The following is a 69,507-nucleotide window of genomic DNA, read 5'->3' on the forward strand; positions in this document are numbered from 1 at the left end:
ATGGCCATTTACTTACATTTATCAAGAAATGTCTCCAATATTTATGATTCTTCATTCCCGTTGGAGGTGAGAAAAATAAGTTTTCTTTAAGAATGAAAAGTAACATGAATAGTGGGGGTACATTTTAAGGATATGACTTTTATCACACACCAAAAATACTTTTTTCTTGGACATATCACCACCTTTTGTTGTGCAGGGTAAGTTCACCACAGCCAGTGATGTGTGGGCCTTCGGGGTGACTCTGTGGGAGATACTGAACTTCTGCAAGGAGCAACCCTACTCTCAGCTCACTGACGAGCAGGTGATAGAAAACACAGGGGAGTTTTTCAGGGACCAAAAAAGACAGGTGAGTGTTGTTCCAAACATTTCACATACATATAAAGATCTGCGTATCTGTGGCTTAACTTCTTGACCCCTTCATGCAGATCTACCTGCCTCAGCCTGTGCTGTGTCCGGACTCGCTCTACAAGATCATGCTGAGCTGCTGGAGGAGGAACACGAAGGAAAGGCCCTCCTTCCAGGAAATACACCGAGCCCTCCTGGATATACAGCCTTAATCTGGGGCAATGTTTAAGACAGTGTTGGTGCAAGACAAGAGTAAACCATGATTCAGACACAATCCAGGTTAGAGCTATCATATTTCAGTAGAGAAATATGATGAGAGCCTCCTGCTACGACTGTTTCATGGACTCTACAAACATGGACTACCAAAGACTTTTGATGTGTCTCAGTTTGAGTTTAATCGGCACAATCACGTTAGCTAAGATGTTTTATAGACACACAAGTATTCTCAAGGTTGTGAGGTGTGTTGATGAAGCCAAAAATCAAATGTAGCAATTGACATTCGGCACTTTTAAAAATGTATATTACTTTCATTTTATAATTTCAAATTTCCCATGTTACAGTGTTTGATTACACTGTTGAAAAACATGTGTTTTCTTTGGAAGACTGCTTGAATGTAGAGAGTGAAAGGTGGAGCCAACCCTTACGGTTGCATTTCAAACATTTCATCTCAGTTTTAAAGCTCCACTCATTGAGAATATCATCAAGTATCTCAGTGTTTCTCATCTCCCTGCAGTCTTTCATCTGTGATTTGAACATGAAGTGTACATGACTGTGTTTGTTTAAAAGATACGTCTTAATCTCAAATAACAATATTTTGTATTGATATTTATATGTTTAAATGTGTTTTTCTGTTCATCTTTTGTCGCTATATTTGTAAATGAATATTCTCTTTAAATTGACTTGTTTGGAGCATCATATTTTATGTGGTTCTGTAACTTTCCCGCTCACTTTTGGGATCTACCAAACATTTGTTCTTTTCTACTTTCAACTGTTATCATTTTGCATTCATCACAAGCTGATCACTATTTTATAGGTGATCAGATGTTGCAACATGCTTATCTTGAACACAGGCTGTGTTTTGATATGTTGGTTTAAAGGGGCCCTGTTATGCTTTTTCTGAGATATCCCTTTCCTGTAGTATGTTAAATAGGTTTTTCTGCATGTAAATGGTCTGCAAAGGCTAATATCCCAAAGTTCACTCACATTGTACTTGACAGGCTAAGGGGCGGGACATCTCTAAGTGGTTGACGAATCACAACAAGTCGGCCAGCTAACCAATCAGAGCAGACTCTGCTCTGGTTTCAGACAGAGGGTGAAAAGAGGTGCTGCAGCACAGGCACAATAGGAAAAATAAAGACCTTTTTGAACATTAAAGCATGGAAACTGAAAAGTAGCATAATGGGGCCCCTAGTATGTGTCATTAGGAAGGTGCTACCGAATGTGTTGTGAGTGTTGAAGAAGTGAATGCCTGCTTATGGTTCGTCTACATTGACAAAGAAAGTGTATTTCCTTTTTAAATGAGAAAGGTGAAGGAAATGTAGAAATGCAACCAGCCGAAGACTCATCTGCAATTTTAGTTATAGTTTGTTCTTTCTTTTGTTGATGTATACTGGAGTCGTTTCTCTTATTTCCTCATACTTCTGTGTATAACTATCTACTAGCTTGAATTTAATACTGCATACCACTGTTGTTTTTCAGCCACTTCAGCTGTATTGTACAGGCTCTCCCCTCTTATCAGAGGCCTTTGTCCCACTCACCTTCTCCATAAAAGAGACTCATATCTGCCGTTATGTGTTTCAACTTTTATGTGGAAGTCCTCCATATCTCTCTGGGTGAGGTGAAATAATCTTTATGTCTAAGGTAACCATGATATGCATTTTGGATACATTTGATCGATGTGAAGCATTTGGTGATTCCCATTGGATAAATTAATATTTTCACTAAATGTTTTATTATCTCTTTTTTGAATTAAATGACTATGTATAGTTGTAAAAGTGTAGTGGCACCCCGACATATTTCACAATTGGTTTAATTACATATTTGTACTCAACGCTTTTCAGTGAAAATGATTCTAAATATGTTGTACATTGGTTGAAAAAAACACAAATAAAAATTAAACTGGGAACTCTATCTCTTTAAGAAGTATTGCTTCATGCCTATCTGACGCTGAGTGGGCGGTGCTTCATGCTGAGCAACATGGAGTCAACCTCTCATTGGCTGATCGCTGCTGCAGTGTCCAATCACATCGATGGGGAGGGGTAAAGGGCATGAGTCCACATCCTCGGAAAAACAGGACTTGTTGGCTTGTGTAACTTTTGAACAAACATTTGGTCGTACATTTTGTGTTTTTGGTTTGCAGTTTTGTTTCTAGTTTGTGCAAGAGAAGATGAATAAGGTGGTGTTGGTGACTGGCGCTAATAGGTAATGTCTGGCATCTTAGGTGTGATGAATTCATGAGTCTTCTAGTTCATTTGTAGCTGTTGTTATTGATCAGAAACAGAACCGGTTTTATTATTATAAAGTAGTCTTTCACAATCAAGGAAATGGTGCCTACAAAGACACAGAAAAAATAAGATACTTTTTTTTAAAGGAGCAAAATATAATACTACTGAAGAAACTATTTGAAAAGAAAACTATTTGAAAGAATGTTGTTACCATTAAAGACCATATTTACGTAGTACGTGTAGGAAACTGATCTTTATGTCAACTTTTGAAACCTCCCTGTCAAGAAATATCTAGCCCAACTACCTGTATCATTTTGTACATTAAAGTATTTTGCTTATAAATGCAATCTGTAAATGCCTTCATTATATGTTTTTCATTACATTGTGTGTGTCTCCCTGCAGTGGCATCGGCCTGGCTCTGTGTGAGCGGCTCCTGCAGGACACTGAGAGCCTCCAGCTGTGTCTGGCCTGTAGGAACATGCAGCGGGCTCAGGCTGCCCGCTCCGCCCTGCTGACCTCTCACCCCTCAGCTCAGGTGGCTCTCCTGCAGATGGACACCAGCAGCATCTCCTCCGTCCTCGCTGCTGCACAGGAGGTCAAACTCAGGTGGGAGGTCATAGATCTGTCACTTAAACACTCAGGAGATTTGCATAAAAGCACACAAATGAACATACTGGTCGTGCTTAAAGCTAAGGTAATACAACAGTAAAAGAGACAGAATAAATGTTGATCTTATTAAGACTGAGAAAGATGTTTTTTTATACTTTCTGTCACACAAAGTAAGCATTTGCATCAATGTGCCTCAATTTGGACCATCAACCTTTAGCATTCTGAAGCAGCATACTCATAACAGAAATAGTGCCAGGATGCAAAGATTAGCCTGTATAAACTGAATGAATACATAGACAGTAAAGCAATTATGTCAACAACAAAGATTACTTTATCGTTACAGTATTACTTCAACAGATATACACACAACAGCATGGTACACAATACACACTCAAATCAAAAATACATCATTATAGCACATGTTCATCCATAGACAATATGCTATATGTGTGTTTCAGAAATGTGTGTGAATTGTCTCCTGCAGGTATAACCGGCTGGACTGCCTCTACCTGAATGCAGGCATCATGCCAAACCCACAATTCGATGTAAATGCGTTTTTCAAAGGTCTTTTCTCCAGGTACTTTTTACTTTTAAAGATTCTCCAAATTGATAAGCTGCGTAACTAGCTTTATATGCTTAAAATGTCCAGTCTATATAAAGATTTAAAAGGAATGTATTTAAAACCTTTCCTATGCTGCCTTTCAAAGCTTCTCTAACTTTGTTATTTTTTGCAGTGGTATCATCACGATGTTTACGACAGGTCAGGGGATCCTTACACAGAAGGACTGCGTCACCGCTGACAGCCTGCAGGAAGTTTTTGCAACAAACCTCTTTGGTCACTTTTTATTAGTGAGTACTTACTCTTATGCCTCCTGAATTATCTGGTATATGTTTTGAACAACAAAGAATCTAATACAAAACCAGATTTCCTTTAGTTTTCTGACAGTAATACTGTTTCCCCTTGATGGGATCAGTATAGGTGATACTGGATCCGCCTGTCACTTAGCAACGATGCTCATTAAAAATTAACAGGACTGTCCTGGGCTGGAGGACGCTGCGGACCGTATCGAGCTTACTGTGCATTAGCAGATTAAAGATTCATTCTGACTTGTATTAAGTTTCCATCGCAGACAAATGTCCTCAAAGCTCCTCTCTAATAAAAATCTGTCTTTGCAGCTGTATTAAAAAAACTCTTCATTACAGCTCAGAGACATATACATTTTTTGTGACGGTATTTATGAAACATTTAACCAAATTTGGGAGGAATTGAACTTCCCTGATTAGTTTAAGGAATCTGAAATGACTTTAGTGATACTAGATACGAAAGGAGATGCCATTGTTGTTGCAACTTAAAATCTCTAGTATATCTTTTTTAAAGAAGTGTTATGTACTAATTTCTTGAGGCCTATACAGTTACACACACTTTTATATTGTAGTCTTAACAAAGATGATAGATATATTTGAACAACATTGTAAGTATGATTTACACATCAGCTCAAATAGCTTGCTATGGTTAGAAACAAACAAAAAGGGTTTTGTAAAATAAACATATGTTACCGCTCGTCCTGGGGCCTACAGCAATTTACTAAACCTAAAGCACAAAAAATATAATAAACTCAATTCCGAATGGAGCGACAAATGTACGAGGGAATAAGGAATTTGCTTCTACAATCTTAGTTTAACATAAAGGTGTGTAAATTGCATTGTAAGAGATATTAGTAAGATACAGTAATATCATCTGTTTCCCACACACATTTTTTTCATTCTGCCTTGTTTCAAGACAAACTGCTGGGGAAACAATGAAGAAGTTCCTCATTGTTTCATGAAATAGTATTACCTGGCTGAAACTGAGCATCAATGAATTGCTAAGATGTATTTTTTGATGATTATTATAATGTTGTTTTTCTATGTCCAGATCAGGGAGCTGGAACCAGTTCTGTGTGATGCCGGCCACACATCCCAGCTGATCTGGACCTCCTCAAGTAACGCTCACCGCCCGGCTTTTAACCTCGAAGACATGCAGCACCAGAGAGGCACACAACCTTACAGCTCCTCCAAATATGCCTCGGACCTGCTCAGCCTCGCGCTCAACACACACCACAACAAACAGGTCGACTCAGAAACACACCTCACATGCTGTGTACCCATACCTGCTAAATTAACTTTTTTCTTTTAACTCCAATGATGTCTATAAATGTGATCATGTGTTCATTCGGCTCTCCAGGGTTTATACTCATCTGTCATTTGTCCTGGTTTCGTGATGACCAATATGACCTACGGTATCCTGCCCTCATTCCCAGCTTTCCTCTGGACCCTGCTCATGCCTGTCTTTTGGCTTGTGAGTGCATCTCTGACAGTAAAATGTCAGACACACACATCAGAAATGATTTTGGTTGTTTCTGAATGCATTTTTCTTTCGTGATCTTAGATAAGGATGTTCTGCAACAACTTCACCCTGAACCCTTATAATGGATCTGAAGCCCTGGTAGGTCAATCAAATATTTCTGATTTCATGCACAATTGTGTACAAATTAAATCATGATTGCTGCTCTTTCTTGTAGTTCTGGCTCTTTAAGCAAAAGCCTGAATCACTGGACCCTCAAGCTAAGTACCACAGCTCAACATCTGGGCTAGGCAACAACTACATACAGCCACGCAAAGTATGGCAAAGAATACTATATATAGTACATTTCATTTAAAACAATCTTGTAAAATAGTTAATGTTGTGTGTTGTCTGTTCCCCTCTGCAGATGGATATTGATTTGGAAACATCCGAGGCATTGTATGAGCAACTACTGCATCTAGAAAGTGAAGTAAGAAAGAAACTAAAAGGGAAACAAAAATAATCCTGGAAAGTTCACAGCCGTCCCGCAGGACCTGGATCATCATGGTGCTTACAGGATGACACGATTCTAGGATGGAGACTATTGTATTTCGGTCTGGTGATTTGGGACCAGCATACGCTAACAGAAATAGCTTTGTCCTTTGCCTGACACTGCAACATACAAGACTGAATTTACAGTTCAAATCAACAAGATACTCATAAGCATGAAATGAAATGTCTGTTATGGACAAATAATTATATATGTTGTGGTTTAACAATAAACACTTTTGCCTGTTCTTGTCCAACTTCTTGCAAGTCAATTCATTCCATAAAGCACTATAACATATGAGGATAACGACACGTGTGCAGTCATGGATGGTAGGCTAGGTCACAATCTGTCTATCCTTTGCTGTCCAGGAGGTACTGTGTCCAATGTGGTTGTTAATGCCATGATCCTCACGGCAAAATGCATTGCAGTCTGACATCAGACTATCGGTATCGTCCCAAAAGTTGACATAAGTGGTCTGTGTGTACGGCGGTGCCGGCAGATGCGTACAGACGCACCTGAAATTCCTCTCCGGAGGATTTGGAGCGTTAAACCAACAGTCGTCCCCGGGTTCCGCTGCTTGTTTCCCGCCCACACACTCCTCCTCTGCTCCGCTCAGTTTCGGGTTGCAAAAAGCCCAGACCATCCCGCAGAAATAGACGAAAAACGAGCCCATTACCATGAACATAAGCGCGTAGGACTCTATCATTGCTTTGGTGACTGGAGAAGTCATCTTCGGCTGCGCAGGAACAATAATCGACTGAGTTGCCAAAGTGCGTTCAGGAGGGACTGGCTGTACCCGGAGGTTGGACCTCTTCAACAGAGGTGGGAAGTAACTAACTACATTTACTGTACTTAAATCAGGGTTGCCAACTCTCACGCATCTGGCGTGTGACACACGCTTTCACTCTCAATCTCACGCTCTCACGCTGCCCAAACTATTCTCACGCCAAAAACAAGAATACCGAAGACTAGAAACGGTTTTGAAAACTTTTGTCAGGTAGTGATCGTCTTCTCAATAGAACATCTTTGATAATGTCTTCTGGCCAATCAAAATCAAGATAACGGCGTGGTGTTGTTCCAGGAAGTCCCGACGGAGAATACTTTTGCATTTGCTGTAGTAGCTACATCTCTATATACATCGATACAACATTACGTGTTGATAGAAATCAACACGTAATGAAATAAGACCCCACGGTTTGATGATTGATAGGTGCAGGGACGTGCACAGGTACGGGGTAATGTTGCCAGGGCAACGGCCCGTTTGGCCTTTTTGGCTGACCTGCCCCTCTGGAGAGAGCGAGATTTTTTTTTTTTTTTTTTTTCTGTTGTGGCCGAATCAACATGATAAGCCCACAATTAGTAGCGTCTCGCTGCGGGAAACACACTTTGTCAGCGCTGTCATCTGCCGGTGCGTTAAGACCACCTCAGTGTCGGATTTTGGAAACTTGATTTTGAGTTGTCTCATCATGGCAGTTAGGGTATAAGGGACAAACCAGGGGACTTTACTTCCTCTTGATACCGTTGGTTATTTACAAAAAAGTAAGTTGGGATTTGATATGTGGGGGCAGGGGCGTAGCTGGAAATTCTGGGCCCCATGAAAGAATCTATTTGTGGGCCCCCAATCCATGCGAGTGCGCGTGAGCGCGCACGCTAAAAAAATGTTGGCCATTTATTTAATGCATTGCACTAGCTTTTTTGCTGTAGCGGCCGGGTTGCTGCCTTTCTCAGCAGAGTGCTAAAGCCCTACCTGTTACACGCGCAAGTAATTCGAGGAGGCGCGAGTGACAAGTCAGGAAGTTCAGGATTCTTGGATACTGGTGGGGTCATGACCTTGCGTCCACCCCCTAAACGACACGATGAAACCCAACCTCGAAAACCCTGTTGAAGTTAATGAACTGTAATGGACTGCAATAAATCAACATGCACTGACTATCAACTTTATCTTCTGTCTATTTAATTGAAAATTACACCCAATACAGGAATGAACAAACAAAAAATCTCAACATTCTTTGACTTATTAAATTAAGATTTGAACAACACAAGGACAAAAGTATATATTAACTGAAGATTTGAACACAATTATAAAACAATAAACTCTCAGGACATGAACACACTTACAGCAAACAATGACAAATGTAGTGCTAGAGGACTATGCATCAGATAGTAATTGTTCACAATGTGGGCTGTAGCCTGTCAGCTTACTATAGGGAAACATCCCACAATCCTGTCATAGACTGGATTTTTATCCCTAAATCCCGAACGCCAATCGCCGGACCTTCTTGGTGGCACAATCTTTTACAAGCTCTTTGAAATCAAGTGACAGAGCCAGCTTGCTTTCAATCGATTGTCATGATTCTTGTGTTATGTCACGTTTTAGTTTTGTATGTCTTGTTATGGGTGTGTTTCTGTTCTCTATGTCATGTTTTCCTCCTTGTGTATTGTCTGGTCCCTCTCCCTGGGTTTTTCCTCCCTGTCGTTAGTTTCCCTGGTGTGTCTAATTGTTTGATTGTGTTCACCTGTGGCCCTTGTGTTTCTCCTCCCCTGCCCGGCTGTTTCTCGTCTGGTGATTACCCCTCCCTGTATTTAGTCTGGTCTCTTCCGTATTCAGGGTTGGTGCTTCTTTTGTTTGTGACCTAGTTCACCGTAGAGTGTTTTGTTTGTTTCCATGTGATATGTTCGATAAGAGCCCTTGAAATAAAGGTATTATCAGTATTATCTGCGTTTGGGTCCTACCTGCTTCACTCCGCGTATCAGAGATAACATTGCAAGGCTGTTCAACCTCTCTTGCGACATGGTAGATCTTAAATAGCTCTTGATAAGTTTCAACTTACTAAATGATCTTTCACCACCAGCTACGGTAACTGGGAGCGTCAAGAAAATTCTGAGGGCAATGCAAACGTCTCCAAAAATGCTCTGGAGTTCCATCTTGTATATTGCATTCAGTAGATCAAGAGAGCTACAATCAGGGGGGAAAGTGGCAGAAAATATTGTATTGAGATGCCTTATCTCACTCTCAAACTGATCTGTGAGATCCTGTGAGTATTTCTCCCTCAGTGGCTGACACACAGAAGCCATGACACTGTCACTCAACTTCCCAATTTTAAGTATGGCAGCAAATTCTTATATTTGCTGTTGTTTGGAACCGAGTGTCCAAGTCACTTATGATCTGGTCCATGGCAGTGAAAAACACAGTGTTACGGAATGTTGTTTCTGGCCTATCCGCCTGACCTGTTCCTTCAGCAGTTTCATCATGAAACCTCTTCCTCCTCCTCTCATGGTAAAGTTATTTTTTTTAATGAGGTGGAACCTCCATTTCCTTAGCTACCATTGATGCCTCAGACCGAATAGCATCCCATCCATTTCTGAGAGTCTGCATCTCATCTCTTAGTGCAGCAACATTACCTGCCTCCACCTCTATTGAGATTTTCCCTGACTGGAGTATCACATTTCTGTCATCAATAGATTGCAATACTTTCACCCAAATGGTGAGAAGGACAATGGCATCAAATGACATGAGGTAGTTCCTCAGATCAACAGCTTCAGATCTGGCCTCACCTGTGAGACTGCATGAGCTCAGTATGGTAGCAAGGGCTTCAATGACACCAGGTAGGTGCTTTGCTACAGGTTTCACAGCATCAATTCTCGCACTCCAGCGAGTGTCAGATAGCCTATGTACAGAGCAACCTGTTTTCTTTTTGTATATAGACCAACGAGATGGACTGGCACTTACAAATGTGTAGAGGCGGTTAATGTAACCAAAAAAGTTGGACACTTCAGGGCTCGATTCTGCAGCATGCACGCCTACCAGATTCAACGTGCGTGTGGGAGGCACAAGGTGAGAAAGTAGCAAGATTATTCTTTTTCAGTATTTGGGCTTGGACTCCCTTGATTTTCCCTGACATATTCGCGCGAGATGGGTTTTCTCCGCAGGGTGGCTGGTGTCTCCCTTAGGGATAAGGTGAGAAGTTCGGTCATCAGGGAGGGACTCGGAGTTGAGCCGCTCCTCCTTCGCGTCGAAAGGAGCCAGTTGAGGTGGTTCGGGCACCTAGTTAGGATGCCACCTGGGCGCCTCCCTAGGGAGGTGTTCCAGGCACGTCCAGCTGGGAAGAGACCAAGGGGTAGACCTAGGACCAGGTGGAGGGATTATATCTCTTTGCTGGCCTGGGAGCGCCTTGGGATCCCCCAGTCAGAGCTGGTTGATGTCGCCAGGGAAAAGAAAGTTTGGGGCTCTCTGCTGGAACTGCTACCCCCGCGACCCGACCACGGATAAGCGGGAGAAGATGGATGGATGGATGGATATTCGCCCCATTATCATACCCTTGCCCCCTGCAATCACTAATGTCTATCCCTAGATCCAGAAGCACACTCTCTATCATGCCTGCTATTTCACATCCTGTTTTTCCGTTGAAATCTTTGAATTCAATAAATCTTTCAGTGATCTCCCATTCGCCTGTGTCTTCATTATAATGTACATATCTTATGAGCACAACATTTTGCTCGGTGTGGGAAATGTCAGGCGTTGCATCACAAATGATTCCATAGTATATGGCATCCTCCCTTTCCGTCAGAATGGTTTTTAAAACCTTTCCCCCACACAATTCAATAAACTCGTTCTGGATGTCTGGGCTCAGATAATGAGTTAGCTGGCTTCCTTTTTTGGATGTCCTGATTTTGTCTAAGTGGTCTTTCAAGAGTGGATCATATCGTGACAAAAGTTCTAGCGTACCTACAACATTTCCATTGTGGACATCGCCCAAAGCATGCGTTTTACCTCGGAAAGCTAAATTCCTCGTTGCCAAGTGCAGAGTGACATCAAGGAGTCTCTGCAAGATAGCTTTGTTTTTCTCAATTTCAGACTGTAGCTCTCTCTGCAACTGATGATCAACGCCAGATGCAGTCATAACCGAACACTGTAGGTGTTTCCATCGCAAATAACAGTCCCTGTGATTCCTACTTGTTTCATGGCTTGGGAATTTATCATACATGCGACGCCACTCGACGTCACACATCTTGTATCCCTGGTCACTACTCAAAGCACTAAGAGAGGGTATTTTTTACTCCTTGGAGAAAAGAACACATGGTATGCAGAACAGTGCATTTGTACTTTCACTGTGAATCAACCAGTCCCTTTTCACTTTTCCCCTACCCTTATCTGCTTTGGTGTATTTCAAGTAATCTGGAAATCTCTTTCCCTTTGAATCATGTGGAAATTCTTGATCTGTTTCTCGCATTGCTAATTTCTTTACAATAGTTGCCCTGTCCTTGTCACTCATCCTAGCTGGGAACAACCCTGGGTCAAGTGATAGCAGATCTTCTACCTCAGACACCACTACAGGTGGCTCAGTATCTGTGGCATCCTGTGTCGGAGCCTCACTTTGTCCCTGACATTGACTGTCCATAGCTGCTTCCTCCCCATCTGTGCTGCTTTCATGGTCCTCGACCTCTTCTTGTACTGGTACTTCTGCCTCTTCACCTCTGCTCTCCTTGTTGGCTGCCTTGCCCGAGGGCCCTGGCTCTAGAGTATCCATAGTGTACATAATTTATAAAATGCCCTATAATAGTAATAACACAGTACAGCTCAAGCTATCTCTTAATTGTTATAATAATAATAATAATAATAATAATAATCATTTGTATAGATATTTTCCAATTGCTCAAATCTAGCTATAGCTACTGTAACAACCTCAATTTAATGTGCCAGTGGTCAATGGTATTGCAATTACTGGAAGAACTAGAGTAACTAAATGTGAATATTACCTAAAGTTGTATTCAATGCATGGTAAGCATATTTAAAATATGTTTGTTAACCCCAAGCCCTGCTGCTTTACCTCCCTCTCCTTCAACTGGGAGCTGGCCTGAGGGAAGGGGTACTGATCCTGAAGCCGCATCTGTGCATTAGAGCAGATGTGATTAGCATGTAACATTATACAGGTTAGGTTAGCTAGCCATAGCAAAAGGGCATAGCTGCTGGATACAAATTCACTGGGCTCATCAACACTCATCTAATTTTTGATAGCAACAGGTAGCTAACGTCAGCCACAAAATGTTGGCCAAGCTGTTATGGGCTTCAAAACAAGTTCTGTGAGTAAATACCTTTCTTGTGAAAATACTTGGTGACTAGCTGTCGACCTATTTTATTATTTTCCTCTTGCTGACGTTTTTTCTTTCGTTTCTGAGCTCCTGATTCATGAGCTGTAGAGGACATTTTCCTGTCAGTCTGTTCAAGCTGCTGGTGCGCTGCTGTGCCGCCTAGTTATAGTTGAAAGTGGGGGTGCAAGATTAGTAACTGGCAAGCAAGGGGTGGTTTGGAGTGGGTCAGGCACGTCCACCTCCATGGCAGAATTTTTTTAATTTAATGAACACCTGTACGTGCAATTTCCTGCAATATAGAGCACAGAACTTTCTCAAAATCCTATGGGATCCTAAAGGATTCCTATAGGGTTCCAAAAACGTATAGAGATTCCTATAACATTTTTTGACTAGGGATGTTATCCTACACTTTAAGCTGTCTGATATCCCATTACCTGTAACTCTTGGGTCTCTTTCTCACTTCCTCTGCCTCCTCCCTTAGTCTGCACAGTCACCACATCATTCTACATTAAGGAGAGCAATACACTTATGAGTACACTGAACTGGTTTGAATACACAATCTTTATGCTACTCTGTAAAGAAAGGGAGAGAGGGGGGGAATATATTATCCAAGTATTTGTGTCTTAATTTGTTATGTTATCCTACACTTTAAGCTGACTGATATTTCCATTACCTGTAATTCTTGTGTCTCTTTCTCTCCTTCTCTGCCTCCTCCCTGAGTCTGCACTGTCACCACCACATCATTCTACACAGGAGAGCAATAATACACGTATGAATACACTGAACTGGGTTGAATACATGATTTTTTCTTTTTTCTGCCATGTTCTACATGGTTGGCTGGCTACACACACACACACACACACACACACACACACACACACACACACACACACACAGTGTGCAGGTTAGTTACAGTAGGAGATGGGCTTCTATCATATTATCTTCTATCATTCTATAATTCATTCTTCTTTTATTTTCATTTCAGGTAGTTGTACCTTAAGATAATTGAAGGCTGGCATCTGTAAATGCAGATAGATATAAGTACTTTATTCTTATTTTATTATCATTATTTTCTTTCCAATTAAATGAAATCAGAAAATAAGTGGTATATGATGGAAAATATGAAATATGAAAGTCAATGCTTGAAGGAAAATGGACTTCGGAAATCAGTTTTTTATTTTGTATTTACTGTTCTGTAAAAGTCTTGTCGAATGTAATGTTTTATGTTTTGTGTGGACCCCAGGAAGACTAGTTGTTGTCATGCAACAGCTAATGGGGATCCTAATAAACTCAAACTCTAATGGGCTTCGATCTACCAGATAGCTAGCTAGTCAAACACACACACTGGTTGATGTTACTAGCTAGCTAGCAAACGTCAGCTAACCGCTAGCTAACATAAAGAGTGATCTGTAATTCAATGCAGCGAAAATGAAGAGAAGGTGATGATTATAAATGTGTTTTATTGTATTGAGTGGTAGAAGTAAAGACATGTCTAACATATTCTTTGTTTGAACAACTTACTGAAAAGGTCTGCCACCAATGACAGACTGGTCGCGGTGATTTACATTCAGCCTACCTGCATCAGGACTGCTGTGGGTGGGAGGCAGTTGATCAAACCATTGTGAGCGAAATGCGGGGGGGGGGTCACAATCTTTGGAAACTCGCTATTAAGTGTCTATAATCAGCACAAGTTCTTTCATTGCGTATTATTAATTCGATTGAAATTACATACTTATGTTTACAGTGATATATTGGGGGGGACATATCATATTTTTCATATGATCAAAAAGTGGGGGTGCAAAAGCACACGTTTGCTCCCCCATGGTCAATTGTGGGGATGCACCTGCTCCGCTTTCTCCATTGCTCAGGCGCTCATACCATGCAATGAATGAAGGGAGGGGTGCTCATTCTGTCAAACAGAGTAACAAGCACCTGTTTGTTTCTTTTGTGACGTTTTTTTTTAATACAGGCAATTATACTTTTGAGTCATCTACATTAACTTACTTTAGGATAATAATAAAACCATATTAATAAAAATATAATAATAGTGTTCTCTAGTGATTGGTTGTTGGTCGAATTTCAGACACGCCCGCCGGCAAGCTTCAACGCACGCCGCTGTGTGGACGGGCCGTTAGAGTTGTACCCCCTAGATCAGGTCTCTAGTAATGTGTGCTCTAAGTGCACCAGATTGAAGCATTTTACTTTAAATGTTCAAACATTTCTTCCCGGGGGGGCATACCCCCGGACCCCCCTAGAGGATGTGATGTCCTCACCCCAATTAAAACATGTTCATATAATACTGAATACATTTGAAGCCTTTTTGATGTATATGACCTATGTCAATACGTTTCTGTTTTTGTAGTGCATTGGTCTTTTGTAGAGATTTTTCATTTATTTTTTATATATTCTATTGTGTATTCCTTGGTTACTTTTATTTGTTCTACTGAACGATTTTCTGGCAGGGGGGGGCGACAGCTAAAATCTCGCCTAGGGCAGCAAATTGGTTAGAACCGGCCCTGATGGTGTAGGAAACGGGCTCCGTGTTACAAGACGGGTCGGGGGTTTGGCGGTACCACTGCAGACTCTCTGCACACACACACACACCGCTGCAGAAAATATAACTCTACACTCTCTGCACGAAGGAGCCACGGTGCTGCAGCTCCTGATCGGAGCAGAGACACACGTTCACTAAGCAGAAAAACGATATCCTGTCACAGAGATCTGCTATTTTAAATGTTAAAGTCAACACATATCGACCCTAAATAAAGTCTATATTAAGAACGAGAGATGTTTTGACATTATGGCTTAAACAAATGACAAATGAGCGAGGGCGATGACGTCAGAGCATCGTCCTATGTGCCGGGGCTGAGCCCCGGACAGCCCCGGCCCAATTTAACCCCTGGTTAGAGGCCCTATTTTATCAGTATGTCTAGACTGCACAGCAGTTACAATGGTCAAACTACATTAGAACAGAATTGTCCCCATTTTGTCTTTAATAGTTACTAACATTAGATATTTTAATGAGATATGGACCGCAAACCAAAAAATGTCCCTGATTTTCATTTTTGAAATGAAGTCACCGAATGCAAGTAGTCGCCTTAGCTTATTTTGTTATGAGATGTGAATTACTGTTCAATTTAGTTGATGTAATAATCATTTGGTTTCTTTTACATTAAAAAAAGGTCTTATGTTTTTTTTCGGGGGGAGGCCCTTTTTCCAGTTTAGAGCAATAGCCCCTCCAAATGTCTGTGCACGTCCCTGGATAGGTGTGTGGGCTGTCTTTCATTTTGACACACAGAACAATGGGGGCTATCCACCCTTATCCACAATGTAAAGTAATTCACACAGCCTCTTCCCTCTTCTCTCTGTGAGGAGCAGCAGGCTCAGCTTTCAGAACAAAGTAAAAGGGCATTAATTTTTTTAATATGTCGTGTAGTAATAGATTTATTTATTTTTCTTCTCAAGAGAGTACCAGAATGTGTATTTTATGTTAGTAGCCTATTTCAAAACTAAAACAAAAAAAATCTCCTGGGGGAGAATCCCCCCAGACCACCCTGCAGGGGTTGGGTTTTCAGCATGTCAACTCTTTCACCTGTGGAGAAATTGCAGGATTGGCTCCAGGTCGCCCTTTTTATTTACTACAAGACAAATGTGCCTTCTTATTTCATACAGTTCAATTTGGATTGAGACAGGGAAATAATCTAAACCTCACGCGTGGCGTTTCACTGTCAAGGGGAGCGTGTATGTAATTACATTGCAAATACTGACATGAGCCCTACCATAGATTACCCAACAAAAATACTCTCTCGCAACTGCCGACCCGTATTGCGCATGCTCAGATCTAAGAACCAGTAGAAATGATAAAAAAAATAAAAGTCTGCTGCTTATTGTTCTACTAGGCCAAAATAGAGTCAAAGAGTATATGAGAGTGAGAGTGTGTTAATTAATATATTTGGCAGTTTGGAGTAAGTCTGTAGATTTGTTTGTGTGTGTGTGTTTCATGTATAGCTCTCACGATAATTAATTTTGTTGGATACATTTTCCCGGAAATTATTGCGATAAACGATAATATTGTCGGCACCGTTGTATGACCATTTTAGACCACTGACATAATGATAATATATAATAATAATTCAAGTACATCCTTTCAAACTGCTAGTCACATCCTCATGTAAATGGCAATTTATCGAGTTCATTTTTATTTATCGTACGATACGTCAATTAATTGCTTATTGCGACAGGTAGGCCTACACAATAAAACAGTGGAAACAAACATGTGTTTGACTTTCAATAGTGAATGAAACTTTGTGCCCTTTATAGTCTGTGTCCAATATTGTGTATTTGTATATATTGTATATATATCCTATATATATATATATGCTAAGGTCCCGCTGCTGACACGATAGCAGTCATTTCGTGCGCATATGTAATTAAACCCATGATATCAAAATCTCACTCCAGCCAGGTACCCAAAGTTGGCAACCCTGACTTAAATACAATTTAAGAATATTATCTACAAATGTCACTTGTATAAATAGTTATTGACACACATAAAGGCATTTTGTGCACAATGATACTTGTACTTGTTGTACTTTAAGTAGCCTACATTTAGTTGATAATACTTTTGTACTTTTACTCAAGTAAGACTTTTAATGCAGGACTTTTACCTGTAATGAAGTATATTGATAATAATGTATTGGTACTTTTACTCAAGTAAAGCATCTGAATACTTCTTCCACCTCTGCACTTCAGCACCATCAGTTCAGTAACGTGAGGAGGAGAAAGAAAATAAATGACTGATTTTGTTGCCTCATCTCTTATTGACAGAGGTGGAAGAAGTACTCTATTGATACCAAATTTTAAATGTTACTTGTTACAAGCAGAACTCATGCATTCAAAATCTTACTTAATACAATTTTAAAAGGATTGGCATCAAGATATATACTTAAGTAAAAGTACTTGGGCATAATTGTCCATTTCAAAATCATTTATATTAAATAACTTAATGTGTATCAGAAAATATTACATTATTCACAGAATCCTGTAAAATAATAATCTGAATCAGAATACCTTTATTCGTCCCACCGAAGGGAAATGTACAATTGTTACAACAAAGAGCCAAAGATAGCTTAATATCACTCAAGAAGCATGCATAAACAAAAATATAGAAATGACACAATTTACAAAATACACATCCAGTACCACAGTTTAGAGCAGCCAGGTGAAAGTATTTAAGGTGGAACAGCTATTTACGGTAATATTGCACATACGTAGTTGTATTCAGTTTAAACATTGTCCAGACAAAAACCTTCTGCCTTAAGCTGCTAATGGAAACTTTGTGGACTTTTGATTGAAGCCACTCTGTAAAGACTTTGAGAAAAACAGATGAACTTGAACACAATGAGCACTAATGTAATTTTTTTGTAACATGCTTTCCTTTATTTTTGCAGAGAAAGTGCAGAGATGAAAGGGTATAAGTGGGACAGGATGATAACATGTAACAAAGGTCCACAGACAGAATAAAACTAGGAAGATTCAAATTAATTTGTCAGCATTTCAAACCACTCTGCCACCATGAAACCCAGATTTGGAGAATATATCCAGAGGTATTACGAATAAAGACGGATGTACGCATTAACACACTTAAAAAACACAACACCTTTTGTTGTTAACTCGTCCTTTCCTTATTGTGGCTGAGAAAATTAATCTTTGTTTTCTAATTTACTTATGCTTTTTAAAATCACCATTTTTCACTGTTGTTTTTAGAACTGAACTACATTTGTTAGGCATCAGGTTTTATTACCCTGAGGAGAGGTGCTAAATAACGAAGTACAAGTGTGAAATATTGTTTACACTATAGCAGCACATGCAATGTTTAAAGAGGGCCCCAGCTCAGAGTAGTGTGAATACTTGTTCTGAGCCAAATTTAAATGACTGAACAGACCAGGAGTATAGAGTTTGTCACTCTTTGATGAGTTTTACTAAAGATTTTGTCAGTAGTAAATAAATGATAAGTTTACCTTTCCTCTCCTCCCTTTTAACTAAAACATATTTGCTTCAAACAGATGCACCTGTGTATATATTGGAGGTTTATAAGGATATTTATGTTAGTATAAATCCTATGTGACGCAGCAGTAAACCCCTCTGTAGTTCAAAACTGTCAAAACGTTGTAATCCACAGTTTTGAGGCCTGGGGAGTTTTTTTCCTGAGCAATCAAAACAACAGTGTGTGTGTGGGAGCACCCATGCTTGTCTTTTACAGAGGGTAGCAACACTGGAGAAAGTAGCATTGTGGGTAGTGGAGTTCTAAATTGGTTGACTGCGCTACTACGTGAAGTGACGCTCAAGTCTAAAAAAACTACACGCCCCACCCGCGCTAACCCCGAGGTCCCGGATGTCTACCGCGCCGGAAGAGAAGAAGGTCCTTTTCCCAGCCATCTTGTGGCTTCATCTAGCGAAGTGTTCGCACCAAGCCTCGTAGAATCGGAGTAAAATCCTGCTGAAGGGGCTCCATCATGCCCGGACAAATGCAAGAAGGTTTTGGCTGTGCCATTGCCAATCGGTTCGACCAGTTATTTGACGATGAGTCGGATCCTTTCGAGCTGCTAAAGCAAGCCGAAGCAAAGAAGAAGGAGGCTGCTGTTCCTGGTGCCGCCAAGACTTCAGCAGCCCAGGCTGCCAAGCAGCCGAAAAAGGAGTCCCAAAAAGACAGAAAAGTCCCACTGGGTGATAAGAAGGAGGAGAGCCAGGCACCTGTCCCACTTAAGAAAGATGGTGAGATATATTTCTGCATTTTAGGTCTAAATTAGCCAGGTGAAGGGTTTTAGGCTAACATGCTAAGTGGCTTGCTTACTAGCTAACAGCGGTTCATAAGCCCCCATGACATGAGGTCCGCATGGCTGCTTTTGTGTCGCTGTTTGCTGTCAGTGGCTGCAAGGTGACATCCATTAAAACGTGTAAATTAGTGTGGTGCGTGGTGCTCCACCGATCCGGAGATAAACAGTTTGCAGGCCAACTTGTTTTGGCTTGTCCCCAACCCCCATCGGCCTTGTTGGACAGGCAGAACCCGAAAGCCTGTCTTACTATAGAAAGTCTCCTAAAGGTGTTTGTAATTTCTCAAAGTCATGATTTTCAGCGTGCCAAAGTGCTGCTTCGGTTACTCGTAATTAGCATCAACAAAAAAAGTGGGACTTTTTTTTATTGCATTTTTTTAATTATTAATTAAATTGGTTGATTTAAAATGTGCCACATGGAAGAACAACTAATCAAATGAATGTGGTTTAAATGCGTTGACTTTATCGTAGTGTGTTTGCATGTGTATTTGTCACATTAGGAGCAGCAGCGCCTTCACGGTGATGAACCTCGTGGTTGTAGTGTGGGGCGTGTTGAATAAAGCACAGTCTCAAAATGCTACTTCCCATTAGCGCATAATACACGCTCAGTGCATGCGGTCATCCAAACTCAAATCACTTTATTTCTTATTTCTTACACAAAGAAATACAAAATCTATGCAGGCTGTCATATTTAATTTGACCTCTAGATTTAGCATGCTGAATTGAAGCATCCAGGTACCCAGGCAGTAAGTTGACCATTATTATCACGTAATTCTGCCGAGCTTGCTCATATCCTTTTACTAAGAGAAGATGAGACAGGTGCGCAGACTATGGTGCCCCAGCTGCTGCTGTGTAGTGGAGGGTGTCTATTTTTGTAGCTGGTGATTTAGGCAATGGGTGGGACTTGTTGTGTCACACTGGGACAGTGGCCATCAACCATGTGTCATGGGGGGGTTACACATTAATTTCACTCATAGTTGCAGGGTGATTTTTAACTGATCAGCATACTTTTTGCAAAAGGCAACAATGAACGATTATTGTCCTGACTTTTTATTATAAAGTAAGACTCGCCTCTATTAATTGTTTTGTAAACTCAATTGTTTTAAATGTTTACTTTTAATAATCTTATTACATTTCAGACCAACATGAGGTTAATCAGTATTTAATAAATGGCTACTAGCGACTGTTTTAGCTCTTTAACTCTGCACATGAATTGAAATTATTTGCTCCATTTAAACAGAACAATCGCCCCCTCTCCTTTCTCTTGTCTGGGGCTCCGCAGTGGGTCCTGTTCTATCAGTGCTATTGGTCCTCTAATCCTCCTGTTGTGGTCAATCCTAGGTCCTGCGATCAGGAGAATGGGCCGCAAGCCGGAGGGTGAAGGCTTCAGACCCCAGGTCGGTCAGGGAGAGGGGCGCCCCCCCACAGACAGAAGGCCTGTGGACAGGCGGCCCCCACGCCGCTTCGAGAGGCCTGCTGGTGACGCTGGAGAGAAGCCAGAGGGAGGCGAATTCTCAGTGGAAAAGTGAGTTTATCAACAGACATTTTGATTGAAATATATGAGAGGAGAAGATTACATTTACCACTACTTTTTGCTATTTTAGCTCAACATGAGGCAATAGTAGAACGCACTATGGGGCGGGGTAGCTGTCAAGGCGTTGCTAACAATGATAAGGCTTAGTATGTTAGAGTTTTCCCCTAAACTAATAGGCACATGTGGCTCTTCATCTTATCAGTTTACTTCTGTGGATCTAAATGAGAGTGTAGATTATGACCCATTTTAAACATCAGTCAGCCCAGGGGAAGTTAAAGGCCAAGATCAAGTTTTAGGCGGACTTATCCTAACCAACTGTCAATAGCACCTGTTGAATGCATTTAGGTTTCCTGCTGTCATTCTTTGTCCACTGTGATACTTATAGGATGAAAAGGAAGCCTGTGAATGACCCTGCATAGATTTAACTTCAATTGGGTTGAGAAACCTGTGCTTGTTTTAATTTTGACCATGTCTGTTCTTCTTAGACCCATTGGTGATCGGCCGATGCGAGGACGCGGCGGCGGACCAAGAGGGGTCCCCCGTGGTGGCGGCAGCAGAGGCAGAGGCATGGGTCGCACCGATGGCTTTGACTCCCGAGGAAAACGTGAATTTGACCGACACAGTGGCAGTGACCGAACTAGGTACTTTTAGATCTACCCACTCTTAGATATAACCCCCTTAAAACATGTTTGTTAAAGAGGTTGTGTGAAAGCATGCAGGAAATGTGTCACGACCCTGGCTAAAGCTCATTTTCTCTCAGTAGTCTGAAAGGTGAGGAGAAGCGCGGAGGAAGTGGATCTCACAACTGGGGCACCGTCAAGGATGATGTTAAGTAAGTTGTTACGCACACAACATAATCAGCAACCATAACACTTCCTGAGTGAGCACCTGCAGAAATATAGTTGTTCATTCTGTCATGTCTGTTTTAGACAAACCTACAAAACCTGACAGTGTTTGTAGTTGTTGTATTTGGAGAGGCAAATTATCCTTTCAACAATTATTTTAATGGGAAAATAAACACTCTAAAAAGCTAAAAAGTAAAAGATACTATTTACTTATAAGTAATTGATTAAAATACTTTATTTTGATAATCCCATGGGGACATTTGTTTTAGTTTTGTTCCACTCAAAAGTGAATGGGTAGTTCTCCTGCCACCAGTCCAAACTCAGAATATTATAATGGTTTTAGTTAAACATTGATTATATTATGACACATCATACATGAAGATTGCAAGAAGGATCCAGTTGAGCACAAAAAAGTAATTTATAGTACTTCCATTCTCAGTACTAAACCGTATGACATTTGTTTTCCTTCACAGCGAGCTCGACCAATCAAACGTTACTGAGGAGAACCCTGAAGGCGAGGAACATCCACCTGCTGACTCTGAGAACAAGTAAGTTCTTGGTTTTGTTGTAGTTTTACTGTAATTGGTAAAAGTTTTCATGAGATACATTTCAACACTACTTGTGTTCCAAGCAATCCACCAACCCTGACTTGTATTAGACATTAACGCTGTGACACTGTGCGTCTGTTTGTGTTGAAGGGAGAATGAGGTTGAGGAAGTGAAGGAAGAAGGCCCCAAGGAGATGACTCTGGACGAATGGAAAGCCGTGCAGGACAAAGAGCGAGCCAAGGTGGAGTTCAACATCCGCAAGGCCAACGAGGGCGCTGATTGGAACAAAGGCTTCGTGCTGCACAAGTCCAAGGCAGAAGTGAGTCAAACCCCCTCTGCTCATTCTCAACACAATATGTCACATTACATTTTGCTGTTGAGTTAAGTAGACTGAGACAGTTTGTTTTTAATAATGCAACAAGACATCAGAATAGAAAAACAGGCTCTACGATGTAGTCATTTCATAGAGACTTTATTTATTAATAAATGCTATATCATGATACACCAAGTGTTCAGACTTTGCAGGAGCATCACTCGATTAACTGATAAACTAAGCTCGTTTATAGCCCCATGCTTCCATCATACCACAGAACTTGGCGTAACTTGATTTGACCTTTTTTGGTTTGCTCAAGTGTACTTAACAGCGATGTTGTGCAGAAAATGTATGGGGAATTTGACATTGTTCTTGATTTATGATTATGACCCGTTAGATTTGTTAATGTGTTTCTTTTCTCCATCACAGGAAAAGAAAGAGGAGGTTATTGACCCTGAAATTGAGGAGCTCAAGGTAAAATCTTTCGTCCAGTATCTGATTGCTAATCAAATGCGAACAAAATAAACAAAACCTTTAAACCTACAAAATATTTAAGTCATAAATTGTCTTTTCACTTGTTTTCTAATTCAGCTCGATGATGAGCACCACTTCCGGAAGCCAGCCAATGACATCACGTCCCAGCTGGAGATCAATTTCGGAGATCTGGGACGCCCAAGCCGCGGACGCGGTGGACCACGTGGTGGTGGTGGTGGTGGTCGGGGCGGTCGTGGACGCGGTGGCCCCGGCGGACCCCCCGGCCCTCCCCCTCCTGGAGCCGAGGCCCCCAGGCCAATCCGCGGAGGACGGACTGACAAGGTAGATAACCTTCTAGCTCTCAGCTGGTCTGACATGTCATTAGCACCTAAAGTACCTCCATTAAAAATGCATTGTGTGTTTAGTTTATGTAAGATTAAAAGATAAAGTTGCCAACAAAACTAAAATTGAGTCATTTTGAATTTGATCAGACAGCCCACTACCTGAAACTCCTCTCATCCCCTTCATACTCTTGAGGCACATCTTTAAATGTTTCAATTTTCTAACTTTTGTTTTGTTTGCTTTTCCTCAGTCATCTGCGTCTGTGCCCAACGTGGACGACCCAGAAGCCTTCCCAGCTCTGGCTTAAGTCCGGCTGCGGCCCCTCAGGCCCACAGGAGCCCCCTGAGCACCTCCACTACGAGGCTTGCATGTTCCTGGATCCTTCAGCAAAGTAAAATGATGGAGAAGACTGTCATTAACTATGGCACTCAAAGTGAGGACTGAGTTTTACCCAATAAAAACAAAACGAAGATGGAAAAAAAAACAGAAATTAACAAAAAAAAAACAAAAAAAGAAAAGGACTTCTTGCTACTCTGGAGCAACTTATTGGTAGAGGTTTTGTACTTGGAAACAAAGTAGCAGGGATGTTTTCATACAGTATTTTTTTCAGAGGTTATGCATTGTCCATTGATGAATATTTGTAATTGCTGCTTGAATATATGAATTTCGAAATGTAAGCATAAGAAGGGTGTTTTTCGCTTGGTGTGAGCCATCGCTTGCTCGCTTTAAAATAGGCACTGTAGGGCTCCAACCCAAGCTCATAAGCTCTGCCACACCAAGTCTTTCTGATGAAGTTAGAGCTTCACGGATATGAGTTTTTTTTTCTTTAGCACTGGGATATTGTTTTATATTTTATACAGGAGGTCTATTCTTCTATGATCTTTGACCTGTAAATCTTGACTATTTTCATACGGTGCAAACAGGACACACCTTGATCTTTGATCGAGCGTTGCTGCCCACATTTGATTGCATCGAGGAAATGACGCCTAAATCTGTATTAAGGTTCTTTTGTACTGATGTTCTAATGGAGGAATATTTGGTCATTTTTGAGGAACACATTGCTGATTACTCTCCCAAATTTGCATTGATCCTGAGATGTTTGTCAGACGGATCAATTTGAAGCCCAAAGTTATTCCATGCTTTCCGATTTCGGAGGTATTCGGGGCACTAGTCACCATCTTAATATCTGTTCCTACCTGCCCATTTCATCTTTGGTTACAGCCATGTGCAAGTCAATGAATGCCTTTTTGTTTTACTTTAAAGAGTGATACGTAGAGGAAGTGTCTTTACACAGTTGAGACGCGGCTGTAGTCTTCTGGAAGCCTTCAGACCTTGTCCGACTGTTTACACACTCCACTCCAAGCATCCCTCAGCCCAGTTTCAGTTTGTTTTTGCAGCCTGTACTGTGCATATCTTTTCCTCCACTGTTGACTTGCCCTGTAGCTTCCACTGTGGCACCACTGCATAATTGCTCTGAAAGAAATACAGTCGTTCATTGTGTGGAACAACTGAAGTGCTCTACAAATGTGTGAATTCTAGCCCTGCTATTAGAGACCTCTGTCGGTAAATAAAGATGGTCGGTAAATCTTTTGCATTGTCACTCATTTAATCCTGCCTCAAACATGCAAACACTGTACAGTACTTACCTTTTTTGATTGGGCTTACAAGCACACTTTACTACTATACAAACACATTAAACGTATCTCTCACTCTTATGTCGTAGTTCCTTCTTGTAGCCTGTAAACCAGTAGACCCAGTCACTGTTCTTTGTTTTTCATTTAAAACCAAAAATAGCAGGACTGCCATTTTTCTTTTTGATTTGCATAGTTTTCTATTGTCTTCAAAACCTGTGTGAAATGATGAGCATCTTAAGCTCTCATTGGACATTTACAAGGCCAAGCCGGTGGTGTTCCCAAAGAGAGAAGTGTTAGTCCCGACCTCCCATCCCTCCTCCTTCACCCCAGTCTAATGACAAATCCTGCCCGGTTTAGGACTGCCCAACCTCACCCACGATAATGATTCTTACCATCTCCTAGATTTCGTATAGCTCCAGAAAGCACTTAATTTGATTGACACAAGACCTAACCCACTACTCATGTAGCATTCACTTCCTGCTGTCCAGGCAAGTCTTGTTCCCTTTGAATGTCACTAGTTTGTATTGGCTCTTTACTGGCAGCTCTGCTTACTGCAGGTCAACTATCGGAGGGTGTTGATACGAGAAAGGAAAAAAAAGACACTTCTGTTTGTTTTGTCAGATACCAGGCATCACTGGCTTTAAAACATTATTCACAAGAGAACAGGACTCATACGGGCAGATTACATACACTAGTTTGTGATGTTTGAAAATTGTGTTTGAGTGGGCATGCAGGAGTGTTACTTGTCTTTACACAGATCTAGGTGAGGAACAAAAAGGACTACAGTTAGATTTTTGTATAGTAGACATTTTGTTATTTTCTTTTATTAACCCATGACTAGCGGACTGGAAGGGAAAGTTTGATTCCCAAGAACAGACTGAGATGGTAAACTCACTGTAGAAATCAAACACACTGACCTACTGCTTCAGAAGGGGAAGTAGTTCTTATTCAAATTCTTATTAAATAGAAAGTCCACTAAATAAAAGGAGGTTTGTCATATTTGGTATGGCTTTGGGGTGATTGGGTCAGAGGAATTTGGGAAATTCAAATGCTGGGAAACATCAAGAAGGGGAGTAAAGACAAAAGCACAAGGCACTATTTTATCATTTATCAGAACCAGATTATTTATATCAAACACAAAATATCATTCATATTCTTAATATTAATTTAAGATTATCACTGCCATTTTACCATATTTATTAACACTAGGAACAAATACATCAGGCGGCGAGAGAAAAACAGGCAATGCTCTGAAATTCCTCAACCGGTGTAAACTCAGTTATGCATATTTTGTATTGTAAATCAGTGAGTTATTATACAGTATATGGATCCAGATCGATGGATTGTTACACTCGCAAGTGTTGGTGTGTTCAAAGCTCTTAAGACAAATCCATGGTAATGCACAAAATGAAAATAAAAAGTATTACTGCTGAAACATAATGAAAGACTATTGACGGTTTCTTCTGATTTCAACAAGCAAGTGTTCATGCACATCACAACAAGATGTGTAACAACAAAGACACGGAACAGAAATAAAGAGGAACCTGGTCACCAGCTCCGGTCATTGTGACCAATGTCTTTTTGTGTAGCCATCCTCTTCCTCTAAAGATGGCTTTCACTCATCTCACCAAAGAGTTTTGGTTTCAGGTCAAAACGCACTGTTCGGAAATAAGTCACCGCAGTCGATTTTGACCGCATTCAGAGTCAACTTCCCTCCAAACTCCAGCGGCTCGATGAAGATGTTGTGACTGGGGAAGAAACCCAGCATTTCCTCTTCCTCCTCCTCCTCTTCCTCCTCCTCCTCATCCATTATTCCCACTCCGTGTGATGAGATGTAGTCGACGGTGCTGTTGGTGTCCATGGACGTCTGCCGCAGGTCGGAGCTGTCTGAGTCGTGGGAGAAGCTCTTGATGTAGGTGGTCCGAGGGTAGAGGACTGTGACCGTCTCTGTCTCAGGACTCAGGCTGGTGGGATGAGGAAGCTCCTCCACGTCCACCAGGATGGGCTCCTCTTCCTCCTCTGCTCCACTGGAGTTACTCAGCTGCAGCTGGAGGTTCATCTTGCCCTGTTTTGAAGGGAGAAAGAGGCTTAAACTATGAACAATGATCAGCTTTTTACAGAGGTGGGCGAAATACTCAGATTGTGTACTTGCTAGAAGTAGAACTAGCAGTCGAGGTGGGCTGGGGATGGGGGAGGAAGTTTAAAATAGAAAACTGAAGGTGAGCATTTTGTTTCTGTCCCTTTCTTACTCTATAATTGTATATTTTGTACTTTTAATGCTCAATAAAATATTACAAAATATATTTTAAAAAAAAAGTAGAACTAGCAGAGAGTAGGAATACTCTGTTACAAGTAAAAGTTTGAATCACTTCATGCTGATGGTAGCTTATGAATGTTACTTCAGGTGTACCTTAAGTCTTATTTAAGTGTTGATTATAATTCAAATCACTCATCACAATGGAAAAGTAGCTAGGGTATTGAAAGTGGAAGTAAAAGTACACTATTAACCTTTGAATTGGAGTAGGGTAGAAGTACAAAGTAGCAGCAAATGGAAATACTCATCTGAAGTACATGTAAATGAACTAAGTTACTTAACACCTCTGGCTTGTTATAGTATTGCGTGTTTTTTCCACTTCTAAATATTTACCTTATCCTGAATACACTCTTTTGCCCACTTGCTGTTAGCAGGATCTGGCACAACGTCGAGCATGAGGCACTGGAAATACACCCAAAACCTAAAGAGAGAGGGTGGAGAACAATATGGCATGGAAAATGTAATGGCATATATTCAATTATTCTTTTTATAGCTTCATCATTGATTTTTGTATTTATCATTTATGACAACCATTGTGTATTTTCTGCAAAATCGCTTAGAAATATCCCTTTAGAGCTGCTGTTGCTCACATACCTCTGCTTGACTGCTGAGCTGTGGTACAGACACACCAGGACTACTACGATCGGGGCGGCCACTGCACACACCAGTAGAGGGGAGAGTTGGCTCTCCTCTGCAACAGTGAAACAGGGAGAAGTAAGATTGCAGTACATACAATTCGCTTATATGGTACAGTCAGTTAAAGAATCGACAGCTGTCTAAATTCAGTCGTCATTAGTGATGAAAAAAAGGCAACGACTAAGTAATAGCTGGGAAACAACACGTACAATTCACCAAACTGCTTAAACTACAAGAGTTGGTCAAAATTACACTGCTATATTCTTTATATCTATAAGTATATAAGCATATCTTTATGATTTCTAAATCTCCACTTGTCACACTATAGTTTACGCTGTCCATCTGTGTTTTTACCATGCTGCTTATCTGTACTACAGCAAACAATAGAGGGTTTAATGGTAAAAGTGTTGCCATGGTGACGCTGTTTGGGGAGAAAATGATTGGTTTTGTTTGTGAGGAGAGACGAAGAAGTTAGGTTGGACTTAGGAAGCCCTTCCTTGGAAAATAAACCACAGCGAAACCAGTGAGTACTTGGGACAACAAAGATTTGGCTAGATTGTTTTTGTGGTGAGTGCTGATTCCTTAAGGATTTTGTTTGCAAAGAATTGTTTCATCCTGATTTATATTGCTTTTTCTATTGTTGCATTTTGAAGGGAGGACATTATACAATATTTTTGTTGCGGCATGTGGTCTCATTAATGAATGGTGTTTATGTTTTGCAATTGTGTTCAAGCATGCCATTAGGTTTCCACTTACTGCATTCCTTTAGTGTGGTCACATGGGCACCACATATTATTTGAATTTCCTCTCTTAACCCCCGTCTTGGAATAATAGTGGCTCTCGAATTGTGACTGTAACCAGGACTTGAACTTTTAATTTACTGTACAGACAAAACAGTAGTATTGATCGTCTTCTTATGTTACTCTCTAGGCAATAAAGCAAATAAGCATAGCCTCCAAAAGGTCACAATTTTCCTGTAAATAAAACTTGTAAAGGAACTTACGCTGCATGAAGAACGTTATCGGTTTCCCTGCAGGTCCTTCTCCATTAGCGGTGGAGGCTGTCATACACAGTTTGTAGGTGCCTGAAGACAAGTCCTTGATGACGTGCTCACGCTGCGATGCCTGTATGGAGTCTGCAACACACATTCACATGCACACAGCAGAGGGAAGTTACACATGTGATTGGCTGTATCAAAGACTACATGCTAACATTTGGATGAGAGAAGAAATGATCCCACACTGTGGAATTATCTGCCCATGCATATCAGACAGGCCTCTACACTGTCTGCCTTTAAATCGCTTCTTAAAACCCACCTCTTCTCCTTAGCGTATTGACATATTTTAGATTGTTGCTTTTATTGCTTTTAAATTGTCTATTGTTTTTACTTGTACTTGTTTTATGGTGTGTGATTTTTGTTTTGTTTGTTATTTGACTGTACAGCACTTTGGTCTGGAGGTTTTAAAGTGCTTTATAAATAGTTTCCCACTATCTGTTCACACTTATAATATAATGTTACATTTTTTACATTTATTAAATTGTAGAAACCAAATTCAGACAGGACCTTTTCAGGACAGGACCTTTGTTATCTGTTTACTTTATTTTCATTTTATTCAGTAGCTATTTCTTTAAATAGTTAAAACCACAATAATGAATGAAAAAGAATGCTTAAAAAAACAAAACAAAACCGCATCACCTAAATGTACCAGGTGTCTCAGTACAGATAAATGGTTCTTACAATGCTTCCTGTGTTCTTGGTTGTCTTGGTTCTCTAAATAGATGTTGTAGTTTGTGAGACAACCTCCGCGCTGACCCCTGGGAATCTCTGCCCAGGTCACTCTCACCTGCTTCCCCTCAACCGTCTCCTGGACTGATGGAACAGCTGCTGGGGCTGCAAACACACGCAGAAAGAAACACTTAAAAAACTGTTACCATCGTGTTACTAGCTTTCTTTTCTGCCAGATATGTTTCTGCACTTATGTAACACTTAGACTTTACCTGATTCCAGAGTAGTGACCCCTGTAAATCTGGTCCTTCTCACTGAGCTCTCATTATAGAAAACATACACTGCTCCCTCGTAGCACTCAAATGGCTTAACATCTGCGTAAAGAAATACATAGATATAGCAACAGAGAAAAATACAATGGAGGACATAGAGTAGTGTTTACTGGGGCTGTACTGCGTAGCTTAAAGCTCATTCATAACGTTATGTTTATATTGGAAACCTTTTCATTCATTTCCTTGCTTTTTTTTTCACCTGTAATTCTCACAGTTGCAAATAAAGGCTATATATATTCTGAACTAATATTTGTATAATAGTAATTGTAGATTTAGATTATATTGGAGGCTGTGTGTTTGTTTCTGACTTGTTTGAGCCAAATATCTCCAATAATTCCAGAGCGTTACAATTTCAGCATTTTTTGAAAAAGCTTCAACATTTAACAACAAGGTTTTATCTTTGAAAAAAAAAGACTCCTTTTATCAATATGAGCTGGCATTTAGCCTTTACATTTTTTTTTAACACTGAAACGTTTCATTATTTAAAAACAACTATTTTACCCATATATGGTATTTCCAAATTTAGGATTTTTCTCTGAGGTTTTTTCAGTGTCATAATCTCATTCTTTATCTCAATCTTTATTTATTTATATAGCACATTTAAAACAACCTTCAGTTGACCAAAGTGCTGTACAGGCAATAACTAGGCTCTCGAATACTTTGCCCCTCCATGTGAGGTCGGCCCAGACCCTGGGGTTTTTTAAATCAACACTTAAAACTCACTTTTTCTCTCTGGCTTTTGTTTAATTATCTATTTATTTATTTATTTATTTATTCATTTAGTTCTTTATTTTAATATTTATAACATAACATAGGATTTCATAACTGTAACTGACAGGAAGCCAATGAAGATCTGCCAAAACGGGTGTGATGTGGTCATAACGTCTCTTCCCAGTAAGAAGGCGTGCAGCCGCATTTTTGGACCAGCTGCAGGCGACGGAGTTACAATAGTCTAAACGAGACGTTATAAATACTAGGAAGATAGGCTTTTACCTTCCCCAGAAGCCGCAACTGGAAGAAGCTTGTCTTGACAACTGAGCTTATTTGTTTGTCAAATTTAAAACATTTGTCAAAGATGACTCCAAGATTTCTGACAGAGGGACGGCTGTAGGACGCTAAGGGGCCGAGTACACTATTAAAGCCATCCAGGGGTTCAGACTGTCCAAATATTAAAATCTCTGTCTTGTTTTCGTTGAGAGTCAAGACGTTGATTTCCATCCATGATTGTATGTCTTTCAGACAGCTAAGCAAGGCAATCCTAGATTCCTTATTTGCTTTTATAGGCAGGTATACCTGCAAATCATCTGCAAAGCAATGGTACGAAATGTTGTGCTTTTAAAAAATGGACCCCAGAGGTAGTAAATACAGACTGAACAGAATGGGGCCTAGGAGAGAACCTTGAGGGACCCCATATCCTAGTGGGGCTACAGCTGAAGAATACTGGCCAAGATGCACAGAAAAGGTCCTTTCTGACAGATATGATTGAAACCATTTTAGGACATTACCTTTAATTCCAACACACAGTTCAAGGCGTGATAAAATAATTTGGTGGTCAATGGCGTCAAAAGCAGCAGACAAATCTAAAAGCACAAGCACAGCAGAATTCCCAGAGTCTGCAGTTAAAATAAGATCATTAAAAACTCTTTGGAGAGCAGTTTCTGTGCTATGGCGTGATTTAAAACCAGACTGAAACTTCTCTGATATGCAGTTTAAAACAAGGTGCGACTGCAGTTGCGCTAACACCACTTTCTCTAGGACTTTAGACAGGAAGGGAAGCTTAGAAATAGGTCTAAAGTTGGAGAGAACAGAATGATCAAGGTTCTTGATCATTCTGCACTACAGCGTGTTTAAAAAAGGCTGGAACGCAGGTGAGAGAGATATTTATCAAAGTTAAAATATATGACCCAATAGTAGTAAAAACGCCTTTCAGTAGTCTCATAAATGTGATAACTTGACACAGACCTTCACAGCTTCATTAATAAACACCACTTTGAATGTACGAAACACACAACATTCAGTATAGACCTAGTATTTCCTTTAACTCTCTAATACCCACCTGTTATAACAACATGGTTTTCATTAGGGCCCAGTCCGACCCATCTGAGCTCCATTGTGTGGCCCTTGGGGAACCACTCCACCACAGACCGCCTCACTGCAGCGTAGGGCTTCCTCCAGGAGAGGGTGACACTGAGGTTGTCTGCAACTTTGTGCACATCTTGAAGGGGATCTAAATGCCTCAGCTTCACTAAAAGAGAGAAACATGCAGCCTCAGTATTACTGATGCATCTGATATTTACCTCCCCTTCATCAAATCTCAAAGCCCATTTTGTGTCAAAGAGATTTCTCACTGGTTATCATTAGGCCAGGAGAAAAGGAGAAAAGGTATTTAAAGTAAAAAATTGATTATTCTATCATTTTACACATAAAGCACAGCAGAAGTTACACAAGCTTCACTAAAAGAGAGAAACATGCAGCCTCAGTATTACTGATGCGTCTGATATTTACAACACTGTTCACCAAAAGAGGCTGGCTTCTTGCGGATAATTACTTATACAAGGCATTCCTTTGTTATTACCTTTTGTGTATTCAGATGTAATAATGGCTGGAGGGGACGACCCTTTGGAGTTGCAAGCCCACACTGACACTTCACATTCGGCACAGAAAGGGACCGAATAACTCCTGGCTTCGGCGCTAACGTTAGTGATGTTCTGCCCAGAGTTTGGGCTGTAAACTCGGACTCTGTATGAAAGGATTTTCCCTTTGGCAGCAGAAATGCTCAGCTCCTGCAGTCAGAGGATGTTTAGAAGTGAGTTATTACATTTAATATCATACAAAGTAAAAGTAACAACAACATGAGGGTCATGTGCTTTGAATTTTCCAGTCTTTACTGACGGCTCAAAATCACCACAAAGAGAGCATGTCAGACATGCACATCATTTCTGTTCAGCTCCTATTTTCTTGTAAACTGAAACTGTCAGGTTTCACTCATCTCTCATTGTCTTCATGTGATGTTAAATGAGTGTATGTGTGTGTGTGTGTGTGTGTGTGTCCATATGTGGTTGAGAGTGGGGATGTGCAAGTGTGTGTGTGAGGGTGTGAGGGTGTCACCGCATCAGTGGTCAAGGGTTGACCTTTAGTGTGTGCAGGAAGTACGGGAAGATTACAAAGTGTTACTATGGCAACAACACCTGACACCCACGCAGACCCGAAGCACGAGATGGAGCTCATGAAACTGTACAGCAGTGTTCATGTGCATTCACAATCATATCAACTTACTTCAATAAGATGTAAAACATACCTTCCAATAAACTGTCAGGGATCTAAAGTCAGAGGCCGGTTCAGCGTACCACACATCCAACTCTTTGGCAGGAGCTAAAGACAAAAAACAATCTGTCACTGGACCATAAAACTAAAAGCATTCATAAAAAGGTTAATATTTGAGTCTTTGAATTTACGAACGACTGTTTTTTTCAATGGCAGAGTTAAAGACATGTTTAGACAATTAAGATTTCTCAACGACTTCTATAAAAGTTCCCAACTATAACTTTGCAGCTCTGTCACATTTTCCTATGTGAGCTGAAGTCAGACAACAATGAATTACACTTCCAAGAAACCTCCATATCTATACACACTGTTGCCCATAAAGTTGGAATCATTTTGTTTACAGAAACATTCCTCTTTTTATTCCTATTTACACACACATCTTTTCATGAGAAGAGGTAACCAATATATTATTCCAACTTTATGGGCAACAGTGTATAAAATAGAGAATCAAATACTTGAAGATAGCTTAAAGGGCTCCTATTTTGGTAGTTTACAAGTTCAAATTTATATTTTGAGCCTTTACAAACACAAAAACTATATGCTACAGGAAAGGGAAACCGCAAAAAGCATCATAGGGCTTCTTTAAGACAACATCTATGACATTGAACATCTAGATAACTCTCCTCAAACTAATCTATTACATATTCTGCTGTTGGAGATTTAAAGCTGCATGTTCATGGGAGGCTAAAGTAGGAGTTAAACTTCAATGGTGTCTAATAATTGAGTCTTAAAATACGTAACCTCCCCTTCATCAAATCCCAAAGCCCATTTTGTGTCAAAGAGATTTCTCACTGGTTATCATTAGGCCAGGAGTAAAGGAAACAAGGTATTTGAAGTAAAATATCAATAGATTATTCTATAATGTTACACATAAAACAGTTGTGGGAAAATGCTTTTATTACTTTCCCAATAAATGTAATTGTTTAGAGGAGTAGATTAGCTTCCTTCTTTATTTTTTAAATCTCTGTAAGATGATTGCACATCAAGAAAAATAGCAATATAGTGTAATTATCTGTTCAATGCATGCTTAAACAAAGAAAAATGTTAATACCTTTTACCAAAAATGTAACTGCAGTTGTTTCTACCTCGACTTCTGCAGCGGTTAGAAAGCTGATGACTTGTCACTGCTGCACATTCATATCTCATACATCAGACCTTCATATCTTCACACCATCAGTATTACAAGTGTTAAACGATATTTCCAAGGAAGCATCACTCCCCTTATTGTTACTTCACTTTCCTTTTCTCTTGCTCAATGTTTAACTGATAAACACTCAACTACTTCTGTAAGCCACCGCCCATACTGTCTTATCGATAATGAATGGTTTTGCTCTACACACACAAACCCATAAGGACTGTTTCAGTGGCTTATAGGTATCCTGCAGACAGTGATAACTGCCTCAAAAAAACCCAAAGAAACGGAAACATCATCTGATAGCTTTCATAGATAAAGTGCCACAGAGAGACTGTAAATACTCCGTTCAGATATAATTGCTTGCACACAGACAGAAACAGAGGTTCTTTCATTCAGGAAGTGCAAAATCAATCAGCAGGTTAGTGTAGTGAAAACAGACCACTTCAACTTTAACCCCCAAAAGTTTCTAAATGATACATTTGTGGGCGCTGCTGTCGCAAAAGACAACCGGATCGCTTTCGGTTTTCCTCAGAGCCTAGCAACCACCAATTGTTTCCACATAATTTCTGCTCCTGAGCATTATAACTGTAAATAAGTCCCATTGATACTCTTTGATCACTAACCAAAGTGCTATCCTCTTCCTGTTTTGACTGCACAATGGTTGATGTACTTCCTTTGTGCCTTAACTCAAGCCTTCTATTTCCCAGGATATTGTACCAAGTGTCAGACAGAAGTGCATAGTGAAGGGATGCTTACAGGCAAACAATCTACCCTGATTATTACATTGTGAAATCAACTTTACTCCACAATAAATGAAAGCAAACAGGTTTTCTTCTGCCAATGCTTTGCTTACCTTCCTCTTCAGTCCAGTTGGAAATGCTAGCGCTCCACAGACTCCACAGGCCGGTGGTGAATTTGGATCTCACTCTGAAGTGGTACAACGTGTAAGGCTCCAGAGAGGCAACCTGCACTGATCTCATCTGCACACCCTGTGAGCAAAACACATGTGGTTTTAATCTTATTGTAATTGATATCAACTCACTCATCCATGTTCCAATAAAGATTTCTCCCTGCCATGAAGTACCATTTAGGGTCACACAGCAAAAACACCAAATAGATTCAAATGTTGTTTGTTTTTAAAAATGTGGCAACATTAAGTGTACTGTACCTTTGTGCACATCCACCTGACACATATATTTATTTTGCTTTGAATTAGCAGAAGAGCTATGAGTTCTCAGCATGCAGTGACTTTATGTCTTCAAAGAGTTTGAGAAATCTTTCTCAGCAAACATCTTATTGAAAGTCCGTACATTTTCAAAATCTGCTCTAATCTGAACAGTTATAAGACTTCTTACTGAGTCTGGAGAAGATGTCCATGTCTGTGTGTCCGCTCTGTATTGGATCTCCAGGTGCTGAGTCATCACAGGCTGCTCCACTGTGATGATGCACTCTTGGGAAGTGCAATCCGGTTGGCGAAGAACAGGAGTCGATGGCATCTCTGCTCAGATTAACACAGAATGATCAGATAAATTAGACAAATTAAGACAGCCTTATAATACCAGTACATCAGCAACAGACGTCAACTAACACACACATGTCATAGTATTTAATCACATAAAAACTCATGATTAGTCAGACTATGCAAAATGGTTATGTAAAAGGTCCTATAAAAAGTCCGGAACCAGAGCTAGCGCCTCGTTTTTTTATGCCTATGCAAACCAGTCAAGCTGCAGATACATCTATTCCCGTCCAAAATATATTTTTTCAGGATTTTATCCTATTTATAAATTGTCATAATAAGCATATTAGTTGTTAAGTCCAAGTGGACTTTGTTAAAAAAAGTCCACTTAGTTATCGCGTTTATGAGGATTGCACTACTTGAATATTGGCACAGACTTATGGAAAACTCACACAAAATGTAAATAAAGCCTTAACATTTTTAACGTTTGATTTCTTTAAAATCTGAAGTAATACATTGCCTAGTTCAAAGAAGGTGAAGGTAAGTGCATCAAAGAAGGACATATTACTCTTCAAATAAGCTTTTAAGTTCCAATCATTGAGTCTTTATCTCTTAAAAGCAACTAGAACTGTCATGAGAAATAACACGCTATTTATGCAGAAGTTGCCAAGAACCTCTCCAAATACTTGACTGTATGAATGAAAATATGCTGGTGTCTTACTAATGTCACTCAGTGTGTAGTTCTTGTGGATGGAAGCTGCAAAGCCCAATGCATTTTTGGCTTGGACCCACACAGCGATCATCAGGACGGAGCCGGGCACAGGGACGCTAGCAGACCGATCAGTTGCCTTACTGGAGAAGCTGTCCAGCATCGGTGCATGTGTATGGTTTTTTGATAAAATTCTCATCCTGAAACACACAAAGCCACATTTTATTTTACTGTAGATCCACCAGTATGATATTATTGTTGTACTTCTAAATCAGTTGAACTCACTCAAGTGTTAAATCATTCTTCAGAAAAGTATCCCGTCCTCTGTCCCAACTGCAGTTCACATCTCCACTATCACTATTCTTTACTTTGTAGGTGCATGAAATGTTTTTAGGGCACTCTGGTGGATCTGATGGACAAACAGGACGTACAATTAAGTGTTGAGCATAGAACATGAACCCATTACTGTAGGACTGTCAAATAAGGAAGTCATATTATATTTGAAAACAGTGGTACATGAAGGAACACACATTTTGAGTGTTTATGTTGATAACTGTGTGCATGTTTAGTGTAAGACAACTGCTATGCTTGTTTTTAGTCCTCATTTAGCAACAGGTCTGTGGGCAGAACTTATCACATTTTAATCTTTAACACTTCGCTGCGCCTTGCTTGCAAAATGCGAACAGTTTAGGAAAAAGCAGAACCAACCCTACCTCTTTTTTTAACAGCTCTTGTAGCTTGAAAAGTTACAGTAATGTCTTAAGATATGAAAGCCTCATCTCTAAACCCCATGCAGGGTCACATTCCCTGCAGGATTTCTGTGTAAATTCACAGAGTTTTGAATAAGAATAAAGTATAAATGTGTAAAATCATCATAATAATCAGTCATTTCATTTGAGGTAAAATAGCATGACATTCCCCAAATATGTATTCAGTATACAGTATTATCGTTATTAAAAGAAAATTAGACTATAATAAGCAAAGTTGTTTAAATCTCCTTATGGATTTTAGTGTAATGCATCTAAATTGGCTAAGCTTCTGGTAAAACCTCTAATAGGGGAAGTATCCTAATTGACCTTTTGGCTTCTTAACTCCTCTGCCCTTTTTTTCATATATGTACATATTTGCAAATAAACTAAACTTGTTTCAGAAAGGGATACTTTTCCTGCTTATTGTTTTTTTTTTAACTCACATCCAGTTGAGAAGTCCTGTCCACAGGAGTCACAGCCAGAGGAACGACACTTACAGCTATATGTTTTCTTCTCCGTTATATTAACCACGTCGTAATATATAGTTGTAGAATTCAATAATTGTGGGGGCAGTGGTGCGTTATTTTGGCCGTAGAATTTTTTTCTGCAGGGAACCGTTAAATTGGTGCAGTAAATCCTAAAACTGGAGCCTAGCAGCACATCAATTCCAGCACTGGACTCGAGCTTGCAGCACTTCTTAACTGAAAGTAGAAATGTTAACTTTGATTAACTTCATGTTCATAAAATATAGTGATGAGAAGTTAATAAAGCCAGTGCCACTGATCATGGATTTGTTGAATTTGGAACAGATAAGGAAGAGTATTTCTGCATATATGCCTTTCACAAAACACATATCCATAAACCTCATGCATAAGCAAAGCTTACAAAACACATTAACACACACACACACACACACACACACACACACACACACACACACACACACACACACACACACACACACACACACACCACACACACACACACACACACACACACACACACACACACACACACACACACACACACACACACACACACACACACACACACACACACACACACACACACAAATGATTTAAAGTTTTTTTATAGAAAGGATCTTAGTTTTTTATAGCTTTTATCTCCAAAACATATTTAGAATGTACATTGAAATGTTACGTGAAAACGAAATGTTAGAAAATGATTTGCACAATAGTCTGAATTTACCCTCGCATAGATGCGCGGTCAACACAGTGACAGCAGTGAGGATGGTCCATGTGTGGGACAGTGTCGCCATCATTAACTGCTATCTTTATGTCTTTTACATTGCCGCGAGGACTGCTAAGTTACCTTAAAACATAAAAAACACACAACATATATGAGGTCAATCATGATTTAGGATATAACAGTTTTAAAGTTATTTACTGAGGAATAATGATTGATAGTAATGATCCAATGTTTTACTCAGTAAAATACATTTGCTTCTTTATGATCATCATGGTCTCTGGCGCTTATATAGTTAAAAGCATATTAAAGAGTTCAGACAGAGCCCTATAGCGACACATATGGCAGCTGCATGCAGTCAATAATGCCGGACGGTAATCAAACAGAAAGTCATACTCACCAAGACATCACATCTCAGCATCTTTCAAAGCCATATCATTAAGTCTTCCTCACATATTTCATCGGAGCAGAGTGTCCAAACTGTGGTGAGCTAACGGCAGACACTCCGTGGTGACTGACTGCTGCCTCTGGTGTGTAGTGACACACTTCACTCACACACTTCACTCACACACATCATTCACACACTACTTCACCAAGGAAACTAGACTCACAAAGGCTGTGCAGATTCAGGAGATTCATCGTTAGGTAAAAGCAATAGTGGAAAAGAGGTGGAAGAAGTACTCAGGTGGAAGAAGTACTCAGATGTTGTAGGTAAAAGTAAAAGTAACAGAGTGTAGGAGTACTCTGTTAAGGGAAAGTCCTGCTTTCAAAATGTTACATAAGTAAAAGTACAAAAGTATTAGCATCACAATATACTTAAAGAAACAAAAGTAAAAGTACTCATTGTGTAGAACACCATATGATTTGATAACAATTATTAATGCATTTAAGTTTATCAAAGCTGGTAAAGGTGGAGCTAATTTTAATTACCGTGTGGGATAGCTTGTGAATTTACTCCAGGTGTAACTCAAGTCTTATTTAAGTGTTGTTTATATTTCACATCATTAATCAAAATCTGCTCAGTAACTAAAAGTATTACATAAATGTAGTGCAGTAAAAGTACACTAATTACCTTTGAATTGTAATAGGGTAAAGGAACAAAGAAGCAAAAGTCAATTACAAGTCTATCAAATGTTCAGTACAGTACATGAGAAAAAATACTTTACACCACTGGTTACTAAAGAGCTCTCCTGAACTTGACTAGTACTTGTATTGTAATGTTGCAGTCATTGCAACTATATACTCAATTACATATTTGAAGCACATAATGTAGGCTACCTGTCTAACAGCTTTGGTTGCTATTTACTTTTCAGATCACAATGTCTTCATTCCCTTCCTGTCCAGTAAAAACCATGAATCTACAGATTGGGTGATTTCAGATTAACTGAAGGATCAAGTGGTCATCACCACAAGCCTTTAACAACTCCAGCAGTAACGTCACACACATTAATAATCTAAAAACATCACATGTCTTAGTAAAACACTGACAGGGAACATTTTACTGCAAAATTACTTTGACTATTAATGCTTAAAGTATATTATTTTACTGCTAATTCTTATTTACTTTGACTTTAAATGTCTTGAATACTTCTTTCATCACTTGGCACTGCAATTTTACAACGTCTGGACATTGAAATAAATAACGTAGTCTTTAGATTTTCACCAGTATTTTCAAAGCTTCCTTATAAATTTGTCCTTATGAATCACTACCAAAATGAAGAAGACGGGGATTCAGGTTTAATCCCATAAATGCCTGATTCCCGCATGGAAGATTGAGAGGATTTATTTGTATTCTGACCTGATGAGGAAAGTCTGCAGGTTGATGTTCATAATAACTTGTAGAGTCTGACACCTGTGAGAGGAGGAGCTGCTGAGCACAACAACCTGCAAGATGCATTTTCATCATCACATTTCCCACGCCACCCAAAGTCTCTCACTCTCTCCATCGTATCTTTGTATGATATATTTGGGGGACTTTCCCTTAAAACTGCACTAACCATTTAACCTTAAGGTGTATAAGCACAATACTAGTTTATAATAATGTATCGACTGCAGTGTTGCACACAAAACATCAGAAAAAGGGACGAGAGAATCATTTTTTAGATGCAGCCCCCTGAATTCTTAAACTTCTCTTAGTGAACAAAAGACCCCTGAAATTTTACATTTTCAATAAGGAAGTGAAACAACTCTCATGAAGTGTTAAAAAAACGGTGTTTAACTGCAGGTGGTACATGTGAAAGGTTCAGGGGCACATTTTAATACCACAAAACTGAGCCATTATATGTAACAGGAAAACCCTACAACTGACTTTTGTCTGGATGTGTTTTGGAAATGTTAAACTCAGTGTCACTTCAGCGTCGAATAATTAACAATGGCTAACAATAGAATCATACAGTGGTCACACCTTAATACTGAAATAAAACAAACACGTTCAGCAGTAAATAGAGATCAGCTGTGTATGACTTAATTGTGACATGTGCAGGATGAGTTACATCTCTATAATTACAGCTGTGTATTTACGTAACATGCGGTTCAAAATGCTGTGACCATGGTTCTATTAATTACTTATAAATAATGTATTAATTGTACAGCTGAAAAAACACATTTTGGTTGCTAGGTTGTGCAAAGTGCACTTGGCAGGGCAACCAGACCATATTCAATTATATCTTAAAATAGCAGACTTAATAACGTTCATAATTGCTAACTATGTACTGTCTTTGTAGTAAGTCAGGAAAAACAACTTTTTTTTTTTAAATGGTCAACTGAGATGAAAAATAAATGGAGAAATATTGTAATTTTCTCATAGACTTCTATACAATCAGACCTCATATTGCAACCAGTGGAGTCGCCCCCTGTTGGCCATTAGAGGAATGCAAGTTTTATGGATTCCTATTGAGGCTTGATAAAATAAACTTTTCTTATTCATTTATTTACTTAGTTTTGAACAGAGCTGCTCATTACATTACATTTAGCTGACGCTTTTATCCAAAGCGACTTACAATAAGTGCATTCGACCAAGAAGATACAAACTTGAAGAAAACAGAATCATATAAGTACATCAGGTTTCATAGAGCCAAAACATTTCAAGTGCTACTGAACTGGCTTTAGATAAGCCAGTCCATTGTTAGTATAAGTGCTTTGTTAGTATATAAGTACATCGCTCATCATTACAGATCACCTGAAACATGATTACACAAAGGGACAGTTGTCTTCACTTCAAGTAAAGTGGTGCTTGAACATAATGCTTTCTTAAAAATCAGTTAAGTAGTGCAGATTGTCCTGTGTGTGTCGTTCCCATTGGCCCTGATATCTATGACAGTGTGTCGCAGCGTGCAGGGCTGCTCACGGCAGCTCCTTGAGGGAAATAACCACCAGTCAGGGTTATCTCATCTGTAGACTGAGATAAACAAGTGTCCGTAGTGTGAGGAGTCATTTCACTTTCTTGTAAATCAAGGGTTGACTCTCCTTCCACATTGTTCTCAGTCCCCCTCCTCCCCAGTAAAAAGCCTTCATTCAAGACATTTGTTTTTTCAGGAGTTTTTGACCACAAAAGAGCACCAACTGAGCTGAGATTCAGCTCCAGAGGTGGATCAGTTGGCTCCACCTCCACTCTGGACAGAAAGCCTCCAAGTAATCCTTCAAACACACAACTGTCTTCATCTAAACTTGATGGTATGGCCCTTTGCTCTTCCTCTGTCTCCTTTACCTCCTCTTGTTGTGGAGTCAATGTGGAAATCTGGGGTTTGTAGCCATGCTCCTGCTGGCTGTCAAAAAGCATTGTCCCGCGGTCTGATATTAGCAAGGGTGTGTCCTCTGTGGGTTCTCCTGATGTATCCTGGGATGATTCGACGTGGATGGTGGGATACACGTCGTCCCTCTCCTCGTGGGAGATAAAACTGATGGCCGACAACGGAGGGTCGTCTTGAGTGGAGGAAAAGGAAGGTTCACTTCCAAACTCCTGTGACGAAAACAACAACAACGAAAGTAAAGCCATAGAAAGATTTTAAATGATGAATATACTGCAATCATGTTGTACAAGCGTGTGTTATCAAATGTCTGGGGTTCATTTCAAGCAGCAAGTGGCACGTTGTCAGAGTGAAGCAGAAAATTACAACAATATGAATAACTAGAGAATGCAATTCCTGAAGAAATTGCTAGTGGGAATGCTTTATGCTGAAAAGTTGACGCTAAACTGCTATGCTGAAATGTAATGTGTAAGAAGAAAGTGAATAATTTAGATTGAAATGATACATGAACACTGGGGGCTTGAATGTGTGATGAGAGAAGAAAAGAAAGTAAAAAGGCTTGGAAAAGCAGCAGAATATTTGAACTGCAAACTTTTGAACTAACTTGATGGCGAATGATCTGTCGCCATGCCAACGGCATTTGATGACATCCCATAATACGCTTAGATGCGTTGATGGCTGCATCGTTACCAAACCTGTGAAGTTTTGAGCCATTTGGAGCATTTTCACTGAAGTTATAAGAAAACCGTGTTTCATGGTGAGCATTGTGTTGCCATGGCAATAAAGAAATCTCAAAACTGTCCCGTAGATGTCTTCACGGCTGGACTGTTAGCACACATGTGAAGTTTGAGCACTTTTTGAACATTTTCATAGGAGTTATAGCGACATCGTCTTTTATGGCGAGGGATGCGTTTCCATGGAAACGGCATATGATGACACCCCATAATTGATGTAGAGCTGTTGAGGGCTGGACCGTTAACCATTATCTGAAGTCTGCTGCTCTGAGCATGTCAGTTGGAGTTATGACATCATCGTGTTCCATGACACAGGTGTTTATATTTGAGCTAACAACGTGTCCAGAGATCAAAGGTTTCCATGGTGATGGTGCAGAGGAGAGCATTTTCATTGTTCTGAATGAGAGATAAACCTCTTACGTGAACGTTTTGTTGATATCGGTGAAATTTCAAAGCGTGAAGCATGTCAAGGAACTTGAGCATCTGAAGTGTGCTTTTTGTGTACTTTCGGGTTAATAATGTGGCCTTTTTGGCAGATTAACTAAAGGTGTGTGGCTGCTGTGGTGGGGAAAGATGAGACTGAACTTACAATGGGGTTTAATGGCGACATGTTGAAAGTTGTTGTCACTTCATGCCCTCAAGAGGCATTTTGTTTAATTATTTAGCTTAATTTTTTTTTTTTAAAAGCTACGAGATGTTTTCCTACGTTTCTCATGAAAAATGATGTCTCAGGAATGTAGGGTTTGGGAATTATGGCAGGTTTAAAAGAAAATATGAAGGCAAAATTAAATCTGTCCTCCACTCTAGCTGTGACATCACGCACTCTAAAATCTGAAGAAGGCCTCTTTACCAAGGTCTGAACAATGTTTAATATCTCTAAAAGTACAAATCAGATTTAGAAGTTTTGTTACACAAATAATGTCAGAAAGATGTGTGACATTTTAAAGTTGGAATGAGGTTTCTGAGTGAAAGTATGAAGGAGCAGTTAGCAGTTGAAGTTGCATGAATATTGTTCAAGTCTGAAGAGTTTCTCCATTGACTTCCATGTTGAAAAGTTTATGAATTATGGGATGTATCTCTGGAATTATGAAAGTTATGAATAAGAAAAGTAATAGCCATCGATTCCCGACCGAGCTGAACGTTTTGATGTTTGAACAGAGTTTCTGCGATGTGGAATGTGGGAGAAGAAGAGGTGCAAAATAACCCGGCGGAATAATAAAGAATTTCGTGCATAGCATAACAGATAGTGGGAATGCTGTATCAGCATTCCCACTAAATAATGATATGTCTGTGGGAAACAAACTCCCTCACAAGGGAACATTGGGATTTTTCACACACTACAAGAATGATATAACTCCAAAAAGGGCCCCTTTAAATTCAAACTTTGACTTCGGAGCTGCTTCACATAGGGTCAAACCTTTCTGCTATACAGCTTAGGGCCTGACCCAGATGTGCTTTAATAGTGATCCATAAAATCTTAAATCAATACTTTATGAAAGCCAATAGAGAGAAGCCAGGATTGTACTGATGTGATGTGATGTAGTTTGTGTGAAAGCACAAGTTGAATTGTAGAGATGGACCACATACTGCTATAGTTCAGGCTGGTAAACCTCTAGATACTACAATGTTGTTGTCTTTGATCAAATATAACTATTCTTGTATTGTTCCTGTTGGTGTAGTTGCAGAGTTGTTGCTCTTTTGGTGACAGCAGTTCACACAAAAATAGGTAACAGTGAATTAATTACCTTCAGTAGTCTGATGGCATTACTGTTTCCTAGTTTTGGTAAGTTCTCATCAAGCCAGGCCGGTCCCCAGGATATACATTTCTGTTTAATCCTGAGATAGAAAGACACATTTCAGTATTGATAATGTTGGTAATTATCAGCTGCAGTAATCATGCATGATGTACAGGATTCAGAAAAGTATTGCTAAACTACTACTGTGTATTACTCATAAATAGCAATGCTATATTGCATGAAGCACACATTCAGTATCTCCACAGCTAAAACCACTTATCGGGTTGATTTGATCACATATACAGATTTTAATCTTTGCGAAGGGTTTTCTGTCCATATCAATTGTGTGGCTTCATGATCTGGGGCTCATGTTGCGGTGTTGCATTTCATTAAGTCAGCCACAGTGGCATCCATCCAGATTACTAGTAAAACAAAACCTATGCGCATTCAAAATCATTTGCAGTGAATTAAGAAAGCAGTGTTGTTGATCCTCAGAATACTCTCACTATTGTTAGATGATGTCTGTTGTTATGATTGTTTTCTTTCCATTAAACAATAGTACATAAGTAATGCTTATTAATACCTTTTTCTCACACAACTCCAGCACATCAGGTTGGCTACGATCGCCAGAAAGAGGGTTATGACAAAAACGATCCCAATCACCAGGCCAGCTAAAGGAAAGAAGAAGAAAAAGACACAGTACATTTTCAGTGAGTTGAGACACAAAGTTTCGTTAATCCTACCGCATGATGATTTCTTGCCTATATTTAAAATGAAAGGGAATTACAGATACTGGGAAATGACTTCCCAGACCAGGCATAGATCGGGGTACAGGATGGCATCAGGACACTGACCTGCAGGGGATTCAGGCTGGGAGAAGATCCGGTTCCCCGGCTGCCCTTCTCCTGCGGAGGTGGAGGCAGAGAGCTGCACAGCCAGAGCTCCTTCGGGACAGTCCAGCCACAGAATCCTGGGGCCGGAGCCAGACACCGTCACTGGATAAAACACAGTCATGGTTTCTGTTGGGGAAATATTTTCCTGGGCCCATAACTTTGACCCAGTTTATCTGTTGGCACTGCCCTCACTGAGCACAGGCCTGCAACATTGGGCTGCTGTGCTCTCAGTGCTTTGTCTCCCTGTTCCTGCCTGTTTGCGTCAGCTGATAGAGGTGTTATAGTGCTTTATCTTGTTATGCACAATGTTGATTATTCTCTCAGAACTAGCTAAATGCATTGGTCTGGGGTAGAGATCTTCAGAATTGGTTTGGCATCCTTTGTGTCAATTCGTGGCTCAGCACATGTCTTGTGAATTCTCCCGCCGAAGCTCCAAATAAACCATCAGTATTTGCCATCAAAGTTCGAGCTCTCCCCGTGTCTCTGAGTCCTGTCTCCATTGCTGCATTTCCTTTATTATGGTAATACCATATGGTAATACCATATGGTAAAGCCAAACGACTCGCTGCACCCTCGCTGCGAGTGGGACCCAAGTTCCCATCAGCAAAAACACGTGGGTTTGCTATCCTGGCTCCAAAATGGTGGAATGAGCTCCCCATTGAAATCAGGACAGCAGAAAGCCTGCACATTTTCCGGCGCAGACTGAAAACTCATCTCATTCGACTCCACTTCGAGCGATATAATTACTAACCAAGAACTGCTAACAGAGCACTTATATACTAATAAAGGACTGGCTTATATATAGCCAGTTGAGTAGCACTTGAAATGTTTGGCTCTATGAAACCTGATGTACTTATATAATTCTGTTTTCTTCAAGGTTGTGTCTTCCTGGTCGAATGTACTTATTGTAAGCGTCAGCTAAATGCAATGTATTGTAATTAATGCTGTCAAAATTATCGCGTTAACGGCGGTAATTAATTGTTTGAATTAATTGCGTTAAAAATATTTAACGCATTTAACGCATGTGCAGAATGGCCCGCCCCATACATCCCACCAGTGGCAGCGTCAGGGTATGAATGGGGTAGGCTACAACCATACCAAGAAATGTCTTAGCCCCACCATGAAAAATGATGTTAAAATAAGCAAAATAAAGTCCGCCAACTCGCGGAGTAAATTGCACAGACAGCAGTTAGTAAGATTGATTTCAGCAGCCACTTGTCTGGAAATACCGAAGACCAGAAACGGTTTTGAAAACTTTTGTCACGTAGTGATCGTCTTCTCAATAGAACATCTTTGATAATGTCTTCTGGCCAATCAGAATCAAGGTAACGGCGTGGTGTTGTTGCAGGAAGTCCCGACGGAGAATACTTTTGCTGTAGTAGGTGCACATAACTGGTACGCAGTTACGCATGCGTGGTAACAATCTGAAATGCTTACCGTCACTTGTGTCACAAAGCGCATTTGCGTACCGACGTACTTGTGAAGCTTTTCCAGAAGGCGGTTAGATCACCGGACGACACAGTCGGTCTCTGTGTGCACAGACAGGGCTACTGTTAACGTCGGTCTGTACCATAGACTGGTCTGTACTCTGTACCATAGACTGGTCTGTACTCTGTACAACGGCACTGTGCCAAAACTACCCCAACCGGCTGCGGAGGGAGACTCCCCCCCTTCACTGGAGAACTGCGCTAAAACAGCTGATCACAACGTTCACACTCTGTGATCACCAAGTACTCCACTAGCCCCCCCGTCGACTTTCCTGAAGTACTCCCCCGTTGATAGAAATCAACACGTAATGAAATAAGACCCCACGGTTTGATGATTGATAGGTGTGTGGGCTGTCTTTCATTTTGACACACAGAATTTTTTTATAATAAACATACATACTATAATATGTGAAATAGATATATCCGCCTTCTTTCATGTATCTTTCCATTCCCACAACAATATACATAAAGACATGGCATATTTTGGACATAGTTCGAATGGTGTTTAATCATGATTAATTAATTTTTAAACTGTGATTAATCTGATTAAAAATTGTAATCGTTTGACAGCCCTAATTGTAATGTAATATGGTAATATGGACATTTTGTTCTCATTTTCAGGTTCATATTTGTATTTTGTGCCTCTACTGAAACATGTTTACATGCTCTAATGTTCAAAAAGTGCTATATTTTTCTAATACTAACCTCTGTCTGAAATGAGCCCAGTCTATTCTGGCACAGCTTTAGAAATGTACTGCGAAATACCTAAGTTTGCAGGACAACCCAAGAGTATGTCTTTAATGGCTTATTTCTATATTTTTGTCAGTGTAATAATAATAATAATAGATTACATTTGTATAGCGCCTTTCGAGGGACCCAAGGCTGCTTTACATGGTGAACAAACAAACAAACAAATAAACAAACAAACAAAAGGGGCAAATAATAAAGTAAAAAATTAAATAAATAGCAGTAGGAGTGGAGGCAGGGGGACTGTGATGGGTTAGGGGTCAAAGGCCATGGTGAACAAGTGCCATCAGAACTGCTATCTTCAGACTAGCACTGGATTCTGATCATTTATTATTATGTGGTCATTTATGTGAGACATAAGTAACTGCAAAAAAGGAAATAAGATGAGAATAAGATAGTAATGACGTAAAACATCAGATGAAATGACTTAAAGAATTCCATTATATACAGTACATATACAACATGTATATGTCAACAAGAGTAAGCTCTCAGGTGTTTTAACATTGAGGTTCTGGAAATAGTGTATGAGGCAGGCTGGTTAGTAACAGCCTTATGTTTGCATGTGTGCATGTAGCCACACGACTTCCTGTTCGTGGTAAAAGCCAGTTCTAGAAAACTATGATTCACTGAAAGCACTGTGAACAAGACAACCAGGGTTTGAATGTTCTCACTAGTTAATACATACATTCCTTTGTCCTAGCCAAATATAAATTCAAATGTACAATCAGTTTGGTCCAACAAAAAGCCTAGAGGAAATAACTCCAAGCCAAGCTTTCTGAGATAAAACGTGCACATGTTTATGTATGGTGAGGGGTTTCTGATGGATCAATGCTAGAACAACAGATTTTCTCCACAAGTTCTATATTGTATGTGGATGTTTGCTGTTTTAATAATGAATAATTCTCAAAAGAGTCAAACTTGCTGTGTGACATTCACCACATTACTGGAAGTGAGAGGTGAAATACCCTGCTGACTGCTGATGCATTGTGGGAGGGGAGTATCAGTGGAATGCTGCCTGCAAACTTTCCATTATGTCACTGTGGCTTGTGACACACAAAATATGCATACTACTGCACATATATAGGTATTTCCCACACATCTGCATATGTACAGGCAGGTAAAGTACACACGACATAGGGTTAGCAGAGCATAAAGATAAGTCCTACTCATCTACAAGAACAGGAAACAAGCACAGCAGAGTTGTGTTTCCTCCGAGCCGTCTGATCACATAACTTACCCACAGTGCCATGCAAATAATGTTTTACTATTACAGGATAAATCAGATTTAAAAATATCAATACAATGCAGGTGAATTGAATCTTGTTGTGTTTACAGTACTGAAATAAATATGTGAAATTTTTTTTTTTTTAATTGAGAAAAAGTTGTATATTCATAATTAGGATCATCCTAACAATGTTCACAGGTAGTGCTGCAAAATCTATTTTCATTAATGATTCAAGTGTGTTTCACAATGTCTTAGAGCAGAAGGGGACGTCTTAGCGTCATTTGGTTTTTCCAATTTACAGTCTTAAAAATAAACAAAAAAAAGACAAAGAAAAGCAGCTTTCTTGAAAACTCATTTCTGATTGAAAGAAATTATAAAAACAATCTTCCGATTTAAAAATGGCACCTGCTGAATTTTCTGTCAATCAACTAGTTGTTTAATCAATCAATAGTTTCAGCCATTTTCATTTAAATAAGCTCACCGCTGAGTTTAGTGTTGCTGGAGTAGAGTGTCTGCAGATAGACGGTGTAGTGTGTGATGAAGCCTCTCTGCTGGTCCACAGGAAGCTCGTCCCACTGGATGTGGACCCGCCGGGACTTGTGGACCAGAACTGACAGGTTGGGTCCAGAAACCGGCTCTAAAACACAGACAGTGGGACAGAGAGAGGATAATGCTGGAGATGGGAATATAATCCCAATACTTCATATATATATTTTAGTTCTGAGTGTTTTGTCCTGTTATACCGTACTTAGTTTTTTGTATATTTATATTTGGTATATACATTTTTTACTTAAAATTAAATCTTTCATTTTCCTTTCTCTTTCTGTGTTTACATATGAGCCATTCACATCAAAGCAAATTCCTTGTATGAGTAAACCTACTTGGCAATAAACCTGTTTCTGATTCTGATCAATTCTGTTCTAAATCCTGAGAACTGTTACAGAATGTGTATTTTTACAAAATGTGTAACTTTTTTATTACAATTTGTTTTATGCATGCTTACATTAAGCGGTCTTTGACTCTTTTCTGCTGTAACAATATAAATGTCCCCTCTGTGGGACTAATAAAGGTATTCCCAACTGTTTGGGTGATGAAATATTCTCAACTTAATCCCCTTGTGCCTCACTAGGGATATTTTTACATTTTTAATTTGTCCAGCCCCTTAAAAATGTCCCTATTGAAACCCATTAAACCCACCATTACAGCGTAAAATCATGCCATACTATCATATCAAGCTTTTGATCTAGAGCCCTGGTTTCAAAATTGTAGTTTTCACTTTAAGATGCCTTAAAAAGGTTCTGAACAGTTTAAAGAATATTATTACAGATTTGTAAGTATTTGTTTACGCAGACTTTTTTGTCATCTAAGGACAAGAGAGGAGCTTTTTTTGTTTATAGGTGAAGCACAAGGCTATGACTCTTACTCTGTTCTTTGGAGTAGACCAGCCTGGATGATGGAGCGCTGACTCCTCTGCTGGTCACAACGTACAGAGAGACGTTGTACCGCACACCTGCTCTCAGAGCTGAAACAAAACAGGAGAAATAAACTATCTCACCATGAGTACACTATGCTCTACACAGTCTACAAACATTAACTTTGCTCATGCATGTAAACTCATCTGTATTAAGAGCTTTAAACAAATGTAATCCTCCAACTGCCCACAAGAGGACGCTGCTTCATCTCAGCTGAAGACATTTCCAAACATTTGGTGCCATGTTTTCTTTTTATGTGATCATGCAATGCCGGGGCCCTTTCTCATTTCATCAAATCCCCCTCCTCGACTCCTCGGTCCTCCGGTAGTGACCCGGAAAATAATTTCAGCGCGCGAGGTTGAAGGACATCTCATTTCTCTTAATGCACTTCGAGGACCGAGGATCGAGCGTCGAGGAAGCTCTCTGGAGGAGCTATAACCGAGGATACACTGATGGGTCCTCCATGGTCCTCCACGGCTCCTTCGTGGATGCATTTCCGGCAACAGAGATGTTTAAAAGAGTCGTGACGCACGGCCGGACTTATCTCAGCCAATGACAGCTCTGCATGCATCCCCTGGATATTATTTTATGAACTGCTTTCATCGCGACGCGATGTTTACAGTGAGAACAGCTGTGAGGTCCATGCAGAAAGCAGAGCAGTGTGTATAATATATATCACTCGTATAGCAGGCATACTCTCTTTATTTGCTTTAGTTGAGTAGATATCTACAAACAAAGAGTCGATATTTTTCTAAAACCATTTAGTGCTTCACAATAAAACACACAACGGCTGTAGCCTGTTTTAGGAGCTGTATGTGCGTGTGTAGGTGTGTGTGGTACAGTGTGTGCGTAGATGCAGCGGACAGACAGGTCCCAGTTGGTTTGGTGTCCTCTGCTTACTTTTAATACTTGTAAATAAAACTTTTGGCCCGTAATTTATTTTCCTCATTGTAGCGACCAGAGGGGAGAGGGGGGATATATCCAGTCTCTGATAGTGTTACGTTACTATGACTGAGAGTGCTCTGTTTGATTCTGAAATTGTATATATTTATATAAATATATACATATATATATATATGTGTGTGTGTGTGTGTGTGTGTGTGTGTGTGTGTGTGTGTGTGTGTGTGTGTGTGTGTGTGTGTGTGTGTCCGCATCTGTAGCCTGTTATTGTCTCATTATACCGCACTGGGAATTAATCAAAGTAAATATATAAGTCATCATGAACACATCTGTCCATCAGACAGAGGGCTGCTGTGCCTCCTGTCATCATTAATGGACGTCTCTTTAAAATGACCGCTCAGAGGAGAGGAGTTCTCATTTCTCTAACCACCTGCTGCTTCCCCTCCTCTCTCCTCGGTTCCCCTCCTCGGCTCCTCCGCTCGCATCTCCTGTGGGCGGGACTAAGTATCGAGGATAGGAGTCCAGGAGGGGAGTTAGAGAAATGAGAAAGGGCCCAGGTTTTGTCACCATGTGTGATGTATTGTGTACCTGTAATTAAAGTGTTGTTTTGATCTTTAGACACTCGTTGCCACTTCATCTGTGCTCCAGGTACAGTTGTCCATTGTACAACATAGTGCAGAGGGTCAGATGTGGACCAGTGTTTATCGTCCGTCCACGTCCAGGAGACGAGCACGGCACTGCTGTTAGCTGCAGGAGCCAACTCTCTTAAAACAGGTGCAAAACCACCTAAAACACAATACATTATTGAACTTTATGGGGCTTTTTTTTCCTATCATCATTAAACTCAAACATGTTTTTCTGGGTTCTATCTTCTGTGAAAATATTTGTGTACCTGAATGTTTGAGTGGTACAACGGCCGGCGGAGACGTCCCATACGAGGTGATGGCACTGATGCTTATTGTCTTGATTTCTGCTGGAACAGGAACTGAACTCGATGCAGGTCCAGAGAGCTGTTTCTGCTCATTTCCCAGAAAGATCTTGTACTGTTGCACCACTCCACTGTAATCCTCTGGAGATGGAGGCTGGGGAAGAAGTTTGGGAAATATGGTAATTCAGTTCCTTTCCAGGAGTTAGGTAACAGATTATAGTGTGAGAAACCACGGCCTCAAAACTGGATATAAAGTCAATATACCACTGCTGGCTAAAAACCACAACTCTGACGCATGTGCAGAAACATCGCCATTGCAGGCCATTTATAAAAGGCCCATTATATGGATTAATATTTCTCTAGGATACAATTTTGATTAATGTACACAAGTCAACAAAATATATAAAATGCATGTTGTCATTTTTGGACATTTTAATGCAGAAAGTTCTATATTTGATTATGAATATGAACCCATAGCTACCAGAAGCTCTGTATTAAAACTGGAATCAGAAAGTCTGGCCTAGTCCAAAGGTCACAAAATCATAAAGTTTTGTTATCTGTGAAAAGGAATTTTACAATAAAATGCATTCATAACACTGAAGTTAGTTTTCGGTGAGTGGGGTTCAGGACAGGGTTGGTGAGAAGATACAGAAACAAGTGGACCCGGAATCATAATCAGGTCACACATTTTTCTAAATCCCCTGAGATTGTGGTTGTGGGAGTTCCCACTGCTTAGAAACTGCATTGTATCCATGCATGCATGCATTTAAGATCAGTAATTGTTATGCAAATATGGTGTTTTGGGCATTTGTTGAACCACTCATCACTATAGACAGCAACTGGTTTTAAGTTGACAAAATTAATTATTGATTCATGTCTGGCTTTCGCTATGAATGCATGTTTGCATTACAAAATGGATAATATGATTACATTACCTTCCACAAAACAGTCACATTTGACCCCGGGCTGTCGAACGTCCTCCACACATGCAGCTGCTGAGACGGACCTGAAGATACATTTAATCACAGGTTTATTTGAGTGCATCATATTAAAAAAAACAGGTTAGTAATATTTGTGAGCTTAACCTTTTCCAGGACTTCTCCCCCTCACAGATGCGCTCCATTTGCTGCAGTTTAACCTGGGCGTGTTGGTATACGGCATGCATGTTCTCATCTGGAACTCATAATCAGTCAGAGGCCTCAGGCCAGACACTCGAATCAGACCCTCGTTGAGATCTGCTCCCTCTGCCTTGTAGTTTGACTTTACCCAGGAGGGGGCCTTATCTGTGCAGAGCCTGACATCAGATCTGAGATGCTCGGAGGAGTTGGAGGTTTCCCATTGCAACACGGCTGCTTGGGAGTTATTCTCAAACTCTATGTGCACGATACGAGGGGTCTCTGGTATAACTGCAATACAAAAGAATATAGAAGAAGCGTGCACACACGTGGCTCAGATGATCCAAGGCGTCATGCTGCAAGCTCAGCCAAATACCTCGACACCTGGCAATTAATATTAAGGTAATCCAAAAGTAACAGAAAGTAATTTGTTCACAATTCTTTTATTTTGTGAAACTAAGATTAGGTTAATGATTTTTGTTTTTACATGTAACTATATTGTAACTGAGATTTTTTTTTAAGTAACCCCCCCAACACTGCAGAAATGATGTCTTACCGATATCCTTTAAACAGAAGATGAATGGATCAGATTGAGATTCTCCAAAGTGATTGTAAGCAGTGATAATCAACTTGTATTTAATGTTTTCTTCTATCACCGCTCTGGATATGGTGAGGGGGTTAGCGCTAACCCTTTGTTCATCATCTTGGATCTGATACAACTCTAGCCGGGTCCCATTTCCCCTGCAAATACAAAATCAACAATTCAAATACCAATTAAAAATAAGCTGTTGTCAAAAGCATAAACTAACCTCCAAGAAAACCTGGTAAAGATGAATTTGGCTTAAAAAAATAACACCATACCTGTTTAGTGAAATGTTGTAGGTGGTAATGACGTGTGTTTTCTGTCCTTTCTCCCAGGAGCATATTATATTATCTGAGCTTCTTGTCGTTTCACATATTATGTTTTCAGGTTTATCTGGAGGGACTTCAAGTACAGGGGATGGGAAACAAAATAGAAACATATTTTTAAAAGCACTGTAATTTTTGTGTGCCTACTTGGAAATGCAAAAAATATGTCCTTACTTTTTCAAGAATAATTGGAGTTTCATATTAATCCAAATCATATCAAAGTTGTAGTTTCTTCAAAATGTAAGATGGAAAGATAATTTGAATTTAACATTTTGAAAATACGTTTTTATGCTTTTTTCACCTTTTTGGTACTTTATATATTTGGACATGTTAATTTAATTATTTTGTTATGACAGTCGCACATTAAAAGGGTTAAAATATAAGTAAATAGGAGTTTGACATATAGTAGCTTGAACGTGTCTACCTTAATTCCTCTTTTCAGCGCAAGGCACCAAATGCAAAACTTTGCAGTGAGTAAAGAGAAAATTGCTAGTCATGTGAATGCAGCTTAAGTGAGTTGGACAGATATTGTCTTTAGAAAATATTGCTGTAATTCAGACATCATACATGAATGTACTGTAGACGTCAGAGACAACTGTACATACGCCCGCCATAAAGGTCCCCTCCATCGACAATCTTAGAAGAGTCTGGGCCCTTCAGCATGCAGATCACTGAAGAAAATGGCGTCCGGAAATTGATCAGATTGAATATCGCTGGGCAGTTGACTTCCTCGGAAGAAGTCACAGTCTCGCCATTCACCTCCAGGGACAATTTGAAACTGGAGGACAATAACACAACAGCATTTCAATACTTTCTACATAATTAACTGTATACAAAGATGCATGTACAGAAGACAATAAGTCATATTGTATTGTAGGCTATACAATGATGTCTAACATTCGTACCCATTTTTACATTTTTCAGGGTGGCAATACACTGTCAGGTTTGAGCCGATGAGGAAGAGTTTAGCTGGTTTCACTGTCAGTAAGCCCCGGCGTTTAATTTGCAAGCTGTAAACTGGGAGCAAAGGAAAACATGTTCAAAAAACACAGACGCAGAGGTTTTCATAGCAGTACTATTCAAAGCAAGCAATTATGTGAAGTTTAAAAAGTAAGTGTTAGTTCATTTAAACCCTGCAGTACAGTAAACATGTTTAAATTCTAAAATGCAGGAATGTGATTCTTTCTTTCTGCTTTCTCTTTATAATAACACATCCCAGGAAAGGTTTAAGACAAAGAAGTGTGTCTTCCAATGATTATTTAATTGTAATGCAAAATATATCTAAATTCTTTTAAGCTCAGCAGAGCTGCAAGGACGAAACCACAAAAGCTACCAAGTTGTGCTACCTCTGACTAAATCAGGGAGTGCGCTCTAACAGACATTAACAAGTCAATAGTGATAGCATTGATGGATGTATTTTAACTGTAATACTCACGCTTAATGGAAAAACAGAGAAGAACAATGAGGATCCTCCAAAGCATGGAGGAGAGATTCATTGCAGCATTTATTCTCATTTAGACTCAGCAGCTGTAAACAAAAGTTGTTAATATTATTAGTCACCAAATACTTTTTTGGTAAAAATCAGTCAGTGGGAATTTCCGTAAATACAAGTGACCTTTAAAACGTACCCTTAGCCATTCAGCAGTCTGTGTGCAGAGGATCTTCTGGCTGATATGACGAAGAGACAGTGTTTGACACACGCACCATGGTAGATAAAACCAAAAGGTATATCCTGTGTAATTCTGCAATCTGACTGAGATTAAAATACATTACGTCAAACTTGAACTTTAGATTTTTAAAGACGTTTCTAAAACAAGGTTCAAGGCTTTTATTAGTTATACGTGCATAGCTACAATGTAGTTATGACAAAGAAAATCTTAGGGCACTGGCTCCTCCAACAGTGCAACACAATAAAACAGATAAACAGAAAGAAATAGCGCAAGTAAATACAAAAGGAAAAATAGTAAATAGTGAAATAGTGAAATACTGAAAGTGATTGGAATGATATATTAGATACATAATTAAATATAAAGTTCCCATCGGCGAAAACACGTGGGTTTGCTGTCCTGGCTCCAAGATGGTGGAAAGAGCTCCCCATTGACATCAGGACGGCAGATAGCTTGCACATCTTCCGGCGCAAACTGAAAACTCATCTCTTTCGACTCCACTTCGAGCGTTAGAACTATTAACGAAGCACTTTTATACTAATAAAGGGCTGGCTTACCTAAAGCCAGTTGAGTAGCACTTGAAATGTTTGGCTCTATGAAACCTGATGTACTTATATGATTCTGTTTTCTTCAAGGTTGTGTCTTCCTGGTCGAATGTACTTATTGTAAGTCGCTTTGGATAAAAGCGTCAGCTAAATGCAATGTAATGTAATGTAATGTAATAATTAGTAGCCAGATCAATGTTATAATGTTGTTTCAAGACAAACAGCTATGCATGTTCAATCCAGTTGACTTTCTACCTTTTTTTTGTACATTTGCGTCTCTATCAGAAACCCTAAACACCTTCAAGTTACATTAGTTGATAGGGTAAGAAAGAACTCACCAGAATTGAATGGCGTCTGTGTGCCTTCAGGGTTTTCTCATCAGGATACATCCAACATATTTTGAGCGTTCATGTAGTCTTCCTCAGATGACTTGCTTTGAGCGATGCTTCTGAATAAAGTGTTCTATCCTGTGTTGAAAGAAACATCTTAAAGAGGCCACTGACCTAGTTTGGTGGTGTTTTGCTAAACCCAGAAACTTTGAACAGTAGCTTCAGTACTTTGATGCTCTACTTTGGTTACCTGTTTTCATCCCCACAAAGGTTCAGATGACGTTAAATGGCAGATTGCTGAGAACCTGCAATGAAACGTGCTGCTGATGGCAGATAACATAGGTGATGAACTCAACATGTAACTCACTGCATGACCTCAATTTCTACTTTGAAAAAAGATGATGACCGTAGTTTAACAGCAACCTCATCAGCTTTGTTTCTGTTAGTGTAGACCCTTTCTTTTTATAGTTATTTAAAATGTGCTTATGAATGGCAAGATACACAGTCAATTCATGTTTATTTAAGTATAATTCACTGCTGTCCCTGAACTGACAGAACTTAAAGATGATATGCCTTTTAGGTAGTTAGGTTTGTAAAATAAACTTACACTTTGATCCTGAGGTCACTGCGCATTAAAAAACATTAAAACAATCACCCCAACTTTTCTCATTAAGGTGTTTGCTTCTGTATAAAGTCCTTCGGAGTGCCAGGGTGTTGACTGTGAGACAGACTTTCTCAAGCTTACATGATTTTTTCCATCTCTTACCTAAAACGCTTGACATGGAAAACCCAGATGTGAAGATAAAAGAGACCTCAAGCTTCTTCTTTGCTCATTTTAAGAACTGACATATAAAACATATCAAAGGATTAAAGTTTTGGTTTCTGCTAGACAAATTGTATTCAACACATCAAACAAGCAGCTAGATCAACAGCACTGACTCACTGCATGGTATTCACTCATGGAAGTGTTTTTCTCACCTGAACCTCTGAAACCACAGTGTGAACATGAACACAGCGGTCTGAATCAGAACACAAACTCAATCTCACTATTATTTATGTAAACAAGTTGCAGAAAAAATAAAATGTGGAGTAAAAAGAAATGAGGAAATACTTCTTTCTCAAACTGGAATGGGTATTATTACATATTGATGACAGTAGATTACAATAACAACCTTAAAGGATTTACTCAAAAAGACAACTGATTTAGGGGAACCAATGTGCAAAGTGCAAAACAAGCCAATATCTCTCTTCTTCTGTTTTATTTTGGCAATGTTTATGAGTATTTTGCACAGATGTGCACAATGCAACCACTTTAAAACTGCACAGCTCTTCAACTTTTACATACTGTATATTCCACAGTAAAATGTGATATCGTAAATATATTTTTTATATATATATTTAAGTGTTTTTGTGAATTTGTTTAAATGTTATAATCATTTTTATAATAATTCTATACTTGCTTTTCTCTCTCTCTCTCTCTCTCTCTCTCTCTCTCTCTCTCTCTCTCTCTCTCTCTCTCTATCTCTCTCTCTCTCTCTCTCTCTCTCTCTCTCTCTCTCTCTCTCTCTCTCTCTCTCTCTCTCTCTCTCTATGTATGATGTACATTTCATGTATGTGAAAACTTACTTGGCAATTAAAGGAAATGATCTTTGACCCCGAGTCAGCAGCCCCGTCCTTATCAACAGGGAGGGAGTTGAGCAGGTTTCACGTTTTAAATATTTGGGGATTTATTTTGATGCTCAGTTAGGCTGGGCCCATCAGGTGGATCAGGTATGCTCAAAGATAAACCAGTGCCTGCATTTTCTGCGTCGGCTCAGGGTTCATGGAGTGGATACATGTATCATGCTAATGTTCTACAGGGCAGCAATTGAGTCTATTATTCGTTATGGCATCACAACATGGTTTGGTAACTTGTCAGTTAAATCTAAATCACAACTCCAGAGCTTGATAAAAAGGGCTGGAAAAATAATTGGCATGCTTCCACCATCCTCTCTTCAGGATATATTTGAGGAGATGGTGAGAAAGCAAGGCCGTAATCACATGCGACCCCAAACACATCCTGTATAGAGAGTTTGAGTTGCTGCCCTCGGAGGGCAGAAGGTATAGATTACCAAACTGTAAATTGAACAGGTATAAGTTTTCCTTTGTTCCGCTGTCAATCAAGCTGCTGAACAGTCAGAAACAATTGTGATTATGCTGTGTTAGGAGTTGTTGGGAGGTGCAATGTTTACAGTGTAGTTTGTGCAATCGAGAAGGTTAAATAGGGGAAGTGCATTATGTGTAAATAGGTATGGACACAATAGGGATATGTGCAATTTGACGGACACTATGCATATGTGCAATAGGGAAAGTGCAATATTGATTTGTGTATGAATACAGTAGGGAACGTGCAATATTTGATTATGTATGAATGCAATAGGGAAAGTGTAATTTGATTATGTATGTGCAATAGGGAAAGTGCTGTACCTGTATGTTTCTTGTTTGTTTCTTTGCCATGTGATATGTGATCTCTGTTCTGTATCTATGACTGATTGACCTGAATGTTTTATGTGTATTATCTCGATGCCCAAGACAAATTTCTCCTAAGGGAGACAATAAAGCTTTATCTTATCTTTATCTTATCGTAAATAATTCTGATTTGATACCTAATACAATTATGTGTAATCTGTTGAAATAAAATATGTAATGAGTCATATTAATGTTGTATTGTATTGCATTATAAAAAGCAACTTGCAGATTTGGTTTACATGTTGTAGTTCATAGTTTAATTATCGGTTTGACGGATTATAAGCAATGGGCACGGACATCTAATTTTTGAAAACAAACAAAAAGCTAAATAAAGAAATTCTTTATCACGTGTGTCTCTTGGACCTTTGGGATTGTGTACTTGCAAACATACATGGATAAAAGTTACAGTGCAGTGTGAGATACACACATCTGAAATGTTTAGGTCTGACTCTCAATCATTGCTAACCTTTTTTGCAGAAATAGTTTTCTATCACCTCCCTTTCTTTCTACTTTCTTGTTTAACTTGTCCTTTAGTTATTTCAAGTGTTTCATGCTAATCTGACCCCATGTACCTTTTAGTTTTCGCTGAAACTATCCTCTTGTTTTTAAATGCACATAGTTAAGTTTACCTTGTCTTTCTAGAACTTTTATGGTATCCTCCGCGAACCAGGGTCTTGAAACCAAAACGAATTCCTGTACCCCATGCTACCTTTTAGTTTTCGCCCAAACTATTAAAAGTCCCCCTTTTGTCCACAACACACAGTGCAAACACAATCCTCCCGCTGGAAGAGTTTAAACTCCAACTTGTTTTTCACTCAGATGTCCAGAGAGACACTCAGTGTTACGTAACATTTCCGTGTTGGGACTTTTTTCCCCTCTGCCTACAACCCGCAGCCAAATAACATGAGACGGATCATGCCTGCAGGAGCAAACTGAGTTTACAGAGGGTCCATTTAAATATTTGCATCATGATTTTTGAAGCCCTTTTTGAGTGTATGGACTTCACTAGTTGGCTGTTCATCAGTTTTATAGTGTTACTCCTGACAGATGTGATCAGAAACTGGAGACCAAACAGCTTTCCCCCTGGACCCTGGGCTGCGCCTTTTCTAGGAAATATCTTGATAGGATTTGACTTCAAAGCAATGGAGAAGGTAAGGTGAACAAATTAGAGGACAAAAGTTGATCTTTAATATCCTACAGGCAACGTGCCTTTCATAAATAAGCATTTGCAACACTATGGGCTGGAAATAACAATAAATAAACAATAAAAGCTTGCAACTAAAAAAATGCATTTGTTTTTGAATGCAGCTCTCTCAGGAGTATGGTCCAGTGTTCAGCTTGAGGATAGGCAGCCAGAGGATGGTGTTTGTTTCCGGGTACAAGATGGTCAAAGAGGCTCTTGTTATCCAGCTGGACAGCTTTATTGATAGACCTATTTTACCTCTTTTCCATGCTGTCTTTAAGGGGATTGGTGAGTATACCTGAACGAGAGTGAGAAAACCTGAATATTTAATAGCACGCAAAATTATTGCAGTAGTGGTTTGCCTTCTCCAGGGCAGAACTTAATCTCTTTAGGCAAGGCAAGGCAAGGCAAGTTTATTTATATAGCACCCAGTATCAAAATATTTAACCAAAAGTCATAGCCCAGTAAGCCAACTCACATGGGACAAAGTCTGTGGTCCATGCAGAATAGACTCTCCCCTCTGTGCAACAACAACACTGCACAACACCAGATTAGGGAGTGAAAGAAAGCGTTTATTTTCAAGAAAGGTGCTCAGAAGTGATATCTAAAATCTGTAAAGGCAGTGAATTGCCTGTTTGCTTTGTTAATTTGCTACAACTGTCCCACAGGTATAGCTTTGAGCAATGGGTACTTGTGGAAAAAGCAAAGGAAGTTTGCCAACACTCACCTGCGTTACTTTGGAGAGGGCCAGAAGTCCCTGGAAAAATACATTGAGGTGGAAAACACCTACATCTGTGAAGCTTTCAAAGAGGAACAAGGCAAGTAGAGATTGCTATGTAGAGTGATTTTATATCCTAACATGATATATCATTACTTTAATTCAACATATTCCCAGGAAGGCCATTTAACCCCCATTACATCATAACGAATGGAGTGTGTAACATCATCTCCTCCGTGCTCTTCGGACATCGCTTTGAGTACAGCGATCAAAGCTTCCGCAGGATTCTGGACTTGGACAATGAGGCTATTAGGTTAGCTGGCTTACCTCAGACTCAGGTAATTTCTCATCTACTTTAACTAAACTGTGCTGTGGGCCTATAACTAATCTGAGAGTTTGTCCCATCAACAGCTGTATGATGCCTTCCCTGGTGTGCTGAAGTACCTGCCAGGACCTCACCAGACTGTGTTAAAGAACTACACGGAGATCTTGGCTTTCCTGAGATCAGAAGTAGTGAAGCACCAGGAAGAGTGGAACCCAGAGGACCCTCGTGATTTTATCGATGTTTACCTGGGAGAGATGGAGAAGGTAAGATATTTGCACATATTTAGTATAGTATGATACAGTATTACATAAACATGAATATAAAAAAGTATTCCACAATTTTTTCTGATATCAGACAGAAGACAAATCTGTTTTTTGGCAACAGCTGAAATTAAATTGGCCAGACTTCTTTCTGAGGATTGATAGGACTGCACATCATCCTTAGTTTAGAGCGTTCTTTAGTATTCAGATTTGAGTATTCACAAGCCGTGTAATAACATCAATGTAATGTTGTTGACACTTTGCCAGAAAAAGGAGGATCCCCAGGCTGGCTTCAACATTGAAACCCTGCTGGTTTGCACCCTGGACCTGATAGAGGCCGGTACAGAAACGTCAGCCACCACTTTACGCTGGGCCCTGATGTACATGATGCACTATCCAGAGATACAGGGTTAGTATCTGTCTGAATCACATTGGCATTTAGAGTATTCTCACAGAGATTACAGAGTTTTTTAGTGCTGTTTAAGGTTATCATTTCTAAAGACTCTGCCTCCTTACTCAGAGAAAGTCCAGGCAGAGATAGACTCAGTGATCGGACAGTCTCGTCAGCCCACCATGGCCGACAAGCCCAACATGCCTTACACTGAAGCTGTCATCCATGAAGTTCAAAGGATGGCAAATATCATTCCCCTTGGATTCCCAAAAATGGCCAGTAAAGACGCTACACTGGGAGGATACTCAATACCCAAAGTAAAGAACTATTTACCAGACTCGCCCATATATTATAGGTTGAATTTTGTCCATTATTTTTACACAACGTGACATTTCATGCTTATTTATCCAGGGAACAACTATTACTACAATCCTTGCGACTGTGCTGTTTGATAAGAATGAGTGGGAAACTCCGGATACCTTCAATCCGGAGCATTTCTTGGATTCGGAGGGGAAATTTCGCAGAAGAGACGCCTTCTTACCGTTTTCAGCAGGTTTGCTTGATATTCCTCCACTAGCTTACAGACAAATTTCTACCAACATATTTCCTGCTATCAAGATTGGAGTTTAAAAGCTGTTGCCTATTGTTTCCCGACAGGTAAACGTGTGTGTTTAGGGGAGCACCTGGCCAGAATGGAGCTGTTCCTTATGTTCACAGTTCTCCTCCAGCACTTCACCATCTCCCCTGTGCCTGGAGAGATGCCCAGCTTGGACGGTGTGCTGGGTTTCACCAATTCCCCCCAGCAGTTCAGGATGCTAGCTGTGCCTCGCTGATTTGCTCCTATTCCACCTCAGGATCACAAAACAGTCTTAAGTCCAACAGATTGCTAATGTTGTTATGGAAATAATTGTCATAGACGCCAAGATGTGACATACAGGACCAACCCTTGATGTCTGTTTACCTCCTTTAAGGACACAGGCTGCTTAGCCAATAATGTTATTGTTCCCATTCTGTGACCGGTCAATACTGGGTCACAGATGGTCTGTGTTGTGGGTACACTGGGACACTTCCTTCTCTGTATTTGTGGACTCCAAGGTGAAATCTTCGAGGTCATAAGTGTCCGACGCAAGTGACTCAGTGTTCCCACACTGTTTAGGCTATCTTCTCAAATATGTTGTTTACTCTCTGCGAAACCAGTTAGATGGGCTGGCAAGAGAGAGGCTCGCCAGAATTGACGTGGCAACTCTACCGTGAAGTCAGAACCTCTGACTCTTGGACTTGTGATGTGAATCCTCCGGCCGTTAACTCCAAATAAACCACCAGTGTTTGACATCAAAGCTACTGCTCCTACCGTGTCTCCTTCCTGAGTCGGTGACTCCCACTGCATAGCTACACAGAAGTTTCCTCTACAAATGTAACAGTGAAATGACACATGCTAGGTTTGCTAGTATTATTTTCACTTAGCATGAAGATCTTTTAACTAATTAACTAACAATCTACTGTTTCACAATACTTGCTTGATACAGTTTTGATTTATCACTACACTGACAAGCTTTTTATCTACTTGAACTTAAATGATTTAACGACATGGTCATTACAATATGACATTCATGATGACCTGTCTATTAAGTGTTGCATGACGTTATGCAATACAATATTGCAAATATTTTCCTTGACAAAAATAAATCATAGAACCTATACACAAAACTTTAAACCTCACTCACATGCCAACTTGAGTAAGATAACATTTCTAAATAAATGCCTATACATTAACATGCTTTTAATTTGGTATACATACACTTGTGAAATTATACTTAAAAATCTGTAAAATGTTTTATTCTGTTCAATAAAGGATTTTAGTTGTACCCAAGAGTTTGCCTTTTACATAGTTTTAAAACATTAAGAGAAGTCAGGATTTTGTTGGAAATGGTTGTGTGGGGTCAACTTAAATAACTTGACCCAAAGCCGGTTTGTTATATAATAAAAAATAAATATTGTAAGAAGTGTAACGTATCTCCTTATCTTTAGAATCATTGACAAACTTTCAGGAATCCATTGACATTTTTCTTTTGAAATCAGATCTTTATCTGAATTCATTTGAACTCAAAGAGTCTTATCTGCCCAATGCGATGATTCAATTCAACACAGTACAGTATAGAACAGTACATTTATCTGAGACAACACTTTCTCTGATGGTCTGCTTTCAGTCTACAAGTCTTAAATTGTGTAGAGGAATGTTGGAACCTATTTCCACTCATTTACATTCAACTGTATAGTCGATCAGTAAGAAGACCTTTATCCCTGTAAGGGCTTAGCCAGCATGTTGATGCTTTTGTTATTGTTCCTGTTTTCATTGTTGTCTCTCTCATTTCAGTCTCAGCTTTCCTGCCCTTTATTGAACTCCACCTGCTTCCCTTCCCTAATTAGCCTCACCTGTGCCCCATTATCATCTCTCCCTCTGTCTACTTAGTCTGCATCCACATTCCCTTCAGTGCCAGTTCGTCTTAGTCATTCCTAGCGTTCCAGCAGTGTTTTTCTTAGTATCTGATTCCACGTGTACCTGACCCAGCTTCGTGTCCTGACCCGGTCCTTGTCTACTCCTCGTCTGTTTTGTTAGCCTCATTGACTGATCTCCCGTGTACCGAACCTTGGATATAAAGAAATGTTTTGCATCCTAATCCTCTGTCTCTGAGTCGTGCTATTGAGTCCTCCACTTGTGTTCATTCAGTCGTTACAATCCCAACTGCACTCTATATTTAGGCTTGACTCTATTTACACTATTTTTGTTGGGTTTTGACCTCAAGGGGGATTTCCTGTTTACTTGTATTTTGTTATCATTATAGGAGAGTTCGTCAAACACAGGAATCCTCCAAATTATTCTCCAGGACCATTGGCTCTCCGGAGTTTTTATTTGTGTCAAATTATTATTATTGTTATTATTATTATTATTGTTACAGCCATCGCAATCTTGATTTTTGGAACTAGAATTAACACGAGGGTGGAGCTGGGTACAACCAAACCCTAAACAAGACATTTTAGCGTTCCAAAAGCGTTACCATCCATTTTTATAAACTAAAAACACACTGTTGATGGTTAAATGTGCAGCAATAAAATGCCTAATGAGGCATCACAATAGCAATTTTAAGCAAACCAAAATATTACATTGACACCTTGCTAATAGAAGATAAACTACGTTTAATATGTTGACTAAGCGAATTAATGTATAAAACCCAAAACAGACACTACTCCCCTAGTGACCTGGTTATGTACTGTCTGCATGCACCTGTTCCTGCTGGTAGTTACTCATTTACATGCAACTGCACAATGAATTAGTTAGATGCCTTTTACCCACTGCACTTTATCATTTGGCTTCACTTTATTTATTGCTTAGCAGATATGTTTGCTCATGAGTTATTACCATCAAATTATTAAGGCGTGCTAACACTTTAATAATGTGACATTAGGTGCAATAATTTATACTATGACAGATATCTTGTTTACCGAGTAAAGTAGGTGTGTCTGTTGCCTGTATGGTCCACTATCTCGATGAACTTTGAGCACAGCCTGAATTACCGAATAGTTTTTTTCAGTTTTGATGGTAGTTTTTAGTGCAGGGGAGTGCAGTTTGGCTTCTTGCAAGGCTTGGACCTTTCTCATGCTGTTGGTTTAACTCTCCTTAAGGATGTGGCTTTATAATGTTTTGTCGGCTTTGGACTTCAAGGGGCTGTTTCTGTTTATTTTCATTTTTATCATAATAGCCGATTTCCTAAAACACAGGAATCCTCCAAATTATCCTCCAGGACCAATGGCTCTTCCAATTGTGGGGAGTTTCTTCAGTGTGGACAGTAAACATCCACACATGTATTTCACCAAGGTAAAGTTGAGAGATCTATTATATGGTTTAGTCTGATGTAGCCTATTTATTTTGAATTTACAATAGGGTTAAGATCTTTCACATCGGGGTTTGTGGGCACTGTCAATGCAGTAGAAGAAGTTGAAAGCCATTTTAATCATCTTGGTTAGTCCACTTGAAGGTTGTTTATTTGGGCTCTACAGGTGATGTGAAACTAATGGCTGATACTGACATCTGGTGTTCAAATTATAGACATGGATGAAAAAGTATTGTCTTCGTAAACCTGGGCCCTTTCTCATTTCTCTAACTCCCCTCCTCAATACTTAGTCCCGCCCACAGGAGATGCGAGTCGAGGAGCCGAGGAGGGGAACCGAGGAGAGAGGAGGGGAAGCAGCAGGCGGTTAGAGAAATGAGAACTCCTCTCCTCTGAGCGGTCATTTTAAAGAGACGTCCATTAATGATGACAGGAGGCACAGCAGCCCTCTGTCTGATGGACAGATGTGTTCATGACGACTTATATATTTACTTTGATTCATTCACAGTGCGGTATAATGAGACAATAACAGGCTACAGATGCGGACACACACACACAAACCCCCCTCTCCCCTCTCTGATCGCTACAATGAGGAATATAAATTACGGGCCAAAAGTTTTATTTACAAGTATTAAAAGTAAGCAGAGGACACCAAACCAACTGAGACCTGTCTGTCCGCTGCATCTACGCACACAATGTACCACACACACCTACACCACACACACGCATGTATACAGTTCCTAAAACAGGCTACAGCCGTTGTGTATTTTATTATGTGAAGCACTAAATGGTTTTAGAAAAATATCGACTCTTTGTAGATATACTAAACTAAAGCAAATAAAAAGAGTAGGCCTGTTATACTGAGTGATATATATTTTACACACTGCTCTGCTTTCTGCACGGACCTCACAGCTGTTCTCTCTGTAAACATCGCGTCGCGATGAAAGCAGTTAATAAAATAATATCCAGGGGATGCATGCAGAGATGTCATTGGCTGAGATAAGTCCGGCCGTGCGTCACGACTCTTTGAAACATCTCTGTTGCCGGAAATGCATCCACGAAGGAGCCGTGGAGGACCATGGAGGACCCATCAGTGTATCCTCGGTTAGAGCTCCTCCAGAGAGCCTCCTCGACGCTCGATCCTCGAAGTGCATTTAGAGAAATGAGATGTCCTTCAACATGGCACACTGAAATTCATTTCCGGGTCAATACCGGAGGACTGAGGAGTCGAGGAGTCGATGAGTCGAGGAGTCGAGGAGGGGATTTGATTAAATGAGAAAGGGCCCTGGTAGTCATTTTATTCCCTGATGCATAGGTTTAGGGTATGAACAACTTAAATGTGAATGTATGTGGTAGTGTTTTTGGGATCATCAGTGTTCACTTCTTGATTTACAGCTGGCTGATCGTTATGGGAGTGTGTTCAGCGTCCGCCTCGGCGGTAACACTATGGTGTTTGTGTCTGGATACAAGATGGTGAAGGAAGCCTTAGTGTCCCAAGCCGACAACTTTGTGGATCGGCCTCACAATGAAATGGCGAACAGGTTTTACTCTGGAAACAAAAGTGCATAATTCTCTTTCTTTCTCTTATCTCATAGTCTTCAGGAATAACCTCCCTTCGGCCTTTAACTCAAATCTCTGCTTATGCTCGCATCTAGGCGGTCTGTTTGTAAGCAATGGTGAAACATGGAAGAGACAGCGACGATTTGCCTTGTCTACCCTACGTACCTTTGGTGTGGGAAAAAACACCATGGAGCAGAGTATCTGTGAGGAGATCCGACACCTGCAGGAGGAGATAGAGAAGGAGAAAGGTGTACACAAAGAGTACAGATTCAGCTCATTATTCGGAGTATAGCGTTGTCTAAACAGTGGACTCCTCTCCTACAGGTCAACCTTTCAGCCCAGCAGGTCTCTTCAACAACGCTGTGTCCAACATCATTTGCCAGCTGGTGATGGGTAAACGCTTTGACTACAGCGACCACAACTTCCAGATTATGCTGAATTATTTGTCTGAAATTCTAATGTTGGAGGGCTCTGTATGGGGTACGGTAAGTCAGTCATTTTAATGTTGTTTAATCATTGTCAGATAATTTCTTTTTTTTAAGGATTCTTGATGTCAATCCTTGTTAACCGTCTGTGCAGCCCATGTCTGTGCCCAAATATGATCACATAAGGGTAAATATTATGTGGATGTATCTAATTTACAATTTGTTTCTAATACTGTAGCTGTATGAGTCGTTCCCCACATTGATGAAGCACTTGCCAGGTCCTCACAACAAAATGTTCAGTGATTTTGACGCCATCCGAGACTTCCTCAGTCTGGAGGTAAAGAACCACAAGAAGGACCTGGACCGCAGTGACCCCCGGGACTATATTGACACTTTCCTTATTGAAATGGAAAAAGTAAGTTAACGCTTTGGAGCCCTTCATGTATATTGAGCATCCACTCACTACAGTATCTTATTTGCATCTCTGAATAGAACAAGGATTCAGATCTTGGCTTCACAGAGACTAATCTGGCTTTGTGCTCTCTGGATCTGTTCCTGGCTGGAACAGAGACCACCTCCACCACGTTACAGTGGGCTTTGGTTTATCTCATCAAATACCCTGATATCCAGGGTAGGTGACATGCTAGCACCACACTGAGCTAACTGTAAATACAGCAAGAAAACAACATAACTTGACATTTCTTTTTACTTATAGAGAAAGTGAAGGCAGAGATAGACAGAGTGATCGGACACAACAGGCAGCCCAGTATGGCAGACAGACCCAACCTGCCCTACACTGAAGCCGTTATCCACGAGATCATGAGGATGGGAAACATTGTTCCTTTAAATGGACTCAGAATGGCTGCTAAGGATACAACACTGGGTGATTACTTCATTCCCAAGGTTTGTGTAGCCCACAATCATATTTAGTCTGAAAATGATTGTATCTAAAATGTGGGTGTTGTTGTCAATGGTTGGTTATGAATCTTGTTTTTTAGGGTACGACCTTGATGCCAATCCTGACCTCTGTGCTGTTCGACAAGACTGAATGGGAGACCCCAGACACCTTCAACCCTGGACACTTCCTGGATGCTGAGGGACAGTTTGTGAAGAGAGAAGCTCTCATGGCTTTCTCTGCAGGTAATCAACATTCACCTGAATCATAACATGAACTAGAACATACGTTTTATCCTTAGATCTTACACTTTCATGTGAGTATACGTTTATGCACTCTTCAGGGAAACGTGTGTGTCTCGGAGAAGGCCTCGCCAAGATGGAGCTGTTCCTGTTTTTCGTTGGTTTACTACAGAAGTTCTCCTTCTCTGTTCCTGATGGAGTAGAGT

General features: G+C 39.9%; 7 protein-coding genes across 16 annotated transcripts in view; 5 read left to right on the forward strand and 2 right to left on the reverse strand.

Moving 5' to 3' along the window:
- Positions 1–2,475, forward strand: part of ddr2a (discoidin domain receptor tyrosine kinase 2a) — a 35,451-nt gene extending 32,976 nt beyond the window's left edge. For both annotated transcript variants that reach the window (XM_034229683.1, XM_034229684.1), the window contains exons 16-17: positions 197–346; positions 426–2,475. In XM_034229683.1, coding sequence (XP_034085574.1) covers positions 197–346; positions 426–557 — 282 coding nt within the window. In that variant the 3' untranslated portion in view covers positions 558–2,475. The remainder of the gene's footprint in view (positions 1–196; positions 347–425) is intronic.
- Positions 2,476–2,611: 136 nt separating this feature from the next.
- hsd17b7 (hydroxysteroid (17-beta) dehydrogenase 7) lies at positions 2,612–6,527 on the forward strand. The gene is made up of 9 exons (XM_034229698.1): positions 2,612–2,766; positions 3,192–3,395; positions 3,883–3,975; positions 4,133–4,247; positions 5,314–5,508; positions 5,623–5,736; positions 5,827–5,883; positions 5,960–6,058; positions 6,149–6,527. Exons 1-9 carry the CDS (start codon positions 2,732–2,734, stop codon positions 6,242–6,244), a joined length of 1,008 nt encoding a protein of 335 aa, XP_034085589.1. The 5' UTR covers positions 2,612–2,731; the 3' UTR covers positions 6,245–6,527.
- Positions 6,528–18,762: 12,235 nt separating this feature from the next.
- serbp1a (SERPINE1 mRNA binding protein 1a) lies at positions 18,763–24,840 on the forward strand. Of its 4 annotated transcripts, none has more exons than XM_034229732.1 (9): positions 18,763–19,135; positions 20,536–20,719; positions 21,214–21,369; positions 21,492–21,560; positions 22,047–22,121; positions 22,269–22,440; positions 22,864–22,908; positions 23,026–23,250; positions 23,501–24,840. In XM_034229732.1, exons 1-9 carry the CDS (start codon positions 18,877–18,879, stop codon positions 23,555–23,557), a joined length of 1,242 nt encoding a protein of 413 aa, XP_034085623.1. In that variant the 5' UTR covers positions 18,763–18,876; the 3' UTR covers positions 23,558–24,840. The 4 variants fall into 4 exon arrangements, with proteins under 4 accessions (XP_034085623.1, XP_034085621.1, XP_034085624.1 ...); XM_034229730.1 differs by having other exon boundaries at positions 18,764–19,135; positions 21,489–21,560; XM_034229733.1 differs by having other exon boundaries at positions 18,764–19,135; positions 22,272–22,440.
- A 1,134-nt stretch (positions 24,841–25,974) lies between these two features.
- On the reverse strand, positions 25,975–39,119 carry il12rb2 (interleukin 12 receptor, beta 2a). Of its 2 annotated transcripts, XM_034229728.1 has the most exons (16): positions 38,875–39,118; positions 38,478–38,600; positions 37,712–37,969; positions 36,805–36,928; positions 36,532–36,719; positions 35,707–35,849; positions 35,205–35,340; positions 33,191–33,264; positions 32,468–32,675; positions 31,949–32,137; positions 29,833–29,934; positions 29,573–29,725; positions 28,838–28,969; positions 27,793–27,889; positions 27,532–27,619; positions 25,975–26,949 (listed from the first exon to the last, which is right to left on the reverse strand). In XM_034229728.1, the coding sequence occupies exons 2-16, from the start codon at positions 38,548–38,550 to the stop codon at positions 26,533–26,535; spliced, it is 2,382 nt and encodes a 793-aa protein (XP_034085619.1). In that variant the 5' UTR covers positions 38,551–38,600; positions 38,875–39,118; the 3' UTR covers positions 25,975–26,532. The 2 variants fall into 2 exon arrangements, with proteins under 2 accessions (XP_034085619.1, XP_034085620.1); XM_034229729.1 differs by lacking the exon at positions 37,712–37,969 and having other exon boundaries at positions 38,875–39,119.
- A 1,549-nt stretch (positions 39,120–40,668) lies between these two features.
- Positions 40,669–57,210, reverse strand: il23r (interleukin 23 receptor). 3 transcript variants are annotated; one of them, XM_034229699.1, is made up of 17 exons: positions 56,917–57,210; positions 55,995–56,034; positions 55,802–55,893; positions 55,272–55,383; positions 54,972–55,144; positions 54,319–54,442; positions 54,014–54,198; positions 53,428–53,748; positions 53,278–53,348; positions 52,307–52,496; positions 52,003–52,200; positions 50,466–50,564; positions 49,524–49,679; positions 45,545–45,685; positions 45,274–45,361; positions 44,700–44,790; positions 40,669–42,432 (listed from the first exon to the last, which is right to left on the reverse strand). In XM_034229699.1, the coding sequence occupies exons 3-17, from the start codon at positions 55,878–55,880 to the stop codon at positions 41,785–41,787; spliced, it is 2,676 nt and encodes an 891-aa protein (XP_034085590.1). In that variant the 5' UTR covers positions 55,881–55,893; positions 55,995–56,034; positions 56,917–57,210; the 3' UTR covers positions 40,669–41,784. The 3 variants fall into 3 exon arrangements, with proteins under 3 accessions (XP_034085590.1, XP_034085591.1, XP_034085592.1); XM_034229700.1 differs by having other exon boundaries at positions 55,995–56,119; XM_034229701.1 differs by having other exon boundaries at positions 55,282–55,383; positions 56,917–57,185.
- Positions 57,211–60,245: 3,035 nt separating this feature from the next.
- Positions 60,246–64,292, forward strand: LOC117555119 (cytochrome P450 2J2-like). The gene is made up of 9 exons (XM_034229850.1): positions 60,246–60,566; positions 60,724–60,886; positions 61,267–61,416; positions 61,494–61,654; positions 61,728–61,904; positions 62,169–62,310; positions 62,422–62,609; positions 62,704–62,845; positions 62,950–64,292. Exons 1-9 carry the CDS (start codon positions 60,384–60,386, stop codon positions 63,123–63,125), a joined length of 1,482 nt encoding a protein of 493 aa, XP_034085741.1. The 5' UTR covers positions 60,246–60,383; the 3' UTR covers positions 63,126–64,292.
- Positions 64,293–65,858: 1,566 nt separating this feature from the next.
- Positions 65,859–69,507, forward strand: part of LOC117555118 (cytochrome P450 2J5-like) — a 3,856-nt gene continuing 207 nt past the window's right edge. The window contains exons 1-9 of one of the 3 annotated variants that reach the window (XM_034229847.1): positions 65,859–66,166; positions 67,575–67,740; positions 67,835–67,987; positions 68,064–68,224; positions 68,403–68,579; positions 68,657–68,795; positions 68,880–69,067; positions 69,163–69,304; positions 69,403–69,507. The exon at positions 69,403–69,507 is cut by the window's right edge and continues 207 nt beyond it. In XM_034229847.1, the coding sequence (XP_034085738.1) occupies positions 65,975–66,166; positions 67,575–67,740; positions 67,835–67,987; positions 68,064–68,224; positions 68,403–68,579; positions 68,657–68,795; positions 68,880–69,067; positions 69,163–69,304; positions 69,403–69,507 (1,423 nt within the window). In that variant the 5' untranslated portion in view covers positions 65,859–65,974. Of the gene's footprint in view, positions 66,167–67,427; positions 67,502–67,574; positions 67,741–67,834; positions 67,988–68,063; positions 68,225–68,402; positions 68,580–68,656; positions 68,796–68,879; positions 69,068–69,162; positions 69,305–69,402 lie in introns of those variants that run through there. The other 2 variants (XM_034229849.1, XM_034229848.1) reach the window with 2 other exon arrangements.

The sequence above is a fragment of the Gymnodraco acuticeps genome, unplaced genomic scaffold (assembly GCF_902827175.1).
Source record: "Gymnodraco acuticeps unplaced genomic scaffold, fGymAcu1.1, whole genome shotgun sequence".
Classification (NCBI taxonomy): domain Eukaryota; kingdom Metazoa; phylum Chordata; class Actinopteri; order Perciformes; family Bathydraconidae; genus Gymnodraco; species Gymnodraco acuticeps.

Excerpts from the sequence above, each read along its gene's own strand:
- il23r (XM_034229699.1), bottom strand. The coding sequence starts at position 55,880 with ATGAGAATAAATGCTGCAATGAATCTCTCCTCCATGCTTTGGAGGATC. Across the intron at positions 52,497-53,277 it reads ATGTGACTGTTTTGTGGAAG|CCTCCATCTCCAGAGGATTA; the intron begins GTAATGTAATCA and ends CTTCTTCCCCAG. Across the intron at positions 49,680-50,465 it reads GGTCTACTCCAAAGAACAGA|AGCCGGTTTCTGGACCCAAC; the intron begins GTAAGAGTCATA and ends TCTGTGTTTTAG.
- hsd17b7 (XM_034229698.1), top strand. The coding sequence starts at position 2,732 with ATGAATAAGGTGGTGTTGGTGACTGGCGCTAATAG. Across the intron at positions 4,248-5,313 it reads TCTTTGGTCACTTTTTATTA|ATCAGGGAGCTGGAACCAGT; the intron begins GTGAGTACTTAC and ends TTCTATGTCCAG. Across the intron at positions 5,509-5,622 it reads ACACACACCACAACAAACAG|GGTTTATACTCATCTGTCAT; the intron begins GTCGACTCAGAA and ends TCGGCTCTCCAG.
- LOC117555119 (XM_034229850.1), top strand. The coding sequence starts at position 60,384 with ATGATTTTTGAAGCCCTTTTTGAGTGTATGGACTTCACTAGTTGGCTG. Across the intron at positions 60,887-61,266 it reads TGCTGTCTTTAAGGGGATTG|GTATAGCTTTGAGCAATGGG; the intron begins GTGAGTATACCT and ends ACTGTCCCACAG. Across the intron at positions 62,610-62,703 it reads GAGGATACTCAATACCCAAA|GGAACAACTATTACTACAAT; the intron begins GTAAAGAACTAT and ends TTATTTATCCAG.
- serbp1a (XM_034229730.1), top strand. The coding sequence starts at position 18,877 with ATGCCCGGACAAATGCAAGAAGGTTTTGGCTGTGCCATTGCCAATCGG. Across the intron at positions 22,441-22,863 it reads TGCACAAGTCCAAGGCAGAA|GAAAAGAAAGAGGAGGTTAT; the intron begins GTGAGTCAAACC and ends TCTCCATCACAG. Across the intron at positions 22,909-23,025 it reads CTGAAATTGAGGAGCTCAAG|CTCGATGATGAGCACCACTT; the intron begins GTAAAATCTTTC and ends TTTCTAATTCAG.
- il12rb2 (XM_034229728.1), bottom strand. The coding sequence starts at position 38,550 with ATGATGGCGACACTGTCCCACACATGGACCATCCTCACTGCTGTCACT. Across the intron at positions 29,935-31,948 it reads AAACCATGTTGTTATAACAG|ATGTTAAGCCATTTGAGTGC; the intron begins GTGGGTATTAGA and ends TTCTTTACGCAG. Across the intron at positions 27,620-27,792 it reads AGCTCAGCAGTCAAGCAGAG|GTTTTGGGTGTATTTCCAGT; the intron begins GTATGTGAGCAA and ends CTCTCTCTTTAG.